Source organism: Akebia trifoliata, chromosome 16, assembly GCF_017979445.1.
Source record: "Akebia trifoliata isolate Shusen 1 chromosome 16, ASM1797944v1, whole genome shotgun sequence".
Classification (NCBI taxonomy): domain Eukaryota; kingdom Viridiplantae; phylum Streptophyta; class Magnoliopsida; order Ranunculales; family Lardizabalaceae; genus Akebia; species Akebia trifoliata.
The window spans coordinates 9,998,844-10,070,932 of record NC_141390.1 but is presented as its reverse complement, the minus strand read 5'-3'; the positions used below and the strand labels follow the sequence as shown (position 1 = coordinate 10,070,932).

General features: G+C 36.9%; 1 long non-coding RNA gene and 1 pseudogene across 3 annotated transcripts; both read left to right on the top strand.

Moving 5' to 3' along the window:
- The first annotated feature begins 20,679 nt into the window (after nucleotides 1–20,679).
- Nucleotides 20,680–22,250, top strand: LOC147382540 (phloretin 4'-O-glucosyltransferase pseudogene; annotated as a pseudogene).
- Nucleotides 22,251–34,739: 12,489 nt separating this feature from the next.
- Nucleotides 34,740–51,813, top strand: LOC147382539 (uncharacterized). 3 transcript variants are annotated; one of them, XR_015174095.1, is made up of 8 exons: nucleotides 34,740–35,405; nucleotides 36,559–36,733; nucleotides 37,352–37,470; nucleotides 48,630–49,446; nucleotides 49,540–49,625; nucleotides 49,725–49,766; nucleotides 49,881–50,369; nucleotides 51,425–51,813. It is a non-coding gene; the product is annotated as an uncharacterized LOC147382539 (long non-coding RNA). The 3 variants fall into 3 exon arrangements; XR_015174094.1 differs by having other exon boundaries at nucleotides 51,260–51,813; XR_015174093.1 differs by having other exon boundaries at nucleotides 49,881–51,168; nucleotides 51,260–51,813.
- Nucleotides 51,814–72,089: the final 20,276 nt, after the last annotated feature.

The following is a 72,089-nucleotide window of genomic DNA, read 5'->3' as shown; positions in this document are numbered from 1 at the left end:
GAGAAGTTCCCAACTTTCCTCAATCATGTTCCATACATCCCTACATAGGGAGTTGATGTATATCATCATTTTATTTTTCTAGAAAGCATACTTGATACCATCAAACATGGGTAGATAAGTCGAAGAACATTTGTCGACTCTAGACATGATTCAAAGCTAAGCATCAACTCAAGGCTATTAGACCTTTCTAGAGTAACATGCTCTGATACCAATTGAAATTACCGACTTTGACCATGTCTAGTCTTAGAAGGGGGTGAATGGGACAATTTAAATTTCTTCTAAATGTGAGCACTTAGATGATGCTGGATTGCTTATGAGTTCGTTCTAAGTATCAATTCACCTATTCTCATTGTTAGTGCTAAGTCTCCAATGTGCAGGATAGAAGATTATGCAAAGTCTATTTAGAGCATTCACAACATGTCATTTATGGAATAAGGGATTAAGCATACAAGGCTTATTCATGACATACATTCAAATTTGCATAAGTTTGCAAAAGTTAAGTAGATGCACAAGATAAACAATTTATAGTGGTTCAGTAATTGTGCCTATGTCCACTCCCAAGGAAACCAAATCGTTGGTTATTTGGTGTTCAATAAAACAAAGGTTTATGGTTCACCTTAAACCATACATAGAATTTTCTCTAGTCTAATTCTAAAACCTTAAGATCGAGTGAAATCCATCCACTCAAACTTTTTGAGTTTTATGCTTCGAAAACTCAGCAACCTTTTACACTTGACTTGAGTCTACAATTCAAACAAGCTCTTGATTTTTGAAAATAAAAATCAAAGAAACTGTTACAGTACTCTTGAACTTAAAACAAAATAAGGACAAACTCAAAACAATGGATTTGGCTATCAGATATGCTGAGTTTGTCAATCCTTGGTTCTTCACTTCTTTCTTTGTCTTTCGTTCCATGCTTAGCTAAATATGCATATATGGTTGTAAGGAATATGAAGGTAGTGAAGCTTGATCAACTTAGATGAATCAACGTGATGTACGTGGTCTTGACTTCACCCATGAGTCTCCTTCCTTTGTTAAGGCTCTTGAAGTTTACTTATGAGATTGAACTTAGTTAAGGAGTTGTTGATCAAGAGCAATGAAGCCAAGTGCTCCTAATTTATAGAATTTGGCATTGCAATGGCTTCTTGTCGATGGCACCGACCAAACACAACGGTCAAAAATATGATAGTTGAGTACTGGCTATAGAACCTTATATGTCATCGGTGGAACCGATGACCATTATGTCGATGCAATCGACAGAAACATGCTTCTACCACTGACAGACGAAATTTCAGTCTGTGCTGTCGGTGGCTGGCGATGACACCTCCACTCCTGCCAACAATGCCAATTTCATTGAAAATTAGACTATTTTGGGATGAGCTTTGAACAACTAAGTAATGTGCCAATTCCAGCATGTTCCAACACTCCACAAGTATGTATAAGTGATTTTGATGATGGTCCATGTCTTTGATTGGGTTTGGCACACGAATGATTGATCGTTGGTGTGCTTGCGTAACGATGTTTTTGAGTTGTGTCAGGCATATGTCTTCATGTGTCATGAATAAGATTACATACTCGATAACATACAACTAACTCGGGATTGACAAAATAAGGTACTGACATATAATTGTATTCGATCCAATGATTTCGAATGTAAAACTTGAAATAAGTAAACGCTTCACTGGTTTGAACCATATGAAAAATAAACTGAGAAACTCAGCTTGACAACCACAATTGATCTGGTTAGAGAAATAAACGAACATTAGATCACCTATGATTTTAATTAGATATGTTGTTCTAGAGAAGATTAATAGGGTTAAATTATCATCATTATCTACATCTTTTAAACTGAAATTAAACCATAAACTTACCTAAAATTTGATTGTCCAAAACGTGGTTGAAATTAGGATTGTATACTAATCTCAACCAATGTCGTATACCAACCTATACAATCAGTAATTTAGGTTTTTTGAATTTCACAAATATGAAAAAGAACACTAAAATTGGGTGCTAAGAAGACTTCAAATTGTAAAGAAGCTCTAAAGATAATGAATTAGGGAAAGAGAAAAATATAAATTGAAGCAAAGCAAAATTAAAGAAATCAAACTTTCTCCTTCCTGATAGAAACCTTAAAAAACCTATTTGTCAATGCAAGAAGCTCAACTGAGATGATCTCCTCTCGATATTAAAAATCTGAAAAATGAAATCTAGTATTTAGGGTTCTATTGCCACACCATAATCAAAACTACCACATTCTTTTATTAAAATCCTAGCTATAAAAGTGAGAGATTAGGGTTTTGGTTTGAAACTGAACCAAAAATAGAATCAAAACCATAAAAATTAGGATTTTGGTTTGAAATCAAATCAACACTATAGAAATTAGGGTTTTCATTTGAAATCTAACTAGAAATAGATTATCAAACCTGATTAAAGTTTCGATAACAAAAAAAAAATAGAAAAACTTGATGAACCTTAGTACCAAAATAACTACGATTATATAGCGAGATGAATAGAGACCAAGAGCTAAAACACACAGATCTGGAGAAACAATAGACAAAAACCCAATATCATTGATGTAGATAGATAGGTCTAACACTAGAACAGATCAAGAATTCAAAAAAAAAGAAAAAAAAAAACATTATGAACTTTCAACTTGAACAGATTGAGAGAGGACGACATTTTGAGAGAAATGGAACAGATCACACGAGAAAAGAGAGAGCAGATTGAAAAGAATCACGCCAAAACATAGAAAGGCCTTTCCTCAACAAATGGCCTGTTGATCTAGATTTAGTGGTGTTTTTACAAAAAAGACCCTCATTGATCTAGTTTGTGCAGCATTTTTTTAAAAACATCCATGTTCATATGAAGTTTGAGGCAGTTCCTAGAATCGTCGGTGTGAAAATGCCTCCAATTGATCTACCTCTTCGTTCTTTCATGATGTTTCCAATGATAACGCCTTTAAAAGCCCTTCTCATTTTCTTATCCCGACCCTTCAACAAAACCACTCCAGATAAAAGCCTCTAAAAGCACTAGTTTTTGTAGTGTATGGATTATTCTACGTCAAAATCTTAACCAAAATAGGTCAAGTATCTTTCTAGGGGATCAGAATACCCTAAATTTTGACATGCTCGACTGATTAGTACATCTATCATGTTCATTTCCTCCACATCATTATTTACATCAATTCCTTGAAAATTATGGAAGATGTTCAATTTGATTTTTATATCCACGAATGTCAAAGTCATAATCCCGTTTCTATAAAGAATAACTATGTGAAAAGTTACTAAAAATGGACATCCTAAGATTATAGGAATATGACTATACGGATTCATGACTTATTCTGTGTTTAAGACAAAAACGTCAATCGAGAAATAAAAATCTTTGACTTTTACTATCACATCCTCAACTACACCCTTGAAACCTTAATAGAGCTATCGACTATGATATCAGCGGATTTCAAAATCCCAAACCTAATTATTTATAAACCAAGTAAGGTAAAGGTTCACACTTGCCCCTAAGTCTAAGAGATATTTTTCAACCACTTAATTTCCAATATGAATGGAGATTGTCATACATCCAAGATCTTTAAATTTTGGTGTAGCCGTTTACTGGATGAGAAATGAAGCTTGGGTTGCCATGATGGCTTATCGAAAAAATGGTGTTTTCTTCTTAGCAGTGATCAAATCTTTAAGGAATTTAGCATAAGAACGTATTTACTTAATATCATCTAAGAATGGAATGTTGATATGCACATTTTGAAAAACTTTGAGGACACTTTCGAATTGCTTACTCTTCTTATTATCTCTAATGTGATGGAAAAATAAAGTTTTTAGAATTGGCCAAACAATGGGAAGTTTTTCCAAATATTTTTCCTTCTCCTTAAAAAATTCTACGATTTCTTCTACTTGAACTTTGTCCTTATCTAGGACATTATCTTCCTTGTCAATAGGTTGGACTTTATTATATACATTCTAAAATATTAATTAAGGAGTCCACATAAGTGTTTTAAAAATCGAACCAATGATCCAATCGAAATTTTGCTTAATTAGTTGGATCGGATTTGATCGAGATTCAATTTGGTCGAATTGATTTTCATTTATTAAATTATATATACATAGGGAATGCTAACGTCCAAGACCTCATGGGGACCTCAGCATTCTTCAATACTTTATTTTTCCAATAATACCCTTATTTTTTGAAAACAAATAAGGGTATGTTGGTATTTTATACAATAAATGCTTGTTTGCATTAATTGTCAAATCATTTATTGCAACAAGACAGTTAATTCTAAAAATTAAATGCCCTTAGCATTTACTATGAAAGAAACAAGTATTAGTTACATAAATAAATATTTATTATATAAAAAAATTAATACATCCTTATCTTTTTTACCAAATGATAAATTAAATAGAGTGTTATTGAAATAAAAAAATGTTGGAGAGTGCTAACGTCCCCACAAGGTCTCAGAGATGTTAGTATGTCCATAACAATAGGTTTAAGATGTTGATTCCTCAATTGATGGCTTAAAAGGAGAGAGAAAATTTCTCTATTTTCTTATGTCATCTGTGTCATATGTCCTCCACTCTGGGTGCATAGGATCTAGACTCTTAAATAAAGCACATGACATGTTTTGAGATGTGAACTCCTCAATTAATGTTTTATAATATATATATAGGACCACGATCTGTATACACATAAAGCTACAATGTGTTTTGTCTTAGGCTGAGTTTTTGTGAGGATGAATTCTATGGTGAGGAGATCATCCTCACCAAAAATTAGCCCATTCCAAAACTTCTAGGCCCGTGTTTACAAGTTGAAGAATTTTGGACCGTCCATTTTTTGCAAATCACTTTTGATGGGGTTAAAAGTTATGGAATCGGTTGAGTATTTGCAAGGATGATCCCTTCACCATAGAGATCATCCTCACAAAAAGTCAGCCCATTCTGAAACTTTTTGCCCATATAAGACAATACACATTGTAACTTTATGAGTAGTTTTAGGTGTCTACGGATCTTGACCCATATATACACACACACACACACACACACACATATATATATATAGGGTCAGGTTCAAGGATCATATGAGAAAACATATGTAAAAACTTTCGTTTTTAATAAAATTTTAAAATATGGGTTAGAAATTTTGGATTGAGCTGATTTTTTGTGAGGATGATCTCTATGATGGGAAGATCATCCAAAACAAAATCAGCCCAATCTGAAACTTCTAACCCCATTAAAAGTGATTTAGAATGTGGACCGTCGATTTTTTACCAATTTTTATCACTAATTTGTAAATCACTTTTGATGGATTTAGAAGTTTCTGATTGAGCTGATTTTTTGTGAGGATGATCTTTTCATCATAGTGACCATCCTTACAAAAAAATCAGCTCAATCCAAAACCTCTAACTCTTATTATGAAAAACGAAAGTTTTTTCATATGTTTTCTCATATGGCCCTTGAACCGCCCCCATATATATATATATATATGGAAAGCGTTCGACATTAGTCAAAAAACCTCATGTTTCATCCTAAGAAACTCGACCGTTGGATCTTAACCAATCGGACGATTAGAATATAATTTTCACAGTTGTAGACCACTCACACGGGATGCACAGCCTTTTTCTGATTTTTTTTACTTATTTTCAAATAAACCCCTTCTTATATTATTTTACAATTAACTTTTCACAATTTACAACTACCTCCCTCCCCACTCTAAAAACCAAATAATTTAGATATTATATTTTTATTTGATTACCTTCTTCACCATCTGTTTTTTTTTTCATCGCTCCTCATTCATTGAAGGTTGAAGAAATTGCTCGATTGCAAACTCGATAGAATCAAATGATCAACCCATGTAAACAAGAATGGTTTGATTCATCTGCAATGAGATGAGTTCATATGAGAAGAAATCGTATTTTAAAACCAAGATAAAGTGTGATTAAGGTTTACATTGGATTACATATTGCATCTTTATAGACCTTCTGATCCTTCTTTTGCCATACTTATGGAAGAACTAGCAAGAAATTGAATCATTAGCAAATAAGAAATTGAACCATTAACGAACACCTAACAATATTACAAGAATGGAAAGGGTTCTTCAGCATTGTTTCAATCTATCTCTCTTCATTTTTTTAATGGAGTTTTTGAAATAAAGAAAGAGATAACTGAAGGAGAGGTTTATGCGGTTTTAAATGAATTAGAGTTTAATTGATGTACGCTTGTGGGAAAGAACAAAAAAGATTAAATTGGGAAGAATTTATATTTCTATTTGTTTTGACTATTAGGATAGAATTTAGGATAGAATTTTTTGTTTTATAGAAAAAGAATATTTTCACTTGTTCAATCCTTCATTTTGTTCCTAATTAATATTGAGAGGTGGTTCTTTTGTTTAAATGAGACTGAAGCTTTGTCATGTCTACCTATTACATATGCTTATACAAAATGAGATTCAAAACTCTCTATTAATGGTAGCCGTAGGTTTCCCTCCTCCCCACAATTTACAAACATAGTATCTTATTTCTCTACATTAATGGTGGACTTGTAGAGAAATCAGATGTCAAGAGAGAAAAAGAGGGGAGGAGATGGAGAAGGGGTTTCGATTGAGACTGAATGGATGAGTTGCTGGTAAAAGGGTTCAGTTGAAGTTGAATGAAAGAGATATTATATAAAGAGAGAGAAAAAAAACGAGTATGAAAGGGGTTAAATAATGTGTGGTGAGGGAGGTGGTTGTAAATAAACCATAAAATTAGAAGGGATTTATTTACAAACACCTCACGTTTTACCCTAAGAAATTCAACCGTTGGATCTTAACCAATCAGACAGTCAGGATATAATTTTCACAGCTGTAGACCACTCACACGGGATGCACAACCTTTTGTCGACTACTCACTTGATGGCTTAAAAGAGAGATAAAGAGAGTTTTAAGTAAGGGAATAGGATTTCACGTCAAGGGCATACCAAGATGGTGTGCATTCATCATGACTCTTATTCTTTTCCAATCACATACGACAATGTTTGAGAGTTCCAATCAAACGCATAGTTGAAATATTTATTAAAAAATACCAAATATTATAATTAGCGATACTTAATTAATGAATGAATGAATCCATAGGAGTATTGTTCTTTTTTCACACCTAAAGCCACACCCCTTTCCAAGCTCTGCAACAATCATGGTCCATAGCAACAACTTCCTCATCATCACCTTCCATACCCAAGGTCAATTCAACCCTGCCCTCCAATTTGCTAAGTCTCTCATACGCACAGATGTGAAAGTTAATTTTTCCACCATTTTCTCTGCACATCGACGCATGTTAAACACTACCACTCCCAATGGCTTAACTTTTACACCCTTCTCTGTTGATAGAGAAGACCTCTCCTCCAACAATCCAAACTCATGACCGCTAATACTTTTTGTTCACAATCAAGCGCCACGGCACAAAACACCTAACTGATCTCATCATTGCCTTTGATTCCACTTGACCATTCAATTTCTTAAACAATTCCTCACCAACCGACCAATTGCCAATCAGATTGTTTATTGAAAATGAGTTTTTTGTAACCAGAGGTTCAGTTTTATCTATTGGCACCATAATAGCAGTCTTAAACCTAAGATGATATCGAATCTGTGTTGTAGCCCCTCTTCTTAGTCTTTTGTTCTTTGAAGAACCAATGTTTGCCCCCTAAATACAGAAGATCACTTTGAAACATAGGTACCTTGGTTAAAAAAAAGACAAAAGATTTATTTTAGTTTCAGAAGAAAGATGACTTTATTATTGTTTATTATTTATTTTTATTTTTATTGATTTTAGGTCAATAGAAAGCCCTTCTTATGATATGATTAGAAGAGATCCTAGAAACTTAGGAGAAAAGATGATCCTAGTTGCAACCCTTTATTGCTTCTTTTTTTTTTTTATAGCCCAAGAAGAATGTAGATGAACTATCCTAGAAAAATCTAAGAGGTTCTGCTAAGGACCCTTAAGTGATAAAAAAGAAAGAAATGAATGCTAAGAGGTCCAAAGGTCTTTAAATGACTCGATTTACGAAAATAAGAACATAGTAAGTTGACCTTTAAGAGGCACAAAAGTCTTTGAGAGGCCCGATCTATGAAAGGTAATAATGCACTATGTTGACCTTTAAGAGGTCCGAAGGTCTTTGAGAAACCCAATCTATGGAAAGTAAAATGTAAGGTTGTGATTTAGAGAGAATTTGAGCTATAAAAATGAAGACAGGTCCCTGTCTAGATCTTCTAAAAATAAAACTCGATTTAAGGTGACTTTTAAGAGGACTAGAAATCTTTAAGAGAATTGGTTTATGATCTAGAGTAACCTTTAAGAGGTCCTAAGATTTTTTAGAGACCTGGTCTACAAATTAAGTTGATCTTTAAGAGGTCCAAAGTTCTTTAAGAGGCTTGTTCTACGGACTAAGTTGACCTGTAAGAGGTCCAATGGTCTTTGAGAGACCAGATCTACGAAATAAAAGGAAGATATTTGATGGCATCTCTAATGTAGGAGACACAAAGGAAAAAAGGTCCCTTATATGGGTGTTATTCTCGAACGTATGAGTTGGGTGCCTTGAGTGTATGAGGCAAAACTTAGAAGACCTTAAAAAAGGTTCGTTGTATAAGGTTGCCTTGTCCTTGAAGCATTGAAGTAGGTATCTCGAATGTGGGAGATTTGAATCTAAAAGGAGTTGAAATAGGTTCGTTGTATAGGACCACTTTGCCCTTGAACCTTGGAAATGGGTATCTCAACTGTATGAGATTTGAACCCATGAATATTGACCTTGGAAAAGATCTTGAATTTGAATGAATTTTATGACCCTTGCCGGCAAAGGATGATGGGGGCTAACCCATAGGTGGGGTCTAGCTTGAAGGTTTTAGAAAACCTAAAATATATAATGATTGATCACATGGCACGACCTTTGCCGGTGAAAGGTTTTAACAAACCTAAAATAGGTGAGGTTCAATAGCATTGCACGATCCATGCCATTGAGGAATAATGAAATGAGTGACCCATGAGTGAGGTTGGTCTTCAAAGATTCTAACAAACCTAAAATAGATGAGGATCAATAACACTATATTTTTTAAGAATCTCCAAGTTCTAAGGAAAAGAGAGTAGAGGTTTATCCTAAGGATTATAGTGGAAAGCTTCTCACCTCTTTTGGGATTGAAGTACAATCTAGGATGACTCACAACTTAGACTTACAAATTTGAGTTGGATTCAAAAGGACGGGTACTTCTAGATCTATATATACACCTAGGTCTAAAGAATCAAAATCATAAGTCTAATTTGAAGGAAACCACAACTCAAAAGTTAGTTTGATCAAAGATGTGAAATTAGAAACCTAACTCCCTTTATGGTCTCCTAGGATCGAATCACTAGATTGGACTCACACAAAAAAAGATTGACCTCTTGAATACATAAGGAAACCTATTATGATAGGAGTTACGAAATTGAGCTGTAATCCTATATTTGAGATAATTCGAAAGACTTTGATGGACCTTAAGTTTGGACCTAAGAGTAAGGTTGCCCTCGATACTAACGAACCCTCGACTCAAAACTAAGTGGGAATGTGAAGACATACTTGATTTGGATTTAGACTCACCAAGAAACCAAGAGAGTGGGAAAACTTCAAGGTTCTATTCTAATCCATGGGTGAAGTTCAAACTAGGCCAAATACTTGTTCGGGTTGGAGGTTAGCTGCAGAGCCACAAAATGTTTTGACCTACAGACCGGAACTTTATTTAATACAAAAATTTTCATTCCCAATATCAGTTCAACTTGTTTTACTCGGGTTTAGCCCTTTTTAAGTTGGAAACTAACTTTGAAGAGTCTAGGTCATTTGGAAATGTCTTGTAAGACTTTAAAAGAAGTAAGAAAAGAGAAAATCCCCCTTTACCAAAGGTGGGACATCCTATTCTATTATATAGATTAAAGAAAAAATACCTTACAACTTGACCTTCATGAGTTGACTTGGACTTACAATGTTTTAAGGAATTGACACACAATTCATTGGGATTTTTTTCAAAACACGTATCCTAAACCTCTAACCAAAGGCTATGCATAATTGGTGATAGGTAGGTTGAAGATTCTCAAATCTTCAAACCTCTACTTAAGTCAAAGCAAGTTTTTCATAGGTTGGTAATTGAGTTGGATATTTTCGTCTCCATTTCTTAAGGTAAGCGACCTCAAGGCGTAAGATTACTTGGATACAGGGCTAGATAATTTCTATAAGGTGGGTGGTTTGTGCATTAGTTATGATCGAGAGGTACACAAATGCATTTTAAAACAAAGGTGTGCCAATTTTACAATGAAATCAGTCCTATAAAGTAAAATCAAATCAGTTACAAATTATTAACAACATTTACCACACAACAAAAAGGACACAAAAGAAACAAAACAATGTTAGTTATAGGAAAAAAAATAATTAGTTAAAGTTTTAAAATCAACACCAATGGTCATTAAAAGTCTGGTTTGAACCCTCTAATTCCCTAGTAGCGTCACCAAGCTATAGATATGTAAGCTTCACAACCTTTGGGGGTTTGTGCTCATCTACATGGGTTTAAGATTCGCCACCATATAATTAAGGTGTGAATGTGCACCAAAAAAAGAATGTTTTAAAATCTTTTTTTTTTTTTTGGCTTGTAGTAACTCACATATCCAAAGATAAAGGGAAAATGTATGCTTAGAAATTCAATGGTGAGAGAGTTCTGTTGAGGGACAAGGAAGGTGTTAGGCACCTTGTCCCTCCCATCCTAAGATGGTCACCAATAATTGATCAAAGGTGAAATTAGAAACTCATTTTTTTTGGATTTTAAAAATAAAGGAAATTATAGAAAAAATTAGGGAAAATTGACTATTGTTTTATTTTGAAAAATGAGTAAATTAAGACAATGAGCAAACCACTACTAGAAGTAGGTGCTTATTGGATTTTTTTGTGAGCTTGTGACTTTGATGGAAATCCACATTTATTTCATCATTTGGGGTCCTAAAGCTTCAAAACTAGCTTATGTGCTCCCTTGAGAGACTTTATTTGTTAGTTTGGTCCTTAAGTGATGTTCATAGATTAAACCAAATCTTATTAGAACCAAACATTATAAATAAAAATTTTGTCTATTTTTTTACTATTTTTGTTAGCTCTAAAGGTTGAATATAGTTTCATAGTGACCTATACTCTTGCTTGTAGCCATTTTAGAAATGAGTATGCACAAAGTGTATTCATGTGATAGACTCATCAAGTGAAGATTGCCTCCTAAGAGAGTTTACTCTCTAGTTATATTATAATAAAAAAAAGAAATAATAATAATAAATTATTATTCTAGGAATTTAAATTGCATGGAAAGTAGATGAAATTAAAGACATTTTATCTATGAATTTAAATTACATGAAAAATAAAAGTGAAGTATCCTAATCTAATGTTTCCAATGAGCTTATTGAGGACTTATTGGGGGAGATAACCTATAGGAGGGATTACCCTCTCTTCCCAAGCCTCTAGACTAGAAATTTAAATTACAGTAGAAAACATAAAAGTAAATTTGCAAATAAAGAGAGAGTGTAATAAGAAAGGGAAGATTAAATGGAAAAATTGAGGGTTTAACCTCACCTTGATCTTTTTCTTCATCTTTTTTATATTTCTTGGTTTTTTCTTTCATGAAATTTAAGAGATGTTTGAGAGAATAAGACGTTTAAAGAGGTTTGAGAAAGATTTGGGCGGAATTCTGAACCACCAAAATGAGTTCTTCCATTTGTCTTGAAAGAGTCTCCTATTTATAGGATTTTGGGAGTCCTTTGGAGCTAAACTTGTCTTAAAACCTTGATTACCCAAATATTCTATAAAAAAAACTATACAAAAAACATCAATTCCATCTTCTAATCTTGGCCTTGATGGTTTTTATCCTCTTGTTGGGTCTAACTAATCTTGATCATCAACTGGATAGGATGGTAAAAATCCAAAAGTTCTAGAAAATTCTTGATGGAGGTTAGAATAATCTTAGACCTTAGGCTTTGGGTAAATTTAGAAAGAACTAAGCCAAATGGCATGTAATTAAGTAGAGATTTTTTGTCCTCTTTGGCCACTTCTTATTTCTTTAACAAACTAGGGATACAAACATCATTGGACACAAATTCTAGAGACTTTTCTAGTGGACAAAGGTGTCATAGACTTTGGAAGATAGTCAATTTATATTGCATGCCATGGAATCCATTTGATCTTTGAAAGAGGTTAAAAGGGTAGAAGAGGGATTTACCTTTAATAAATCTCAACAAATCAATGATAGTGGAGGTAATTGACCTTAAGTGGGGACCAAGCAAGACCTTGAATCAAGATTAAGAAAATGAGTGGTTTACCCTTAGATGGTAAGAATTATGAAGATTTTAGCATGGGTAAGGGGGAATTAGTGAGGGTTTTCTTGGAGAATAAGTCACTAAGAAAGGAGTTAAGGAGTCATTTTTCCTAAGAAAATTTGAGTGCACATGGGTTTTAAATTGTCTAACAGAATTGGTCTTGGGTGGGCCAAGGCCTGAATAAAAAATAAGCATGGTTGTAGGTTACCCTTAGATTAGGAAAAAAGTACTCCTGACCATAAGTCACCCTTGGCTATACAAAAAATTAAGTTTTTCCAGGGTTAAAGTATGACCAGGCTTAAAATTAAGCTTAGCCAAGGATGTGGTACAGCTAGGCTTAAATACAGAATTGAAAATTGGCCTTTGGGCCTTGTGGTTACTTGAAAGTTGGGTTTTTGAACCCTCTTGAAATACACCTTGGGTCAAACTCCTTCTAGGAAGGTTTTTAATACTTTCGGGCTTGGCCTATGCAAAAATGGGGTGTCTACACTAGTAATGTAAAATGTGATTCAAGAGATATTTCATCCCATCAAACTCCTCAAACTTCAGATGATGGAAGTTTCTTAATGAGCCAGTTGCTAAAATTACTCAAGAGAAAGGTGTTCCTTGAAGCTCCCTGATGATATCGTGAGCAAGCATTTGTATCCCTCCCCTAATTAGTCTCATCATCCCTTCTTCGAAGTAATTCTTCGACTTTCTCCCTTGTGACGGGATTCCGAGCCTCTGAACACCATTCGCGCGTGTGTTCTTACTGAATTCGCAATTCGCTTGAGTTTCATTCGCTCAGTTCTGTCGTGCCAAGGTTCACTCTGTTGTTCCTCCCTACTCTCTGGCACCTCCCTTGTTTCTGATCTTTCTAAGAGCATATGTCTTAACTGCTCATTTTATCTCCTGATTGCTTGAATCTCATCCCTTGGTTGTTAGAGCCCTTGTTGCATCTCCATTCTCATCTCAATCAACAAACGTTGGACAACCTACATCAGTTCTTGCAAAATTGGAAAATGATTCGTGGTGGAAGATTTGCTGGTGAAGGATTTGTTGGTTGAAGATTCACAAGTTTTCCAGTCCCTTCTCGTTTTGGTCTTTCCATGTCGATCATCTCTCCTTAAATTGGAGAGTATTTCCTTTTGAATCACGTCTGAATTCAATAACTAATTTTAGCAACGAATTCCACATATCTTGGATAATCCTTGATTATTCGAACTTCCAACAATGATACTTTAATTAGATTGCTTATATTTCAGAGCTCGAATATCTGTTTTGTTTCTATAATTTTGAGATCCAACTCCTAGTTAAGTGATGAATTTGTCTCTTGTTTTCTGTCGTCATATGTTTCTTTTGAGCTTGAATGAATCTGACCTTACTTAATGACCTTGGGACTCGGTTTCATATACTGCCACATGTCATCATCTGATGTCATCATGAAAATAATCATCCACAGGTGTAATAAGTAAAAGTTGGGAAAACATCTAGCAAAAAAATGAGTATAGAGCTTCTATTAACACCCCCAACTTGTACTCATTCTCAACTTTACTCATTTTTTTAATTGGGGTGCAATAAGTAAAAGTTGGGGAGCGAATAGCAGCTCTTTTTTTAGTTTCAGTTTTTTCATTAAATCTAAAGATCTATTCTGTTGCATGTCAATCCAAAAATAGAACAATTGTCAATCCAATTAACTCTCTTGATGATATTTCAATCAAATATAGATAATTATTTTTCTAAGGAATATATTTTCTTGATTTTATTTTTAAGAAAATTTGAACAATTGTCAAATCTAATTAACTCTCTTCATACATTTGTTTCTTACGTGTTCAAAAATTAACTAAAAATTGATAATAAAAATAAATAAATAAAATCCAACATGGATGTAGATCTCAAAATTTAAACAACTTTAGAAACAGGTTTAAAATTATTTCTACAGTTGGATTTTAAATTGAAATCTGGGATTTCGATGGCTGTCCATTTTCACAGCCTGGGATCCAACCTAGATAAGAAAAAAAAAAATTCTAGAAATAAATGAAATTCCTTTTATTTATTGATTTTCTTACACACCATGTTACTTGAGACCAAAGATAGCAGTCAAAAACTTACAAAATTAGCAAATATTGGATTTTAACTCAATTCAAAGAAATGCAAAGTTGCAAACCCTTTTCAAACTCACAGCAGTAAAATCTCTACGTCCAAACATTAAAAGAATATACCTAAGAAACAAAGAAATCACCCCACCACACAACTCAATAAAGAGAAGTTTGGAAAGAGGAGAAGAACTTACCTAGAAATGGGGACATGTACTTCTCAAATTTGAAATTTGAGGGAACTATCTGATAAAAATGAAAGAGATGATCCTCTGTTCATGAGATAAAATAGATTAATTGAGTGTTTCATTTAACAACAACAATATCTATGTAGTGGACTCGGTTTAAAATTTTAGAAGATGTGGAGAGGGTTGGTTATAGGACGTGGGGACGGTTTTAGAAAATATGTGTTTCTATTGTTGAAAGAATCGTGATGATCCGACGCATACCCAATCGACTACCCTGACATGACAAGTTCGGAACCATAGATATGTACTCCTCGGGATACACAATTGCACTTTCACCATAAAAGAATTGTATCTCGAGGGAACTGTGTTTCTCAAGGAGCATAGATCTACAGTTCCCAAACTTGTCATGTTAGGTAGTCGATTGAGTATGCTACATGGGGTAGTCAGATTACCACAACTCTTTTTGAATCGTGATAATTTGACTACCCCACAGGGCATACTCAATCAACTATCCTGATGTGACAAGTTCGGGAATCATAGATCTGCGATCCTTGGGATACATAGTTGCACTTCCCCATAAATTGAAAGTATCCAAGTAGGTTACAACATTAAGGTAATTTTTTAATTTTTAGTTTTTAATTTGGATTTGGAAGCCAAAGAGTTAGTCTAGACTGACTATCCTCATAAGATTCAAAATCTTATTAAGGGTCATGAGATATGTTAGCATAAAAAACGTGATCCGATTCAAAAGTCTTGTAGAGGACGGAACTCAAATTAACTTGAGAAACAAAATTTAGAGAAAAAAAATTCATTTTTCACCATTCAATTTAATTTTTAAGTTTTTGATGATATCCATTTTCAACAACTTGGATCATGTTCAAAAGAATGTATTTTCTAGTGATTTTTTTAACCTCATATATTTTATGAAATCTAAAAGATTGTTGTGCAAGATTTCCAATGTGATAATCCATATTGACCCAAACAACCCTTATTAAGATTTTGAATATACTAAATTAGTGAGGAAAGTCTTTTTATTCAACCTTTAAAATGGGTGCAGTTCTTTTTGTTTTTTTTTTTTTGTTTTTTAGGTAATTGATATCCATTGTTGGATTTCTAGCATATTATCTATCACCCTACAATAGCTATAGAATTTGACAAAAATTTAACCATGTAGTTTTAGATTTTTTTTTTTGGAGTGGAAAGTGACCCCAACTTTTGGATCTTTGCAATCCCCGTCTCACATCAATAAATATGTTTATGGGGGGTATAAAGATGTATTATATATATGGGTGGTGTTCGTTGGCCCTAAAGAAAGCCAAACTATGTGCCAAACATTGTTTCAAAGTATGGGTTAAGAGATCATCCTCACAAAAACTCAGCCCATTCCCAAACTTCTAACCCCATCAAAAGTGATTTACAAAAATCGGACGGTCCACAATTCTTCAACTTGTAAACTAAGGTTAGAAGTTTCGGAGTGAGCTGATTTTTTGTGAGGATGATCTCTTCAACATAGAGATCATCCTCACAAAAATCAGCCCATTCCAAAACTTCTAACCCCAATTTTGGAAAAATGTTTGCCTTTTTCTAAGACCTCCGAATACTTTCCTATATATATATGGGTCGGGTTCCATATACACATAAAGCCACTCAGATCCACACAAACTAGCTCGTTCGTCAGATTAAACATAGATCCAACAGTTTATATATAAATTTTTTTAAAATAGAGCACTTGCTCTATTGCATTACCTAAAATTTTTAGTAGTTGCTTATACCTCCCCATGTGAGCCATACATGAAACAATTTCTTCACTCCTCTAATACCCTAAATGAAACCAACTTCGTATTTTCCATCAATCTCCTAAACCACACAGCAATAGCCCTTCCTCTTCTTCCTCTGTTTTTCCTCTTCTCCTCCATTTTCGTGTTGAATCATGATTTTTTTATTTATTGTGTGAGTGTTTGGGATGTTTTCTAATGCTTGAAATAAGGGTTGCAATTCCAATCAATGAGGATGAATTATATATTTTTTTTATTACATTAATGACGGTAAAGAATTAGATTAATACTTGGTGTTTCAATTCCATGGATTGGTTTTATTTGTCACTGTTTTTGTTTTTAATAGTGGATACTATATTCTTCTCAAGGCTTTGATGTGTTTTCTACAAAATGTTTAACTACTCCATAACTATATCTTCATTGTTGATAGCTAACACGATTGAAGTGCAAAAATCAATGTACTATTAGGGTTTCAGTAAGCTTATCCATAAGAAAAAATAGGAATTGATTAAGTGCTGAATTAATAGTCCAAATAGTAGATTTCCATGGGCTTTACTTAATGAATAAATGAAAAATACAATAATTTTTACTACTAAGTTGATGAGGATGAGTTATAAGTTCAATTACGAAATAATGTAATGCATCATATTCATCAAATCCTTAGCCCAAAGATTTGGGATGGAATTTTGTAAGTGCTGAAAATGGAAAGAAATCAATGGTTGTTGGCTGCTGATTGTTGTAAGTGAGAGAACAAGTTCAACTTGAAGAAAATGGCCAAGGCTTCTGACAAAATATAAGACCTCGTGTTCATGACGTGGGAAGGTAATAACAACTATATAAAATATTAAGTGAAGAAATAACTCATGTGCTCTAATTTAGAAAGTGTTAAGTTGCGACCGTTGGATCTATGTTTTATCCAACGAAGGATGTGATTTGTGCGGATGTGAGTGGATTTATTTGTTTACAGAATCCTCCCCTATATATAATTTAATAAATGAAGATCAATAAGATCAAATTGAATCTCGGTCAAACCCGATTCGACCAATTAAGCAAAATTTTGGTTGGACCATCGATTTGATTTTTAAAATATTTATGTGGATTCTTCAATTAATACTTTATATATATATATATATATATATATATATATATATATATATATATATATAGGGTCGGGTTCCTGCGACACACATTGCGACACACATATAGACAACGTGTTTGTCTTATATGGGCAAAAATGTTTGGAATGGACTGATTTTTTGTGAGGATGATCTCTGTGATGAGGGGATCATCCTGGCAAAAAATCATCCCATTCGAAAACTTGTAACCCCATCAAAATTGATTTACAAAAATTGGACGGTCTATAATTTTTCAACAAAAATTGGACGGTCTAGAAGTTTCATAATGAGCTGATTTTTGGCAAGGATGATCTCCTCATCACAGAGATCATCCTCACAAAAAATCAGTCCATTCCAAACATTTTTGCTCATATAAGACAAAATATGTTGTCTATATGTGTGTTGAAATGGTTGTCGTTTGAATCTGACCCATATATATATATAGGGTCAGGTTCAAAGGACAACCATTTCTACACACATATAGACAACGTGTTTGTCTTATATGGGCAAAAATGTTTGGAATGGACTGATTTTTTGTGAGGATGATCTCTGTGATGAGGAGATCATCCTTGCCAAAAATCAGCTCATTATGAAACTTCTAGACCGTCCAATTTTTGTTGAAAAATTATAGACCGTCCAATTTTTGTAAATCAATTTTGATGGGGTTACAAGTTTTCGAATGGGATGATTTTTTGCCAGGATGATCCCCTCATCACAGAGATCATCCTCACAAAAAATCAGTCCATTCCAAACATTTTTGCCCATATAAGACAAAACACGTTGTCTATATGTGTGTAGAAATGGTTGTCCTTTGAACCTGACCCATATATATATATATATATTATATATATATATATATATATATATATATAGGGTCGGGTTCCTGCGACACACATTGCGACACACATATAGACAACGTGTTTGTCTTATATGGGCAAAAATGTTTGGAATGGACTGATTTTTTGTGAGGATGATCTCTGTGATGAGGGGATCATCCTGGCAAAAAATCATCCCATTCGAAAACTTGTAACCCCATCAAAATTGATTTACAAAAATTGGACGGTCTATAATTTTTCAACAAAAATTGGACGGTCTAGAAGTTTCATAATGAGCTGATTTTTGGCAAGGATGATCTCCTCATCACAGAGATCATCCTCACAAAAAATCAGTCCATTCCAAACATTTTTGCTCATATAAGACAAAATATGTTGTCTATATGTGTGTTGAAATGGTTGTCGTTTGAATCTGACCCATATATATATATAGGGTCAGGTTCAAAGGACAACCATTTCTACACACATATAGACAACGTGTTTGTCTTATATGGGCAAAAATGTTTGGAATGGACTGATTTTTTGTGAGGATGATCTCTGTGATGAGGAGATCATCCTTGCCAAAAATCAGCTCATTATGAAACTTCTAGACCGTCCAATTTTTGTTGAAAAATTATAGACCGTCCAATTTTTGTAAATCAATTTTGATGGGGTTACAAGTTTTCGAATGGGATGATTTTTTGCCAGGATGATCCCCTCATCACAGAGATCATCCTCACAAAAAATCAGTCCATTCCAAACATTTTTGCCCATATAAGACAAAACACGTTGTCTATATGTGTGTAGAAATGGTTGTCCTTTGAACCTGACCCATATATATATAATATATATATATATATATATAGGGAAATGTTCAGCACCCTAAGTTTTACCACACACTTTAACAAACGTTTTTTGTCATACATGGGTTAGAAGTTTTGGAATGAGCTGATTTTTGGTGAGGATGATCTCTATGATTAGAAGATCATCCTCCCCAAAAATCAGCCCATTCCGAAATGTTTAGCCCCATGTTTACACGTTGAAAAATCGTGGACCGTCCATTTTTTGTAAATCAATTTTGATGGGGTTAGAAGTTTTGGAATGAGCTGATTTTTGGTGAGGATGATCTCCTCACCATAGAGATCATCCTCACCAAAAATCAGCTCATTCCGAAACTTCTAACCCATGTAAGACAAAACGCGTTTGTTAAAGTGTGTGGTAAAACTAAGGGTGGCGAACGGGACCCATATATATATATATATATATATATATATATGGGTCCCGTTCGCCACCCTTAGTTTTACCACACACTTTAACAAACGCGTTTTGTCTTACATGGGTTAGAAGTTTCGGAATGAGCTGATTTTTGGTGAGGATGATCTCTATGGTGAGGAGATCATCCTCACCAAAAATCAGCTCATTCCAAAACTTCTAACCCCATCAAAATTGATTTACAAAAAATGGACGGTCCACGATTTTTCAACGTGTAAACATGGGGCTAAACATTTCGGAATGGGCTGATTTTTGGGGAGGATGATCTTCTAATCATAGAGATCATCCTCACTAAAAATCAACTCATTCCAAAACTTCTAACCCATGTAGGACAAAAAACGTTTGTTAAAGTGTGTGGTAAAACTTAGGGTGCTGAACATTTCCCATATATATATATATATATATATATATATGTGTGTGCTAGCATCTAAGACCTTATGTGGACGTTAGCATTTTCTAACGCTTTATTTTTTCAATAATATTTTTATTCTTTTTTGTTTTTTTAGTAAAAACAAATAAGATATGTTGATTTTTTATATAATAAATGTTTGTTTGTATTGATTGCCAAATCCTTTATTGTAACAAGATATTTAGTTTTAAAAATTAAATGTCTTTACCATTTATTATGAAGGAAATGCTGAAATGACACAGGGTATTTACTGCAATTCTTACAAGTCTGATGTGGGATGTGCACATAACTAAATATGTGTTTTCTCATTATACGAGTAAAAACCACCTACGATTATGTATGTATATCCACGTCAGAATTGTGAGAATCACAGTAAATCCTGTGTCACCCCAGCACAATTACGAAAGAATCAAGTATTTATTATATAAAGATATTAATATACCCTTAGAGATATTATTAAAAAAAAGTGTTGAAAAGTACTTACGTCCCCTGGGGTCTACGTTGCATATCAATAGGTTTAAGAGGATGACTCCTCATTTGATGGCTTAGAAAGATAGAATTTTTGTCTTTTTGTCTTATGCCATCTGTATCATATGTCCTTTACTCTGGGATGTAACATGTTTTGAGATGTGGACTCCTCCATTAATGCTTTATAATATATATCTACAATGTGGTAGTTCAACTATATAACTAAACATTGTTTGCCCCCATTCCAAGAACAAGAAAATCCTGGCACCGCCCCTGTCTGCAACAATCATGGCCCATAGCAACCACTTCCTCATCGTCGCCATCCCTGCCCAAGGCCACATCAACCCAGCCCTCCAGTTTGCCAAGTCTCTCATACGAACAGGTGCGCAAGTTACCTTTTCCACCACTGTCTCTGCACACCAACGCATGTTAAACACTACCACTCCCAATGGCTTAACTTTCGCACCCTTCTCTGATGGTAGAGATGACCACTCCAACAACCCCAATCACGACCGCCAACACTTAAGGTCCGAAATCAAGCGCCATGGCACAAAACACCTAACTGATCTCATCCTTGCCTATGCTAACAAGGGCCACCCAGTCACCTGCTTAATCTACACCCTCTTACTACCTTGGACTACTGATGTGGCACGTAATCTTAACATCCAGTCGGCTCTTCTCTGGATTCAACCTGCCTTTGTCTTCAAAATCTACTACTATTACTTCAACGGTTATAAGAACCTTATAGCTAATGAGAGCAATGAGAATGACTCCTCAATATCATTAAAACTACCAGGTTTGCCATTGCTCCTTTCACCAGACATTCCTTCCTTTTTACTACCTTCCAACAATGACTCTTCCATAATCAAATTGCTTCAAGAACAGTTTCAAGTGTTGAATCAAGAAACCAAGCCTCTTGTTCTAGTAAACACGTTTGATGCTTTAGAATCTGAAGCAATCAAAGCTGTTGATGGAATTAACTTGATTGGAATCGGACCGTTGGTTCCTTCGGCTTTCTTGGACGGTAAGGATCCATCGGATACTTCCTTTGGAGCGGATATGTTCCACTCATCGACCAACTGTATGGAATGGTTAAATTCTAAGGAGAAATCATCAGTTGTGTATGTGTCGTTTGGAACTATCACCACACTAGACACTCGGCAAATGGAGGAGATCTTAAATGGGTTGATCGAAAGTGGGCGGCCATTCCTGTGGGTCTCCCGTCAGCAGCACAGTGGATCAAAAGAAGAAGGAGAAGATACATTAATGGTTAAACAAGGAATAATAGTGCCTTGGTGTTCGCAGGTGGAGGTATTGGGACATGCTTCAGTGGGATGTTTTGTAACCCATTGTGGATGGAATTCAACACTGGAAGGCCTCGTGGGAGGAGTACCATTTGTGGCGTTTCCCCAATTTTCAGATCAAGGGACAAATGCTAAGCTAATAGAAGATGTTTGGAAGATAGGAGTGAGAGTGAAGGTGAAGGTGAAGGAAGGAGAAAAAATAGTAGAAAGTGAGGAAATTAGAAGGTGCTTGGAAGAGGTGATGGGAGAAAGAGGGGAAGAGATAAGAAGCAATTCTAAGAAATGGAAGGATTTGGCTAGGGAGGCTGTGGAAGAAGGTGGTTCTTCAGAGAAGAACCTTCAGGAGATCACTTGCTTTCTGCAAAAATCAATTTCTGAAATAAATCTTGTATGGTTTTAAAAATTGAGGACCGATTTTCGTTTAAATCATTGGACGGTTGTTGGATCACTCAGATAAATAATGCAGGAATTTGTTAATTAAATCCCATTTTAATTAGGTGTATTAAAATAACTTTCTCAAAGTATTCATATTCCTCATTTAAAACCTTTTGGGTATACCAGAGGACATGTAGATTATGTATACAAAGAACCCTTAATCATAGAGGGGAAGATCAAGATGCGCGTGCTTCATCAATTTCCTTATTCGATTTTTGAAATTAAAGGTTAAAAAAAAAAAACAAGGGAAATTGAAGAAGCTTGCTCATCTTGATCTTGGCACGTTGTCTTGTTTGTGAACAATACCAATATCATTACAAATTAGAAGGTGCTTGGAAGCGATCAAAACTGTTAATAATACAATTTCCTTTGTTCTTATTCTTCTTTCTGATTCACATATCTAAAATGCCATAAATAAAAAAAATATCATTTGAAATATTAAGATGAGATACAAAACCGAGATTTAAAACCCTGTGCCGGGAGAGTTAAATAGTCATTAAATGTCAAGGGTAATTACATTCTATAGAATTTAAGGAAGGTAATTTTAAGATAACCCTGGTTTTGGTAATAGAAAAATGGAGATAATCCTGTCGCATGAACTCATAACTCTTGCTGTATAAGGACTTGCACAGGCCAACACTTGATTAATAGAAAGACAACAACTGTGCCTCCAATAATTTATTATTAGATTCGTGATGAATGCATGTGATCGGTTACGTGGCTGATATGGCAAGGACACGTAATCATAGATTGTTTTCATCTGGAGACACAGTAAAAATATTTATCGTTTTGTGCCCTTGTCACATCAGCCACGTGCCCAACCTCGTAACAAGACCACTTTGATTCATCGTTATTCAATAGATTAATATAAGGACTGCAACTGGGCCTCCAACGATAGATTAATATTTAAATTACTCTAGCCTCACTTCCCATGAGGGAATAAATTAACATCAGATTAATATATTCTAAACCCCTAAAGGAGAGATTAATATAAGAATCATTATAGAATCGTGATAATCTAACTACCCTAAATGGCAAATTCAATCGCTTACTCCGATGTGACAAGTACGAGAATCGTAGATCTGCACTCCTCGGGATACACGGCTATACTTCCCCATAAAAGCGTATCTTGAGGGAATCATATATCCCAAGGAGCACTGATCTACAGTTCCCGAACTTGTCATGTTAGATAGTCAATTGAGTTTGCCATGTGGGGTAGTCAGATTATCACGACTAATAATTATAATATCGAACAACATTTGATACTCTTTTTAAAACACACATACGTATGGATTTCTTCATGATTAAAAATTTTACAATTACTTAAAATATTATTCTAAAAATTTTAAATAGATAATTTTAATTTTTTGTATATTTTATCATTTAATATACTACATTGCCCATATTGTGAACAAGGAAAGATGAAACATCAGCTCAGAATATTTAAATGTTGACAAGAATTAGTAAAGAGCTCAGATTAAAGAATATATGAACATTTTAAGAGAAATTTGATATAAAGATAAAATCCAAGCACAATGTAAGCTCGGTAAATAAATCATTTGAAGGCAACCTCTTTTGTTTATTGTTTTTTTGAATTTTATTGGAGGGAGTCCATATAGGTCTACTGATTATCTTGCTCGTTTGGGGGTTTTTGGGAGGGATTTCTATGTAATAGAGGATTCTAATGTTATTCCTCAAGAGCTAGTGGGAATAGTACTTCACGATGTAACTTGTAACTAATCAGTGTTTATTTAAGTAAATTGTACACACCTTACTTAGTAAATATATAAAAATAATTAATTTTATTTTGTTGACAAGAAAGATTCCAACAAGCTCGAAAATAACATCAAAACTCCATGATGAAAAAATTAGCTTGGTGGAATTTTATATAAAAAATCAGTATAAGCTTGGAAATTTTGATTAATTAGTGAAACAAGATTTTGATGTCACCATGTGCTCTGACACTTTGAATAAAATAACAATAACATATCTATTAATGAAGGATGATATTTTAAAGTGTGTTAAAAAAGTTAAATTATGTTCTCCTTTAAGTAGAGTTGTTTCACGTACTTGATAGTGATTTATCTTGCCAAACACATGTCTCCCACATGGGTTTTCCTATTTAAACCTTGACAACTGTTAATACATTCGTCACCATATATAGATACCTCATTTTTTCTCGACCGAGTTCGAAAGCTCTCAAAAGTCCAACAGATCAGGGTCCATCCCAGAAATCTTAAATTCGACCAAGTGAGGCCCACCCCAAGGAGGTTGAACTCTTTAAGCCCATTTTTGAGGCCCAAAACTAGGCCAAGCCATTGGTAACTCAAGGTCTAGTTCTATTTTCCTCCGAGCCATTGATAACCTAAGGACTTGACATTTTCCTTTTGGCCTTTCGTAATCCAAGGCCCTATGCATTTGAAGCTTGACCCTTGCCTCAAGCAAGGACCAATTAGTTATGCTGTTAAGATTTGATTTTATGCTCTTGAGTGCTCTAGATTTGCTTAAAATGATTTTAATTCTAAACATCACTTAATCATTTATTTGCAAATAAAGCACAAGGTAAGTTTACCTCTCTATCCTTGCATTAATTCATGTTTAATATTTTATACTTGATTTTTATGTAATTGTGTAAGTTTCTTAACCTTGACTCTTGGCTCTCCCGAAAATAATCACCACCCTATCTTAAGTTTGTTGAGACCAAATCTATTGTAATTGACCATTGAGGCCATCCTGTTGTGCATAATTCAATGACCCCCTTCAAGGATACATTATAATTTGACCAAGTTAAAGGGAGCTAGACCCTTTCATCCCTCAAAGAGAACGATCTAGAACTTAGGAATAATTACCCACCAAACCCCAAGTTTGTTGAGGCTCCACTCAAAGCAATTGACCCTTAAGATCCCCTTTGTGATGGTTATTTACATACCATTGTGCCTAACTTTTACCCAACTTATTTCCCTTCAAGGGCAAAGACATACTTATCTATCAAAAGAATTTTCTAGAAGCCTTAGATCATTAAGAATCCTACATTTGATCATCATGATTGTCGAAACTCAAAAGGGTGTAGGAGACGAACAATGACATTTTGATCAAAAGTAAACAAGGTCATTATGTGTGATTTTATCAAAATTAAATTGAATTTGTCCCGTGTAGTCCTCTATATACCCAAGGGTTTTCCAAAGGCCTATAAATAAAAGACCTCTTCAAGGAAAAATGGGAGAAGTTTTCCACCTTTCAAAAATTCTATCTAGTTCTCTTCTTTGAGACTTTATAAAGTCCTAAAACTATGTTCAAATGTATTCTCATATATTCTTGAAGTCTACTTTGGAAGATCTAAGAAAGAGAACAAGAAGAGGCTACCAAGGAAGAAGGAGACCAAAGTGAGGCTGTTGTGTTGGTTTTTTCTCTTTTTTTTTCTTTTTTTCAGTTTACTCTCATGGTCCAATCCTCCCCTCCCCCCCCCCCCCCCCTCATTCTATGTTATTTTTGTTTAACTTTTACTTTACTTCAATCATATTTTATCATACATTCTATTATCAAGCATGGGTTGAGAGTACACTCCCTTCATGGGATGATCCATACTGTCTAGAAATCCATATAAGCTTCTTGGAAGCCTCTGCATATTCATCATCTCATCATCATGTAGAATAATCTTTTGCCAAGTATGGGTTGAGAGTACACTCCTTTCATGAAAGTCCATATAAGCTTCTTGAAAGACTTTCCATACATCATGTAGTGTAAGCATTCTTAAATGGCAAGGTTGGTTAGAGTGTAATGCCTCAATGTGAAGTAATCTCTACCTTTAAGTCTATAATAAGTTCCTTTATAAAAATATTTTGTAAGCATTAACAGTTACACACACTCACTCCATGCATTTATATAAGGTGAAGGTTTCAAATGCTCTCTCCAATTAATGGAAAGTTTCTTACAACATCACCAATAAATAAAACAAGCTCATTTTGAGTATATTCCATTAAACATCATCTTCATTCAAAATGCAAGAACCAAAATAGTGTTATCCTTGTAAATTAGAACTTCCAATTCAAAGCAAACAAAAATAGTCCAACTAGAGGGAAATATCTCATGACACTTACAAAATTCTATCTAGTTCTCTTCATGCATAAGTATTCATGCAAAAATTCATCATTATCTAACTAACTCTGTAAGGTTTTCAAAAAATATAGTCTTAGTCTTCACTTTTGTCCAATAGCATTGTAACCACCAACTTGGTGGGTAAGATGGGGTGGTGTCTTAACACTTTCACCGTCTTTCAATCAAAAACTCCTTACCCAATATCTTGGATGGACCGATATTGAATCACTAAATTCATCTCAAAATGAATTTTAAAATTTCTTTTTATGGTATCCAAAATACTCCTTAAACTCTTTGAATGGTGGTGACTCCCAAACCTATGTAAAATTGAGGTTTAAACTATTAAACTTCACATATCTATAGTTTGCCAACTCCATTTATTAATTCAAGGGTTCAAACCATGCTTTTTGGTCATTTGTGAAGACCTTTAGATTCTAACCCTTTTTTTCTTTTAACTACTGACTTTCTTCTTTCATTTAATGGGAATGTTTGTAACCTCTTGGGACTATTTTACTTATGTTTTGTGGGACAATTTATAACATTGGCACATTTGCTTTTCAAAATTTCACAAGCGCACAAATGGGCATTGCCCATTGCACAAACCACGTTATCCTATGAAAAAGTGAAATCCCAGATGAAAACAACCTTATACTCTAAGACCACTCTGTGATGACCCGAAAAAATGTCATCGCGTATCTCAATGAAATTTTTTTATAAGATACGTGAGATCAAATTACTTAAAAATATTAAATTAGTAAGTCTAGATGAGCGTAAGATTTGCTTGAAAGTTAAATCAACCAAATACAGTCAAAAGTTGACAAAAAATCGAGAAGAGTGCGAATATGTCTAAATAATAGATTATATAAGGATTTAAAATTTTTGGAAATGAATAATACCATTGGATAGAAGTTGAAAAATTATTGACAATGGACTATTCTTAAGTCAAAATCCATGAGAAACAAATCCGGTCGAGGGTTCGAAAGTTGGGATTCCGAATCAATAAACTGGATAAATCAAGGTTGACCAAAGTCAAAATTAACAAGTCTAGACCCTAGTAAACCTAGGGTGGACCCCACAACCTAACCTAATAAACTAATTAACCTATAAAAAGGACACTTCAACTAAACTTGGTTAGTTGACTTAGTCAATGAACTTCGACTGTGATGAATGTAACTAACCACCTCTATTGACACCTGAATCCCATGTGTGTCAAGGTAGGGTGTTCCTAGGATACTTGGCAACTCTCTTTACAACCCTCAAGTCATTTGCCAACTCAATGATGTATATAAAAAGAATGTAAAATTTGTAATCAAACCTGGGAGGCAAGTGGTAGTTCAACACAAGGAAATGAGGTAAAATCAAGCCAAGAATATGAAATTGAAGCAAATCAAAACTATAAATCTATTTTAAGATTTTGAAAATAAAACAATAAAAAGGAATTTAAACTATGAAATGGAGATAAACACTATTAGAGAGGTTTCCACCTAGAGTAACTTAATCCTAACCTAATTCCAAAATATAGAATTCTTTCGTTGTTTCAAATTCACGCTAGAACCTATATATTTGATGTGTTTAATTGTACTTTATAATAAATTATACGTGGGTAGGATATTTCGTTAGGTTACTTCTGTTAGTTGGGTCCTATGCACGGTTCGGACCCCGTTTTGATCTAAGTTTTGTAATTTTTCGATGTTATTAATAAAAATGAATTTCGTAGTAAAAAAATTGATTTAATATTCAATGAACTCATATTGAGTTGATAAATATTAGAAAGCGAATATTTTATTCAAAAGATTGAAAATTATGAAAATTAAAAAAAATTGGGAAAGGGGGATGAAACGGTAAAATGTAAATATCACACCCGAGGGGTGATGTCTGCATTTTACATTGTAATGTTGTATGTAGGTTTGTAAAGGGATATCCAGGAATAATGATTGATTGCATGTTTATTTAAATTTTATTCACATAGAGACTCCAAGTTCTGTTTTTATTTTAGGCCGGGTGACCATAATTGCATAGTAGGAAACTGGATATCAATTCTCAACCTTGTATTGTTAATTTCTCTTTTATTTTCAAATGAAAATAATATATGTATATGGGTCCCGTTCAGTACCAAACATTTGGGCCAACATTTTAGCCAACCATTTTTGTCCTATATAGGTTAGAAGTTTTGGAATGGGCTGATTTTTGGTAAAGATGATCTCTACGGTGAGGAAATCATCCTCACCAAAAATCAGCCCATTCCAAAACTTTTAGCCCCATGTTTACAAGTTGAAAAATCGTGGACTGTCCATTTTTTGTAAACCATTTTTGATAAGGTTGGAAGTTTTGGAATGGACTGATTTTTGGTGATGATAATGATCTCCTCACCGTATAGATCATCCTTACCAAAAATTAGCCCATTCCAAAACTTCTAACCCATGTTTTGAAAAATGTTTTGCCAAAATGTTTGGTGTTGAACATTTCCCTATATATATAGCTATTTTGTGAATTATTAAAGAGTCTATGAATGCTTGAAGGAATAGTGCATCATATTATTCGGAGTGGTGTATTATCCTAGGATGTACGATAGGAATCACCAAGCTTATAAGTGGTATGAGACGCGTATGAGAGTGGAGTTACAACTGGAATCTAGGTTTATTCCTCTATCTTTACCAGTGAACTTGTAATGTAAAGGTGGTCGTATATAAATTATTTGTATATTTGGGAATCACATGCACGCCTGATAGGCATATACGAAGATGATTAGTCAGTGATCACTAACAATCTATAGTAGTCGAACGTTCTGACACATCGAAAAGAGACACATTACTTACGGTCACGTTAAACGGTCAGCTTGAGCCAGATAAATGGTCCCACAAGTGTGGTAAACAACGACCAGCTACAAAATCAAGAACTAATACTTTATTATGAAACATCATGTCCTGACTAAGAGAAATTCAGTCGTGAATCCCAATTCTCTAATTCTACTACTCCACTATTGTGTATTATGTATTTGTTGCCTTATTTTGATATATAAAATGAAATACATGTTTAATATTTTCATTTTGTCAATTAGATTTGTATAAAAAGAAAATGTTATAGTGGGTATTATTGATTGATGTAATGTGAGTTTTAAAATATTTAGTTGCTCATCCCTGACTATATGTACTAGTTAATCGTAATTTCTTCTGTAAAATCTTACATATTTTTAAAATGATTCAATATGTTTATTCGTTCATGTTAGAAGAGGTAAAAATGTTCATTCTCTTTGCCACTCGAAATAAGGTTCATTCATGATAAAGGGTAGGATTTCACTTGGGGGAATAGATAAATATGTCCCCTCTTTCCTCTACTCTCTGCCCTGCTCGAGTGGTCTCTTCCTACTCTTTTGTTGTGGCTGTTACTGTTTGCTAAGCTTCACCACAATGTGTATGATCTTGCTCTTCCCAGCTAAATTTTGAAAATCATCTTCTAGTCGGATGTGTTTCTCCGCTGTTTCGAATAGTTCACTTAATGTTTCTGGCCACCTTTTCACAAGAGACTTGTATAACCCCGAGCTCGATGGCAAAGAGTTCTTGAACGCCACTACTGTTGTTCTCTTATCACAACTTTCCAAGCCCATCGCTTCTTTCCTGAATTTCTTCGTAACTTTTTTGAGGCTTTCCCCAGATTGTTTTCTCATATTGAACAGAGTGTCTACATCTCTACCACTCTTCCTGTTGCCAATGTAACGAGTTACAAAGACAGTACAAAGCTCTTCAAAAGAAGCTACTGGCCCATATGGAACTCGTTTTCCTACAAGCTAGAAGGGAAAAGTAGTACATCAAATTCTCGTTCCCTTTCCATAGCGTGAGTATTTGTCAGAAATGGAATAAATGCTCTACTGGGTACTTCGTCCTAGAATAATGGGTGAAACGCGATGGTACAAATATCTTCAAAATTTCTCTAGCCAAGTTCTTCATAAAAAAGGGGGATCTCTGAATACCCCTGATGGCTTGCGCCGCCGCTGTGCCTACGCTTGCACTCTTCATAGTTTCCTTCTCCTTTCGAGTTAGCTTTTTGATATCTTCTCAGGTTAGACCTATTACGGGTTCAACTCGAGTAATATCAATGGCAACTTTCGTTTTTCCCTACCCAATTGGGTCCTATGGTTGAGAGTCACCTTCTACATTCGAGGCACAATTATCTCCAATAGGAAGCGAAAGATCTCACGATGGGAGATCTTGTCTTGCTTTCTATTGGTTCTCTAAACGCTGGCTCAGATTTCGATTATGTTTAGCCAAGTCATTCATTTTCTTCTGCATATTCTCTTGTTGCTTCCTCATGACTTTTAGCATTGCTAGAAGATTAATATCCATGGTTGGTGCCACGGGTGGGGGAACATTGACTTCGGTTGTTCTAGTGGATCTTATCATTGTTTTAACTGAAATCAATATACTGTAGTGTTTCCCATGGACGACGACAGATTTGTGAGGTCAGATTCGGTAGGGGTGCTGATGGACTTTACCCTACTGATCTGAAGTCGCTCATTCCACCTCCCTGTTAGCACCGCTGTGGTACCTACCAAAAACCATCTGACGCTCAAGTTAGAGTTGCAGAAAATAATGGTTATTACTGGTTGGATTCTAATCGGCCAAAAAGATCCATAAGCCTGTGTCAATTTCACTATTTACAGATCCTTCATCTAAATCAGGGTTTCCCCTTCTCGCGGGATGCGATCTTATAAAATCCTTGATTACTAGGATCCTGAATGGAATTGGGATATCTAGGATTGGATTTACTATTCTGGGGAGATCTCCTTCGAGATTTTTGGGCTTGACATGCATAAATCATGGTTATAGATATTCTTTGACTAGGCCTACCCTACTTGGTAGGCCATATCTTATCTAGTGTTGTGTTGTCTTTCTAGCCAAGCCAAACGATTTCTACCTTGGCCTACCTTATTGCTAGGTAGTGCTACGAATGTTGACTTGCGCATGGTATCATTTAACCGGCTTGGACACTTGTACGGTCTGGATAATCGTGCGATTATTTTCCTTTACAATTTCAATCAAATCTAGATAATTATTTTTCTAAGAAATATATTTTCTTGATTAAATTTTTAAGAAAATTTGAACAAAATTAAAATTTGGTAAAAAAAAATAAAATCCAATTAAGTTGAACAATTGACAATTTGAACAATAGCTTTGTTGATTTTCATGGAAAAAATCAGATTTTGAAGAAAAAAGTAAGGACTTAAAAAAAAAAGACTTTTTTTCTTGAACGATGGTTTTGAAAATGTACGGATTGAAAACTCTTAAAATAAAAATTATAATTCAATGGTGGAAAATCAGCCATGTGGCATTCATTTCATAAAAAATCTATTAAAATCCATATAAGTTTATAAAAAAATAAAAAAAATGTGTCAACAGTTTTATTTAAAGAATTTACCAAAATAATATATTACCATTTTCATAGAAATTTCAAAACCGTGGCTAGGAAAATAATTTCGATAAAATACTGGTTTTAAGCTCTTATGTTATCTCTTTTATGGCACATAACTATGGTTCCACAATTTAATATAAAATCCATTAATTTTTTTTATCTAATTTTTAGGCACCCTTGTACATTTAGGAGAATATTTGACATGCTCCGACCTGTGCTTCAAATTGATAGAACCTTGTCCCTCATCTTCTAACTTGTATTTCAACCATATCCTCAATCATCGTTCTAAACTGATGGCATGCCCCTTTGGTCTGATTCTTCTCAAATAAACTAATGTAAATAAAATAAATGCCCTTAAAAAACTAACTAATGTGCTTATTGGAGCTATAATTTTAAGTTGGCTATGTTATTGATGTACTTCATTAGTAAGCGATTGATGTACACGTATCTCATGTATACCACAGTCCTAACATTAAGAACTGAGTAATAGATATCATGATAGATGATGCCACATGCATGGGGGTAGATCTCAAAATTTAAACAACTTTAGAAACAGTTTTAAAATTATTTCTACAGTTGGATTTTATATTGAATAAAAAAAAATTTATTTTATTTGTTGATTTTCTTAGACACCATGTTACTGAGACCAACGATAATAATAAAAAACTTACAAAATTAGCAAATATTGGATTTTAACTCAATTCAAAGAATGCAAAGTTGCAAACCCTTTTCAACCTCACAACAGTAAAATATCTACGTTCAAACATTAAAAGAATATATACCTAAGAAACAAAGAAATCACCCCACCACACAACTCAATAAAGAAAAGTTTGGAAAGAGGAGAAAAACTTACCTGGAAAATGGGGACATGTAGTTCTCTAATTTGAAATGTGAGGGAACAATCTGATAAAAATGAAAGAGACGGTCCTCTGTTCATGAGATAAAATAGTCTAATTGAGTTTTTTTATTTAACAACGGTAATATCTATATAGTGGACTCGGCTTAAAATTTTAGAAAATGTTGAGAGGGTTAGTCATATAGGACGTGGAGATGGTTTGGTGGTTCTATTTTTTAAAGAAAGGTGATAATCTGACTACCCACGTGGTATACTCAATCAACTACCCTGAGATGACAAGTTCAGGAATTATAGATCTGTGTTCCTCGAGATACATATTTGCACTTCCTAAAAAATGAAAGTATCCAAATTGGTTACAGCATAAAGGCAATTTTTTAATTTTTAATTTTTAATTTGGATTTGAAAGCCAAAGAGTTAGTCTAACCTGAGTGCCTGACCATCTTATTAAGGGTCGTGAGATAACATATTATTATAAAAAAACATGATACGATGCAAAAGTCGTATAGACGACGGAACTCAAACTAGCTTGAGAAACAAAATTTAAAAAAAAAACAAAAAAAATCATTTTTCACCATTCAATTTCATTTTTAAGTTTTTGATGATGGGCAGTCATCCATTTTCAACAGCTTGGATCATGTTAAAAAGCATATAGTTTCTAGAGATTTTTTTTAACCTCATATATTTATGAACTCTAAAAGACAGTTGTGCTAGATTTCCAATGTTGTAATCCCAATTGGCCCAAACGGCTCTTAATAAGATTTTCAATCTACTAAGTTAGTGAGGAAAGTCTTTTTATTCAAGATTTAAAATCCGTAGCAGTTCTTTTTGTTTTTGTTTTTTCGGTAATTGATATCCATTGTTGGATTTCTAGCATATTATCTATCACTCTACAATGAATTTGAAAAAATTTAACCAGGTAGATTTAGGTATATTTTTTATTATTTTCAAGTGGAAAGTGATCCCAACCCTTGGATTTTTGCCAAACCATCTCACACCGGTTAATATGTTTAAGGAGGGTATAAAGATGTATTATATATATATAGGGTCAGGTTCAAGGGCCATATGAGAAAACATATGTAAAAACAATGTAATATTAATAAAATTTTAAAATATCGATTAGAAATTTTGGATTGAGCTGATTTTTTGTGAGAATGATCTCTATGATGGGTAGATCATCAAAAAACAAAATCAGTCCAATCTGAAACTTCTAACCCCATTAAAAGTGATTTAGAATGTGGACCGTCGATTTTTTGCCAATTTTTATCACTAATTTGTAAATCACTTTTGATGGATTTAAAAGTTTCTAATTGAGCTGATTTTTTGTGAGGATGATCTTTTCATCATAGTGACCATCCTTGCAAAAAATCAGCTCAATCCAAAACCTCTAACCCTTATTTTGAAAAACCATTGTTTTTTCATATGTTTTTACATATGGCCCTTGAACCGCCCCCACATATATATATATATATATATGTGGGTGGCATTCGTTAGCCCTAAAGAGAGCCAAACAATGTGCCAAACATTTTTTCAAAGTATGAGTTAGAAGTTTCGGGCGATTCCAAAACTTCTAACCCCAATTTTTGAAAAATGTTTGCCTTTCTTTAGGCCTCCAAACACTTTCCTATATATATGGGTCGGGTTGCATATACACATAAAGCCACTCAGATCTGCACAAACTAGTTTGTTCGTCAGATTAAACACAAATCCAACCGTTTAGATCTAAAAATTTCTAAAACAGAGCACGTGCTCTATTACATTACTTAAAATTTTCAGTATTTGCTTATAACTCCCCATGTGAGCCATAAACGAAACAAAATCTAACCCTTTGCCCTCCTTTTCTTCTTCCGTTTTTTCTCTTCTCCTCTATTTTCGTGTCGAATCATGATTTTTTTTATTTATTATGTGAGTGTTTAGAATGTTTTCTAATGCTTGAAATAAGGGTTGCAATTCCAGTCAATGTGGATGAATTAGTTTTATTTATTTATATTACATTAATGATGATAAAGAATTAGATAAATACTTGGTGTTTCAATTCCATGGACATGTTTTATTTGTCACCATTTTCATTGTTGTTAGCTTACACGATTGAAGTGCAAAAACCAATGCGCCATTAAGGTTTTAATAAGCTTATCCATAAGAAAAAATAGGAATTGATTAAGTGCAGAATTAGTCATAATTACGTTAAAAACAACTGCTAAAGGCTGTCGTTAATGGCGACAGTTTGCAGCAGTCGTTTAGCCGTCGTTTCTCCTCACATACAAGTTATTCCTTATATCAGCAACACTATATTATCTCTTTTTCACTCATCTCTGCCTCTCTCAAATCTATCGATCACACACACACACACACACTCTCTCTCTCTCTTTTTCTCTCGCACCACTTAATAGGTTGCAGAGATTATCAAATTGGCGAGGGGATCGATCGAAGGAGATTTGATACATTTTTTCGTTGTTTTTCTCCGATTTTTGACTAGTTCTTCACCTGTAAATCGATTGACACACTTTTTCTTTCTGACTTGGTCAATCGAGAATGCTTGGAGAAAGAAGCCAAGATCATGAATCTCGTAAGGGGAAACCCAAACGTTCTTCAGATCATTAACGTTTCCGAAGACGAGGATTATCTCCATATCGAGCTCTATTAGTCGTCCGATCTCTACGATCGCATCTCCAAAAGGATCTGTGGGAGAGATATTTGAGGCGAATCTGTGGGAGAGATATTCGAGGTGGTTCTCTGTGTGAATCTTCAGTTTCCAACTCGGATCTTTCATTCTGTGTCTTCGTCGGCGAAAGATCTTTTGCGGAGGATGCTCTGTAAGGATGTTTCGAGGAGATTCTCAGCAGAACAAGTTCTTAGTAAGTGATTCTTGATGAAACCTTATTTACTCTATTTAAATCTCCTTAAATGCCTTGCATAAGAGTCTTTGAAAGAGATTTCTCAATTTCTTGCCAGTTTTTAGGGTTTTGATCACTATTTTACTCTTATAATTCAAGGTTTTTAAAATGTTTTTTGTTTGATTCTTTAAATTTTCCTTATTTTAGATTTGCAATTGTTTTTACGTCCCTTTTCTCTGCATTTATATTTGTCAATTTTTAGGATTTTGATCTCTATTTCTCTGTATTTTGTATGAGTTGTATGTGTTCTTCTATTAATTTTTCCATTTTCTCTGCATTAATTTCTCTTCTTTATTAACTGTGAGTGTACTCCAGGTTCTCAGAAAGGTTAGTTTGAGCTGTTGAAGTCTTGAAGATGTTGTTTTGTATTTATACATAGAAGTGTATGTAGATTTGTCTCAGTGATAGACTAAGCAGTTCTAGTGTTTATCTCTCTTGTTGTTTTAAGTATTATAGATCAAAACATGTGTTTTCTTCAACCATATTCTAAGTTGGTTAAAAGGCCACTTTTTTAGGAGTATTGTGGGATCAAAACCAGTTCATTATTGTTCATAGTTCTGGTCATAAGATAACATCCTTGGTTTTTGATTTTTTTTATTCAAGAGGTTCTGTTCTTTCTGTTTCCAGTATAGAAAAAAATTTAGAGAATATGGGATAGTTGATGATTTAAATTGTCCTTTTGAACCCAAAAAAAGAAAGACATGGAGTCCAACATCAGGTATTTTATAAGCGCCTTTGAGAACTCTACAATGAATGATTTAAATTGTCCTTTTGATGATGAAGACAGGAAAATTTCAATGAATGTAGTTAGTGTAGTGTGACTAGGGTCAAGATAATCTTCTGTTCTATTCAAGGCTTCTTGCATTTCCTAGTAATAATTATTGCTGACTTCACATTGATACTTTTTTCTTTCCATATGATGCTTAAGTGGTTCTTTCATAGGCCTGTATTAGATTCTGTCTATCCTGTCTCATTTTCAGACAGCCTCTTGTTTGTTTAACTCTTCTAGGGAACTCTATGCCTTCTACTTCTTACATTAATTCAGGTAGCTACTTTAGGGTTTTTGTGTGTGTGTGTTGCATCTTCTTGATTGTTTTCATGTTGTTATAACTAGCAAAGTGAATGTGATGGCAAAGTTCCTCCTTATTTGAAGAAAGAATTGGCTAGAATATTTGATAAAGAGAGAACTTGAAGAGAGAACTTGGAGAGAGCGACTCTGGAAAAATGGCATTGTCAAATCATCACCAATATCTCCTCAGAAGCATCCTGAGTATGTTGGTATTGAAGAGGTAAGAGTCATGCATACCTGTCTCTTATGGCCCTTTCTCTATTATTGAGATAATGATGTTGAGATGATACCTCGTTAACCCCTTGTTACTTTTGTAGGATCCAACATGCATTATATACTAGTAGTATTTATATCTTTGATTAGTTTAGTGAGGGTTAACTTTGTAGCTACGATTTTCTGTTTCTTTCACCTTCTAATCTTGTTTTTTTTTTTTGTTGAAATTTTACTATTTCTTCTGTTTGAAGTCGATCTGTCAGATCTTGTTAACTGCAAATACAGTTGTATTGAGGGATAGAATTAGAATATTAGAGAAAAAATATATATTTGATCTCATTTAAACTAGATGTACTTTTCTTTTCTCTTTTTTATTGACTTCCCTGTAACATAGGCTAGGAATGTTAGATGGCTCATGTGGAACAAAACCAGTACATGTTAAACTTTGTGATTCATAGCTGAGTTATAGAGTTTGAAATGAAATTATATGATCTTCACATATGGGTATGCTAATGCATAAACTTAGTTCATCATGGTATTTACAAAATTAACACTACGTCATAATGTGGTTTTTGACGCCACAATTGCGTAAAATAGAAATATTAAATATGAGAATGTTTTATAGGTCCCTTGTGAAGCATGGATCAAGAAAGGTGATCTCAAAGAAGTTATATACCATGAGGTGAAGCATGTTCAGCTAGATCTTCTGGTTGTGGGAAGTCGTGGTTTTGGCCCTTTCCAAAGGTATGCCAAGTCTTGGTTATATGGACATTCATTTTTTGTTGTGCTCATTCTCGTCTTCATTGATGATGGTTTACTCTGAAAGCGCCCTCGATCCGCGGGGTGCGCGGATCCGCTTTTGACCCTTGAGGTTTGGGAGTCGCCACCTAGTTGTTATGGTCTAGGAACCAAATTGACTCTAAAAAAAATAAACTAATCTACGAAAGAAAAAAAGAGTCCGGGGATCACGTTACGGGGTTGGAAGGTGTTAGGCACCAACCCCGCCCGGCCAAAGCCGGTCTCTACTAACTTTCCAAATATATCACATTGCTAAAAACCTAGATAAAAATAAAAATAAAAAATTTCATACTTTTCCGATAGCAAGGATTTTGCTCCCTCAGATCTGACAAAAAGAGCTCCTTGTACTGTACTCACTTGCTTCGTTCTGTCTCCGGATTTGACTTCGGATCTCCTAGATCAAGGTATCTCCTTGTTTCTGAATCTGAACTCTTCAAGTTTGTTGCGGATTTAGGGGTGTTTTTGGAGGGATTTTAGGTGTTTTCTAGACTAAAATTGAAGGGGAGATGTTAGGTAAGGAGTTAGGACTCCAAAACTAGGGTTTATGGGGGGCTAGGGGAGCTTCTAGACCTACTTTTCTTAGGATTTATGATTTGATACGAAAATAGGGTGTGAGCACCTCTATTTATAGATTTTTTTTAGGGTTGATTTGGATAGAATTAGTATTCAATTAGAGTTCTTTTAATTAGAGTTGTGTTTTAGTTAAAATTGTTTTAGGTAGAATTGTATTTTAATTAGAATTGTTTTAGGTAGAATTATTTTTAAGTTAGAACTCTATTAGATAGAGTTATTATTTAATTAGAGTTCTATTATGACTTTTGGTCTTATTTGATTGACTTTTAATGTTTTGACTTCAGTCTTAATTGATTGATTTTTAATATCTTGACTCCAGTCTTGCTTAATTGACTTAATTTTGACTTCAGTCTCACTTGATTGACTTTAATACCTTGACTTTAGTTTTGCTTGATTTACTTTTAATTTTTGGAGAACCCCCCTCCATTATTTCTTTAATTCTTTGGACCCCCAAATGGAGGGGTCCTTAAAGAAATATCCCACGAACCCTCAACAATTTTGCCTGAGAGTCCGATTAATCGATTTTTTAGATTCAAAATTTTAAATTAATTTCATTAATATTTCACTTTAATTATTTAATGTTTTATTTATTAATTTCGAATTTTTTAATTATGAAAATTGTGAAATTACCGTTTTGCCCCCGGAGAGGACTTTTCACGTTTCAAGTCGGTTTTTAATGTTCTAGGATGTTTTAGAATCGATTTTTCGTAAGGAATTCAATGAGAATCTTGGTTTGTGTCATTTATGAAAATTTTTATGTGAAATGATTGTGAACTTTATGAGGGGCATTTTCGTAATTTTGTCAAATACTGTTAAAATTGGTGAAATGATTTATTTGATTCTGATTTGTTATTTTATGTGTTCGAGAGAGTTTTCCTAAGCGTAATGTAGGCTCTAGGGTTGTTTTGATGATAGGGGTATTTTGGTAATTTGATAATTTTTTAGTGATTTTTATCGTAAAGCTTCTTTTTGGTCTACAAGATGATGATTTCTATGTTTCTGGGGTCGTATTTTCCTAACGTAGCATGGTTTCTAAGGTTTTGTCAGTTCGAGATACCTTATCCGGATTTCTGAAACACATCTGGTAACAAAATAAAGCAATGGAATACACATCCATCATTGGGAATCATTGCGATCGGGTTGACGAGTTGATTAATTAGGCGAGTGCAAAAATGGGGTGTCTACAGATGCCCCTCTTTGGCAGAGGGTTGAAGCAAATTAGATAGCAAATCTATTTTGGTAGATAGTGCGATATCTGAATGCCAAAGCTAGTGACAGTTCATTTTGCAGCCTGATTTAGCAATTCGTCAAGGTGTTCGGATCCTTGAGGGTAAAGCTCTCCCCGAATCAAAAGGTTGTCAGGTCCTTGAGAGCAAACTCTCACTGACGGTGTCAGATCCTTGAATTTTAGAAAATTCTCATTGACTAATGAACAAATGTGCAAATGTGTGCATTGTGTGAAATTGAGTAAAATCTGAGTAAAACAAAACTCGAGAAAATTTGAATGATATTTGAGACAAATCTGAGCAAAAGTTGGGAGAAAGTTAAATGTCCTACTCTACCTACTTTAGGTGAAAGAGTAATGAATTTATATTTTTTTTTAGAGTCTTATTTTACCTACTCAGAATGAAAGAGTAATGCACTAAATTTTTTTTGGGAAGTTTTACTCTACCTACCCGGAGTGAAAGAGTAATGAACTATTTTTGTTTTTTTTTTTTTTTGGAAGTTCTACTCTACCTACTCGGAGTGAAAGAGTAATGAATTAAGCTTTTTAGAAGTCCTACTCTACCTGCCCAGGGTGAAAAAGTAATGAACTAATTTTTTTGGGAAGTTCTACTCTACCTACTCGGAGTGAAAGAGTAATGAACTAATTTTTTAGGAGTCCTACTCTACCTACCCAAGGTGAAAGAGTAATGAACTAATTTTTTTTTTGGAAAGTTCTACTCTACCTACTCGGAGTGAAAAAGTAATGAACTAATTTTTTTTGGGAAGTTCTACTCTACCTACCCGGAGTGAAAGAGTAATGAACTATTTTTTTTTTTTTTGAAGTTCTACTCTACCTACTCGGAGTGAAAGAGTAATGAACTAAGCTTTTTAGAAGTCCTACTCTACCTGCCCAGGGTGAAAGAGTAATGAACTAATTTTTTTGGAAAGTTCTACTCTACCTACTCGGAGTGAAAGAGTAATGAACTAATTTTTTTTGGAAGTTCTACTCTACCTACCCAGAGTGAAAGAGTAATGAACTATTTTTTTTTTTTTGGAAGTTCTACTCTACCTACTCGGAGTGAAAGAGTAATGAACTAAGTTTTTTAGAAGTCCTACTCTACCTGCCCAGGGTGAAAGAGTAAAGAACTAATTTTTTTTTTTTGGAAAGTTCTACTCTACCTATTCGGAGTGAAAGAGTAATGAACTAAATTTTTTTTGGGAAGTTCTACTCTACTTACCCAGAGTGAAAGAGTAATGAACTATTTTTTTTTTTTTGGAAGTTCTACTCTACCTACTCGGAGTGAAAGAGTAATGAACTAAATTTTTTTTGGGAAGTTCTACTCTACCTACCCGGAGTGAAAGAGTAATGAACTATTTTTTTTTTTTTTTGGAAGTTCTACTCTACCTACTCGGAGTGAAAGAGTAATGAACTAAGCTTTTTAGAAGTCCTACTCTACCTGCCCAGGGTGAAAGAGTAATGAACTAATTTTTTTTTGGAAAGTTCTACTCTACCTACTCGGAGTGAAAGAGTAATGAACTAATTTTTTTTTTTGGAAGTTCTACTCTACCTACTCGTAGTGAAAGAGTAATGAACTAATTTTTTAGGAGTCCTACTCTACCTGCCCAAGGTGTGAAAAAGTAATGAACTAATTTTTGAGGAAACAAACAGGGGATTAACCTCGCATTTGAATTTTTTTTTTTTTTAATAAAAAGTTGAATTTTATGAAGGTCTGGTAAACATTTTAACTCTCTTTGAATTTAAGGAGTTTTCAAAATTATTATCAAGAGGGTAACCTTTAATTCAAAGTTAACCTTATCCTTTGGGGTTGAAATTTACCAGGCATCAGAACAAAAATGCCCCTAGTTTGACAAGGAACATTGCACTGGGGATAATTGAATATAATTTGAAAATAAATGCCCCTAGTGGAAGGGGGAAACTGTACTCTTTAGAAAAAGGAAGTGCCCTTGTTATGAAAGTTTGAAATCCTTGATTACCGTAAGCACAATAAAGGTTTAACTTTTAATTTTGACTTTTTATATTGAAGATTTTGAGTCAGGCTCAAAGAAATTGGAACAAAATATTTTTTTCTGAAATTCATCATAGAATTTGTTCTTTCTCCCTGTCGGTTCACTTAGGGATATGAAACTCTTCAGATCAATCATAGACAAGATACTTGAATCCACTGAGTCTATATTTGGTTCAACCTGGGTATTGAAACTTGATCATTCGGACTTCTGATATTTCGGCACGGGCTACCTTTTCAGCTTCTCAACTCAACAAAGATTTTCTTTTATTTTTTGATAGCTCTAAGTTTTGCCTAGATTGCCTATTCAGGTTTTCAATCTAGCGAGCATGCTCTAGCTTTTGCCTAGATCGCCTTTTTAGGTTTTCGATCTAGCGAGCTTACAATTTTTTCTTTTTTTCTTTGCTCTAATTGTTGCCAAGGTCGTCCTTTCAGATTTTCAATCTTGCGAGCTTACCTTAATTTTTGCCTGAGCCGCCCTTTTCGAGTTTTCAACTTAGTAGGCTTTTTTTCTTCTTCTTCCCTTCTGAACTTCTGGAGTTGCTGTCTGATCATGCTTTGCTATCTTCCTTGACTTCTCGCAAGGTACTTAGGAGGACTTTCATGGGTAGGCTTAGGACTGGGTATAAAAAGAAAGGGATTTTGAGGCTCAAAAACCCAAATGCCCCTTGTGTGGCATTTGCTTTTAAATTATTTTCTTTTTTCTTGAATTTTCTTCCCCACTTTGACAATTTTTTTCTTTTGAATTTTTTTTTTAGATTTTTTCTTTGTCGGGGAATCTATTTTTTTTATTTTATTTTGATGTGGTCGGGCCTGAAGTAATTTCTCAGGTTGCCTACATACCCCAAAATTTTGGGATCAGACCAAAATGTAGTTCGAATTTTCCCTCCCCTAGGTTAGGTGATCGGGCTAAGAAAGAAAAAGGCATAATTTTTCTTTTTGAAAAAGGTTGCAAAGGGGTTGAGAAAGGATATATTGAACTGGGTAACAGGAGAATTGATTCGGTCAAAGATGGCCTCCTTAAATGTAGTACCGTTTGATTTGGTCAAGGTTGGTTGGTTCTAGTAATTATATTCCATCATGATCTTGAAGTCTAACAGTTCTTCTAGATAATATTTCCTTAATGATTGAATCTCTCCAATTGGGTTCAAACTTTCTAGAATCGAGGAAGAGTACTCAATTTTTTTTTCTTGGGTAGTCTGATGCTTTAGATCCTTGACTCATAAGTGATGAACTTTGACTTTCTTATCAAACATGCAAGTGACTCCTCTCCATTGACAGATCCAATCTGTTTCTAAAAATTAACTTCCATCAAGACCTTGAGATACAGGATTTTTCCTTTTAACCGGTAAGATTGCTTCCATATCATACTAGAGTGACTCTAGTAGAAGACTGTATTGAAGTGTAATATGTCCATAATGCGAATGGTAACTTCTCTGACCAATCCCGGTGTGATGTGTGATTGACACATTTTCACGATGATTGTCTTGAGATTTTTACTAGCTGCTTCAACTATTCCATCGATTTTAAAATTCCAGCACTGATGCATTTTATAATCCCTCCTCTGACTATGTCAGTCTATTCTGGTTGGTGTTCTCACAGGATGGGTATATATTTCATGTTGAACAACACTCCAAATTTAACCGACATATTCTCATAGGACCATGTAAGCAAGTCTTTTGAATTTTCTGAATAAATTCATCATCTCTTTATGCTCCTCTGGGGATAAGTTAGTTCCAATATAAATTTCTTGGTAATTATTTTTGTTCCGAGGTCAATGACCTTTGCTTTCTTGAGTCCGACTCTTATCTTTTTGCTCATGAGAAAAACATATCCTTGAAGCTAGATTATTAGTTAATTCGTTAATGCGCTCGGGGTATTCAAAAATTTTCTTATCCAATCAAATTCAGAAGGGGCGACAGACACCTCTATAGACTCAACAAACTAACTTGACTCAATAAGAAAAGGTAGACTCAATCTAAGGAAGACATGACCTTGCTAGAAAAAAGGACTCGAACTAACCCAAATGACTTATGAAAATTCAAGGCAAGTACCCACATGAGTTTGATTAGGACTGAGGACTGAGATATTACTTACAACCGGTAGGATTGAAGCACTATGATCTTTAGGGAACAACTGGACGATGTTGAGAAATTCTGAGGTCATTTCTGACTATTGACTTGATATTGACGTTTACTTTAACTGACCGGATTTACAATCCTAACTAGACGATAGACGATTGAGCTTAGATACAATGATAACCCTTAAAACCTCTTTGAAGGTGAATTTAACCAATTTCAATGTCACCCCCTTGATAACATTTTAAATGAACCCTGAGATTTTATAGAATTTTGTGCACCAATCCGTTAAACAATTCATCCATTCAATGATTATTCAGAAGAAAAATAATTTTATTGCACTCTTGAAAATAACAATTTTCACAATTCTGATTATTTTTTGCAATCATTTTCTTTTTAGAAAAATATATTTTGATAATTTTATAAGGTCCATGCAAAAAATAGATTTTTGGTAAAAAACATATTTTAAAAATTTTCATGCAACAATAGATCTTTTGTAAATCATTCCTTTTCTTTTGGAAAATATTTTATTTTGAAAAATATTTTTTCTCTGAAAAATAGTTTTTTATTTGAAAATCATTTTCTCTTGGAAAATCTTGTTCTTATGAAAAATATTTTTTGGAAAACGTTTTTTTTAGAAAATATTTTTTCTAGAGAATAACACTTTTTCTGGAAAACATTTTTTCTGGGAAATACTTTGCCTTTGTAAACTATTTTTCTTCTTTGAAAATTTGATTTCTATTTTGATTTAAATGGCCCGGTCCATCAGGACTGTTGGATCGGGATGGACTGGGTCATTATTGTAAAAGAATGGATTCTTTATTGGGTCGGTGCACCCATTTTGATTTTCAAAAATAATATTTTTCATCCTTGAGGACAATCATACACTCTGATCTCACTATTCACATCACTCACATATATTCATCAATCAACGGACTCCATTCAATAAATAACCCGGGAACACCCACGATAAGTTCGGGTCGTGACCTATTGGGAAGGTTTCTAGACTCTAAGCTTACTACGTGCAATGCATTTTTATCTGGCCACCCTTACCCAAGCACACCTATATACCTTTCGATACGTGGTGACTTGGTTTGATATACCGTATAGGTGATAATCTAAAACCTCAATTCACTTCTCTGAAGCCAAAAACAGCCAATTCGATCTCCAGTTGAGAGGTGGCGCACAATGCTGAGCAAGGGCCCACTTAAATACCTCTCGTCTAGAATAGACGTAGTCTATCCCCCCTCGTACAGTAGGGTACAGCGGGGCAAGATCTTGCTTAGGCACCGGTTTTGACCAAGAAGTGCAATTGATATACTTAGACTATCTTTTATACCTACGGGTACGAGTCAAGAGTTGTAGCTTTCATAAATGGTTTGGCATCCCACGAGGGGACCGACCACGTACTAGTACTACGTTGGCAATCGGGACATGTGACTGTGTGGCTTACAATAGGTCAAAGGCTCAGGTCGCTCCAGCTTGGGTGCATCAATTTATCTTTCAGAATCACCTGATCAGACGGTATTAATGCCCCTAGTTTAATATACCCTAAGATACGTGACTAGAGTTGTGGTTTTCATGAATGACTTCACATCTCCGAAGAGACCGGGCCACGCACTAGTGCCACGTTGGCTAAATGGGACGTGTAAGTGCTCAAAACAGTAAACGTGCATGTGGTGTGTGCAAAGCAGGGCGGGGTGTGCCCGGGACTTTTTTCAAACAAATGGGCCTATGGCCCAGATTATGTCATCACATATGGATATCAAATGAATATTGATCAAGAAAATAATCCAAAACCCATCACATCGAAATTAAGATGAAATCAAACACATCACAAATATATCTGTCAAGATCATGTCAAATCAATTAATGAGCATGGCATATAATAATTGATCAAACAAACATTGCAATAGGCATAATTTTTATAATTTTTAAGGTCCAATCAATGATCACTTTTGAGTGATCCAAAATAAAACGAGATTCCAATAGGTGTTACATTGATGATAGAATGACAATGGTTGAGATGAGCTCACTCTCAAGAACATTAATTGTGCCAACATTAGATAAATTCAGATTTTCTGTGAATTAGGAAAATACAATCTGAACTTGCATTGATGATATCTAAGGCTCCCGATAATGAAATAAAGTGAACTCAAGTTCTAAATTAATCTACTCGATGAGATCTACAATTTATTAATAGGTGTCCAGACTTAGTTCTCACCAGAATGTTCTGTAAAAACGTTTTAACGTTGCTGTCCCAACTTTCATTTGGAAATAATTCTAGATTTACAGATTGAACTTGCATCGATGATATCTAAGGCTTCCGATAACGAAATTGAGTGAAATCAAGTTCTAAATTAATCTATTCGATGAGATATACGTTTTATTAAGGTTCTCAGACTTAATTCTTACTAGAATATTCTGTAAAAATGTTTTAACGTTGCTGTCCCAACTTTCATCATTCCATCATTTTCATAGGTCAATTTGAATCTTTCATTATTTAGGGGTCATCAAAAAGTGATCCTTAATTGGAAAAAAAAAATACCCAAATTCATCTACAATCAAGACAAAAAATAAATAAACAGAAAAAATAAATAAAATAAATTCAACTAAATAATAAAAGAAAAACGAGGTCATCTTGGCAATGCTCCCATACTTGGGATTTTTCAAGTTTGATCCTCAAAAGTCCCCAGTGGAGTCGCCACTGAAAGCGCCCTCGATCCGCGGGGTGCGCGGATCCGCTTTTGACCCTTGAGGTTTGGGAGTCGCCACCTAGTTGTTATGGTCTAGGAACCAAATTGACTCTAAAAAAAGTAAACTAATCTACGAAAGAAAAAAAGAATCCGGGGATCACGTTACGGGGTTGGAAGGTGTTAGGCACCAACCCCGCCCGGCCAAAGCCGGTCTCTACTAACTTTCCAAATATATCACATTGCTAAAAACCTAGATAAAAATAAAAATAAAAAATTTCATACCTTTCCGATAGCAAGGATTTTGCTCCCTCAGATCTGACAAAAAGAGCTCCTTGTACTGTACTCACTTGCTTCGTTCTGTCTCCAGATTTGACTTCGGATCTCCTAGATCAAGGTATCTCCTTGTTTCTGAATCTGAACTCTTCAAGTTTGTTGCGGATTTAGGGGTGTTTTTGGAGGGATTTTAGGTGTTTTCTAGACTAAAATTGAAGGGGGGATGTTAGGTAAGGAGTTGGGACTCCAAAACTAGGATTTATGGGAGGCTAGGGGAGCTTCTAGACCTACTTCTCTTAGGATTTATGATTTGATACGAAAATAGGGTGTGAGCACCTCTATTTATAGATTTTTTTTAGGGTTGATTTGGATAGAATTAGTATTCAATTAGAGTTCTTTTAATTAGAGTTGTGTTTTAGTTAAAATTGTTTTAGGTAGAATTGTATTTTAATTAGAATTGTTTTAGGTAGAATTGTTTTTAAGTTAGAACTCTATTAGATAGAGTTATTATTTAATTAGAGTTCTATTATGACTTTTGGTCTTATTTGATTGACTTTTAATGTTTTGACTTCAGTCTTAATTGATTGATTTTTAATATCTTGACTCTAGTCTTGCTTAATTGACTTTAATTTTGACTTCAGTCTCACTTGATTGACTTTAATACCTTAACTTTAGTTTTACTTGATTTACTTTTAATTTTTGGAGAACCCCCTTCCATTATTTATTAATTCTTTGGACCCCCAAATGGAGGGGTCCTTAAAGAAATATCCCACGAACCCTCAACAATTTTGCCTGAGAGTCCGATTAATCGATTTTTTTAGATTCAAAATTTTAAATAATTTTATTAATATTTTACTTTAATTATTTAATGTTTTATTTATTAATTTCAAATTTTTTAATTATGAAAATTGTGAAATTACCGTTTTGCCCCCGGAGAGGACCTTTCACGTTTCAAGTCGGTTTTTAATGTTCTAGGATGTTTTAGAATCAGTTTTTCGTAAGGAATTCAATGAGAATGTTGGTTTGTGTCATTTATGAAAATTTTTATGTGAAATGATTGTGAACTTTATGAGGGGCATTTTCGTAATTTTGTCAAATTCTGTTAAAATTGGTGAAATGATTTATTTGGTTTCGATTTGTTATTTTATGTGTTCGAGAGAGTTTTCCTAAGCGTAATGTAGGCTCTAGGGTTGTTTTGATGTTAGGGGTATTTTGGTAATTTGGTAATTTTTTAGTGATTTTTATCGTAAAGCTTCTTTTTGGTCTGCAAGATGATGATTTCTATGTTTCTGGGGTCGTATTTTCCTAGCGTAGCTTGGTTTCTAAGGTTTTGTCAGTTCGAGATACCTCATCCGGATTTCTGAAACACATTTGGTAACAAAATAAAACAATGGAATACACATCCATCATTGGGAATCATTGCGATCGGGTTGACGAGTTGATTAATCAGGCGAGTGCAAAAATGGGGTGTCTACATACTCTCAAAATGTTGGTGTCTGGTGATGGAGGAATGACTATGGGTCTAATTTGCTTTGCATGCAAGTTTACCCACGTTGATTCCTTGGTTAAGGCATTGCAATTGTACAAGGGATAAACCCTTGGAAGTCCCAAGACATCTAAGAATCTGAAAACTTCAGAAAATTGTAGGAATTTACCCCAAATTGGGGAATTCTTGTTGAGTTTGTCTACTATTTGTGGTCCAGTTTTCAGATTATGAATCAACCAAAGAATTGGGTATTATCCCCAACCTTGTTTCACTGATCTGATACTTAGTTGGGTTCCTTAATGGTGTATTTCTTGAGATGCAATCATACTTCATTCCACAATTTAATATGTAATGGCCACTTTTGTATTGAATAATCTTAAATGCATTATTAACTAAAAATTTGTGTGGCAGACTGGCAGCTTTATACGTTGTATTTGATACATAGTTATTGACATGTTCCCAGATGTGGTACATCGATCTGAATGATCATTGACCATGGCATGCAATGTCTACTAGAGAAACGTTGGGTTCATAATTATATGAACCTGAGACTATGAAATTGTTTCCTTTGCTACTTAACCCCCCTCTGTTCTTAAGTTCCGAATTAATAAATATGGCCAAGTATTGTGCTACCATGCCTGGTTTTGGTCTGTAAAAGGGTATTTGCCTGACCAGGTGTTTGCTTTTGGAAATTTCTCATGTTGAATTATATTAATCATTATGTATAATACTTGAGTTCATTTCTGCCATTTTTTTTTTTGTTCAATAGAAACAGGCAAGGATGGGAAAGATGATGCGGAGGCCATTCCCATATTTGGTGAAGAGGCAAATGTTACTTCCAATAGGCTTCTAGGGGTTACTATGGCTTCTGCTGGTATTACAGGGAAATCCGTAGGAACTGTACCTTCTCATCTGGGTATCAAACTCACAACCGATGAGCATTAACTGCTTATTTGTCCGAAATTGCTATTGAAGCCTAACACCTCGGGGTTAGCTTCTAATATGTAGAAGATGTAAGAGTGAGCACCTGGAGAGAGAAAGAGAAAGGTGAAATAAGAAAATTAATTTTTTTTTTAATTATAAATTCAGAAGACATCTTGATGGCGAGATAAGCCAATGGGCATTATATGCATCAGAAGTTTTGTTTGTTATATTAAGAATTTATATTTGTTGTATGAGCTCTTTTCTGTATCTCGTTATGAGCTTCATCTAGTAGCTTACATGCCTAGATGAATGAAAGGGAGGTTACTTTATTGGAATGCTCTCTTACCATTTGAGTTGCAGCTTGGGAATCATGGTTCAAATCTGACGGAGAAAGAACTTGAGACCCACACAATATCTACCTGGAAAGAGGGAAAATTGCATCTTGACAAACAAACTAATGGGCATGGAAGAGCATTTTCGAGGCGTCTAGTCCATGTAACTGGCTCTTGTGGTGTAGTTCTAACCTTTTCTAGCATGCAACCTTCACAGGAATGACCCCAACGAACAACATCATTGAAGGATAAACGTGGGCTCTCTGAATTCAAGATGGCTGCACTAAAGTGCTTCCAAATCTTCACTATGAATGGGCAAGAGAAAAACAGGTGATACACTGATTCTTCCTTCTCTCCACACAATATCAGTATATATTGGTTTGGTTTCAAAAACAAAATATTTGATATGGATTTTGTGGGCAGTTTGATTGGAAAAGTGGCTGCAGATCATAATCATAAATGGATATGTAAGGAATTTCTTGTCTGCATGGCATAACACAGGAGACATAGTAAGCAAGTCTTAGCTATATGAACATAAGTTTGTGATTTTTTATGTTTCAAATTTAATTATTGAGAATCCATACTTATTTTGTCCTGTTAATTTTCAGCATCCAAGGACATGGGAAGCTTAGTTTCAGTCTGGTATAAAGGTTCATATACAAACATAAATTCTCTCTTTGCAATGATCATGCAAACTTATGAGATTTAAGAATTCATCCCCTCATTTGTTTGTCTAATCCTACAGACTATAGGTTTGATTGCAGTTAGAGAAGGTGTTGTTCAATTAGGGGCAGTTCACAAAGTTCTCTCTCACACACACACACGCACACACAGGAATACTCAATGCAAAGCTACATAGGCAGAAAAGAAGAAAAGGAAGAAAACCAACAAATCATCCTCAATAGAAGCTATGGATGCCAATGTCTGGTGTTGAATTGGATGAGTAATTTTCTTTACCTGTCTCTTGTTATTGTTGTGTTTTACTCTTTGTTTATGAGCAATTGAATTTTCATTTTGTGGTGGGTTCAATGTGTAGAACATTTTAAATTGTAATTCATTTTTGATAGGATTATAAATTTCATGTTTTTATCCTTTTTTTTAGTATCCTAGTTAGTAATGTATGATTATAGGTGATGTGTGTTTTGTTTAGTCTTTAATGGTGTGTGTGTGGGCAAGGGACTCTCTGAATTATTGGGACTCCACAACTCCTCTGCTTTTCTTCCCGCCTCCAGAAAAGTCTCCAGACGTCAGCGGTGAGTTTACTAATTTTCAGAGTTTTCTAATTGGGTTCAGTTAATTATGTGAACTTGTATTCTTTGCATTACACGTGGTTATTGCATATGTTTTGCTTAGTAATGAGTAATGGTAGGTTACATTTGACAATTAACCGTGTACTGTTGAAATAATGGATAGAATGTATCTTGATTCGCTGCCCTTGCTCGGTGAGCAATTCAAATGAATGCCAATAAATTTGACAAAACTGTTCATGACAGGTTGTCACTCATTTAGTCTCTTATGAAGTTTTTTTACTTTTGTTTATGTTTATTTATTCACTTAATGATACAAAACTCTGTTGATGACAATTAAAATTTTGATGGATAGGACCTTTATTTACATTGGCCACAGAAGTTATTGAGTTAAGAAGAAGCTCAAGTATAAGGAGTTTTTGATTAAGTCAAGTAGCACAAAATCTATGGGCCAATCCATTTTCTTTCTCTTAAAGGGATGGATCCATCTTAACATATGGGCTTCTGCCGAGCTATATGATTGAGTGATAACGTCCATGAACGAGACATTTCTCAAAAGTTAGTCATTCCATTTTATCTCATTGTTGAATCAAACGATTCAAATAATATAAATCAGACAACTCAATCTCATTCATGGACGAGACGTAAAAGCACAAGTTTTAAGACCATGAGAGGCCTTTATTATTGGCTGCATTTTCAATTTATTGGAACTTGTAGGAGTTGAACCACATGTTACTATCTTCCACTTGGACCTTCCTCAAATACTTGAAGATGAATATGGAGGATGGCTGAGCCCCAAAATAATGTAATTTTACATCCTTTCCTTTGTAGCATCTCTTTTATTATTTGCACATAAGATTTCATGTGACATGGGTAGGATTTGTTTTCTGGTTCAGTGGGGATTTTACAGAATATGCAGATGTGTGTTTTAGAGAGTTTGGTGACAGAGTCTCCCACTGGACCACCATCAATGAGCCCAATGCTGTGTTTTTATCAACCATTGGCGACCCAACATTTCCACCTTCGATTTGCTCACATCGGGCTCGCTATCTCGGCTGCAGGCTTGGCAATGACTCTGTGGACCCCTACATAGGAATGCATCATAGTTTGCTAGCACACTCATCAGCTGCCAATGTGTACAGAGAAAAATATCAAGTGAGTTCTTTGGCTTGTATTTAAGGCAAAGTTGATAGGCCCCCCACCTTCGAGATCTTGTCCAAAGTAATATCCCACTTCTTGATCTTGACCATATATACTATATCAAGTGAGTTCTTTGGCTTGTATTGTTTCATTTTATCTTCTAAAATTAGATAATTTACAGTAGGTGGTTCTGAAAATAGTTAGATTTATGAAAGTTGAAGACGAGGGGTATTTGGGTCTTTTCATGTTGTTAGTTGGGGTCTAGGTCATCAATATCAAAATATAGGGGTATCTCCAATATTCAGCAACATGTGAGGTACAGGTGTAAAATAAATTTTTTTTTTTAAAAATACCCTATAGCGACGGTTGCCAACCGTCGCTATATCCCTATTTTACAGTCGTTTTTTCCGATTGTCTTGGACAGTCGTTTTTAAAAAACCACTCATTTTAAAACGACTTTTTTTCCGACTGCAGAGGCAGTCGTTTTTTATGCTTTATGACGTAGGGGTAGTCCAAATGGTAGATTTACATGGGATTTACTTAATGAATAAATGAAAAATATAATAGTTTTTACTACTAAAGTTGATGAGAATGAGTTATGAGTTTAATTATGAAATAATGGAATGCATCATATTCATCAAATCCTTACCCCAAAGATTTGGTATGGAATTTTACAAGTGCTGAAAATGGAAAGAAATCAATGGTTTTTGGTTGTTGGCTGTTGTAAGTGAGAGAACGAATTCAACTTAAAGAAAATGGTTAGGGATTCTGATAAAAAATACCTCGTGTTTATGATGTGGGGAGGTAATAGTAACTATCAAAAATATTAAGTGAAGAAAAAACTCACGTGCTCTGTCTTAGAAAGTTTTAAATTGCGACCGTTGGATCTATGTTTAATCCAATGAAGGATGTGATTTGTGTGGATGTAAGTAAATTTATTTGTTTACGGAATCCTCCCCTATATATAATTTAATAAATGAAAATCAATCCTACCAAATTGAATCTTGGTTAGACTCGATCCAACCAATTAAGCAAAATTTTGGTTGGATCATCGATTCGAATTTTAAACATTTATGTGGATTCCTCAACTAATGCTTTATATATATATATGGGGAATGCTAGCATCCAAGATTTTATGTGGACATTGTCGACACCCCAATTTGCACGAACCCGTTAGAAAGATTCAAATTTTCTCGAGTTGATTCCGATTTAGAACTCAAGCTCTTTGACGGACCCGCATTGCCACTTATCTTCATCATTCATGCATATATGCTTACATACATCATGTCATATAGTTTGCATACTCAACCTTGTCCCTAATCCACTTTAAACCTATGTCCATCACCCATATCCTAAGCCCACACCCATACCATAACCAAGGTCCATTTCCTCCTCCAACCTAACCCAAGTCCAAAACCCAAGTCCATATCCTAAATCCAAAGCCAAGTCCATTCTAAGCCCAAACCCAAGTCCATATCCTAACCCAAACCTAAGCCCAACACCAAACCTACTCCAAGTCCATTCTCTCACCCCTTCATAAGATGACACATGTTGATACCTCATAAGCCCCCAATGCCGAATGCATCATCTAATTGGAGGGTCAACTTTTCTTTTGTGAAAACTCAAGAATGCCCTTCTCAAAAAGTTTAGTCAAACCAAAAAGGTTATTTGGTCTTTTGTAATAATCCATAAAGGTGAGAGAACTTCCCATTATGCCCTCAAAAGGTGGGAATCTTCAAATACATACATGGAATTCTCCCATTTGTCCATTTCAAAAATATACGTCCATCCTTGCTTTATTTGTTATTTACAAATGAACCAAGATCTACTTTTCACCTACCACTTCACCTTTACACATGTCATTCTCCTATTCACCCTCCCAAATGTGCTTTTGTTTTCCCATTGGTCCATTTCAAAACTACACTTTCACCCTTGCTTTATGAGTTATTTACAAATAAACCAAGATCTACTTTTTACCTACCACTCCACCTTTACACATGTCACTCCCCCATTCATCCTCCCAAAAGTGATTTTGTTCTCTCACCTCTATTTACCAAAAAACCAAGGATCAAAGCATGCTTTTAGGGTTTCTTCACAAATGTCATCTTTACCCTCATACAAATGGAAAATCCAAAAAGAAACAACCTAAATCTCATGTCCATTTTCTTTATTTTTAGGGTTGGATCACTTTATCCCCAAAAGTTCTTCAAAAACTCTATAAATACCCTCATTTTCTAAGAACAACTCATGCTCTCAAGCCCCTATCTTTCAACCTAAAACTCTACCAAATTCTCTACTCATCTCTCATCTCTCAACCTTAAACTCTCTCAACCCACCCTCAACTACATCCTTCAACTCTCAAGTTCTCAAGCTCAAGTTCTCTCAAGACTTCCAAAAGGGACAAGGTGGGATAGTAGTTAGTTATTTATTTCTTTTACTTTTGTATCTTCTTCTTCTATCCCTCTCCTTTTTTTTTTTATTTTTAGAAGCCTCTAGGATGTAATGGAGAACCCTCCTTCATCCCGAGTAGATTGAACCTCAACCTTGGGCATGGAATGCTTGAGGCAGTTTGGTCGAAAGGATGGAGGTTGAAGCCCTTTTTAACCCATTCTCATATCATGCATCATAATGTACACTATGCACACACGTCACACATGTTGGCTATGATGAAGAAATGTGTAACTCTCTTGATGGGGTTAAGACACTAAGTTTCTAGTTAAACATGCATGCACTAAGGTTATAGATCTAAGAGAACTCCTTTCATGGAACTTTTCTAAAATCATAAACCAACATTTTAACTCATGCAAAAGTGTGTTGGCTCCATAGAATGTCTTCTTCCATAAGATATTTCTTATGTCAACACCAACATCAAATCTTCTTCTAGAGAGATACATACACACTATGTGCACCCACCTACTTCATGCATCCCATGCACTTTACTTGTTATATTATTCTTTTAAAAAATGGCAAAATCTAAAGGTAACCACCATAGGTGAAGAGAATGGGGTGCTTAACACCTTCCCCATTCTCTAACCGAATCCCCTTACCTAGATCTTAGGTAAACCATACCTTTTCCATGATTGAGAGTCACTACAATGCCATGAAAAAATTATTTTCAAAATAATCGATTCGGGTGCCCATTCACACCCATTTACAAAAAAGAATGGTGGCGACTCCAAACAACGTAGCATTGAGGTTCAAAATTGAACATTCTCATGTCTACAACTTGGCGACTCCACTGGGGAGTTTGCGGGTTCGAACCATGACCATTTGGCCATTTTTACAACAAAAAAAAAAGAACAAATTTTAATATGTGTTTCTAACATTGTTGTTGTTTGTGTTTTGTTTGATATTTTGTCTTCTTATTCTTGGGGAATGGTTGTAATATTTTCTTTAATATTTTGTGAGTTGAATGCTTGTAAAAGGGGGTTGATACTTGTTTTTTAAAATGCACTTGTGCACTTACGCTTGCATAGCCTATTACACAAGCCTCCTCTACCTATAAAAGTTTAAACCCGGATGCTTAGTAGTTTCACGACTCGAGATCGCTTATTTCGGGTACGGGGACGAACACATCCAACCCAATCACCAACCTAAGACATGTGTACTTCGGTATGCATTGAGGTTTGAAGAATGGGTAACCGTGAAGCCACCTATAGCCGCATGCATTCAATACGATTAGAGGCTTAGGACACAATTTTGAAAAAATGAATTATCAACCCTCTCATTATTGTAATTTTTCCAATCCAAGGAGATGACTTTGTATTTTTTTTAGCCCACGAAGGCAAATTGTATAGGTTTTAGGCTTGTTTTTTTTATTTTATTTCTTTACATGTCCCCCTAGGTAAAGGGGGAAATCCTTGCTTATGCTTTGCATCATAAAACAAAGAAAAAAAAATTTGTGAAAATTAAGGTTCTGGTCCGTTTTTAAAGAGCGGACCAGTACAAAAGCTCTTCGGTCCGTTCATTAAAAACGGACCCTAAAAAAACAAAAAACAAAAAAAAAAAATTTTTGCTCATTTGGTCCCTTACATCAGTCCTGACAACTTTTCTCTTGAACTTTATTTTTCTTTTAAATTTTAAGGCTTGAAAATGATTAAATGAACCATTTCTTCGTTAAACTTAGGGTCTACCCCTCGCCACTTTGTGTTTGACCCAAATGGAGCTCGCCTCCACTCTACCTATCAAGGTTGATCCGGACCCAATGGGACACACTATCAACCTTACCCATAACCACTCTGAATCGGGTCCGCGACCCGTATCCACACAAAAATGGGTCCACGACCCATATCCACATCTAAATGGGTCCACGACCCACACCATATCCAAATGGGTCCGCAACCCATATCCACTTTCAATTGGGTCCACGACTCATATCCACTTCTAGATGGGTCCACGACCCATACCATATCCAAATGGGTCCATGACCCATATCCACTTCCAATTGGGTCAATGACCCATATCCATATCCAATTGGGTCCACGACCCATATCCACTTCTAGATGGGTCCACGACCCATACCATATCCAAATGGGTCTAGGACCCATATCCATTTCCAATTGGGTCCACGACCCGTATCCACTTTCAATGGGTCCACGACCCCATATCCACTTCTAATTGGGTCCACGACCCATATCCACTTCTAATGGGTCCACGACCCACATCATATCCAAATGGGTCCGCAACCCATATCCACTTCCAATTGGGTCCATGACCCATATCCACTTCTAGATGGTCCACGACCCATACCATATCCAAATGGGTTCATGACCCATATCCACTTCTAATTGGGTCAACGACCCATATCTATATCCAATTAGGTCCATGACTCACATTCATATCAAATTGGGTTCATGACCCATATCATTCCAATTGGGTCCACGACCCATATCCATATCCAATTGGTTCACGACCCACATCCATATCCAATGGGTCCACGACCCATATCCTTTAATTGGGTCCACGACCCATGTCCATATCCAAATGAGGCAACGACCCATATCTGATCCAATCGGGTCCATGACCCATCCCCACCTCAAAAATGGGTCCACAACCCTTATCTACTTCTAACTGGGTCTATGACCCTTATCCATGATCCATACCCACTTTCAGATGGGCCATGGCCCCACGTATATTTCGAGTCAGGCCACAACTCACCCAACCCAAATCAGAGCTATCAATTAATCACCTTTTACAAAATGCATTTTTAGCTTCGTGCTGACAAACCTCCGGCTCCATGCTGACAAACCTCCAGCTCCGTGCTGATGAACCTTCGGCTCCGTGTCGATAAACCCCCAGCTCCGTGCTGACAACTTTCGACTCCGCGCCGATAAACCTCTGGCCCCGGGCCGATGAACCTTCGGCTCCGTGCTGATGAACCTCCAGCTCCGTGCTGATGAACCTTCGGTTCCGTGCTGATAAACCTCCGACTCCGTGCCGATGAACCTCCAGCTCCATGCTGATGAATCTTCAGCTCCGTGCTGAAAACACCACCAGCTCCGTGCTGCTTAACCTCCGGCTCCGTGTCGATGAACCTCCGATATCGTGTGCTAACAAACTTTCGGCTCCGTGCCGATTAAACACCAGTTCATGCTGACAACCTTCGGCTCCGCGCCGATAAACCCTCCGCTCGTGCCGATGAACCTCCAGCTCCGTGTTGACTAACAACCTCCGGCTCGGTGCTGATGGAACGTTCGACTCGGTGCCGATGAACCTCCACCTCCGTGCTGACAAACCCCAGTTCCGTACTGATCAATATCTGGCTCCGTGCCGACGAACCCCAGCTCCGTGCTGACAAAAACCCAACTTCAACCAAATTCAGGATTTCTTAATGCAACTTTACCATTAATCCAATCTGACCTAATAAATCATATGCTCTTCATTGTGTAAATGATATATTAATGCCTAGCCTCTTGTCCACAGGTGGCCAAACGACCCAGAAAGAAGTACTTACCACCCGACAATCCTCCGTATTTTCTACGCTCACAAGCAACCATGAGCACTTCAGAACAACCTCAACAGACAGCGTCAGAAGTAGTAACGGATCTCGCCTCAAAGCTTGATTTGGTAGTGAAGGCACTAGAACAAACACACTAAGATAAGATTCTTGATTGCTGATGGCCAACCCAAGTATCATCCAGGTGTCCAACATCAAGTTTCTGGCTCAAATCAGGCCATGCCAGAGCAACCACAACAAACACCTCCGCAAGCACAGATACCTCACCACCCACCGCTCCTGCCAACCAAGGACCTCCAATTCAAATTCACTGCAATCCACCACGACATGAGGTCGTTCAAGAAGAAGAAATGTTGAATCAGGGCAGCTGAGGTAAGAAGAGTACCACAGAGGAGAAACTTGCAAGCAAGCTCAAGGCAGTCGAGGAAGAGATCAGAAAGGAGATGAAAGGCAAAGATCCCACCAAATGGAATGAGGTTCAGAGATTTGTGCCTGTACCCTAAATGCATCATTGCCGCCAAGTTCAAGTGTCTCGACTTCGAGAAATAAATGGCATTGGGTGCTCTATGTCCCACTTAAAAAACTCTATTGCGGATCTATGTGCCAGTTTGGGGACAATGACAGGTTGTTGGTTCAGCTATTAAAGAGGAGTCTAACGGGGGCGGCTCTTTCGTGGTTTCTCTCAATTAGATCATTCTCGAATCAAGAGCTGACAAGATCTAGCTACATTGTTCTCGGAAGAATATAGGTTCAATACAGATATGGGATTAGATCGGAATGACATGGCAAAGATGACACGGAAGCCGAAAGAAAGTGTGAAAGAGTATGCGCAAAGGTGGCGGGAATCAGCTTCCAAAGTAAAACCACCTATGACTGAACAAGAGATGAACACTATATTCATTTCTACTCTGGGCCATTCATTCTACACGCATCTAGTGGGTCACACAACTGCAAGCTTCTCGTCATTGGTCCAAGTGGCGGATCGAGTAGAAGACGGCATCCGATCGGGTCTGATTTATGACCTGTCTAGTCTAGGAGCACCAACAGGGGGATCTATTCAACGGAAACCAGCGATCTTGAACAAAAAGAAGGAAGAAGCGCAAGTCAACAATGTACAACCTGTTTGACCTTTCTTCATCTCAACGCCAAACCAGAGGCCGCCAATACCTCAGGTCCCTTTCAAGGTGAACCCACCTCAAGCTGCACCAGCTCCCCCAATATTTCAATTCAGATAAAATCCAGTATTTGGACAAAACCCCCAATTTGCTCAGAATCATCAAACTGAACAGCGCCGACCCAATGGGGTCCCTCGAGTCTTCACCCGTTTGCCTATGACTCTGTCAGAACTGCTCCCAGTATTACTCAGGGGAGAATATCTCACTAAGAGGCAGCCAAACCCAGAGGCGGTAAAGGGACCAGGGTACAATCCCAATCAATTCTGCGAATTCCACATGGGTGCGCCAGGGCATGCCACCGACCAATGTTGGCAACTGAAGCACCAAGTTCAAAATCTGATCGATAGGAAAGCGATCATCCTAGATGGTCCGGCAACCCAAACACCTCAATAGGATATCAATCAGAACCCGTTACCAACACATAATGGGGGAGGCAATGGGCCGACAGTCAACGCCATAGAGAGGGATGAACCGAGTTTCAACCCTTCAGTTTTGATAGCACCTATTGGCTCTAAGGTTAGAGTCAATTTGAGGAAAGAACCAACATTATCGAGCATCAATGCCTTGCCAACAGATACAACAACCAATCATTATCCCAACTCCCAATCAATTTGGCCAATCTCACCATTCACTCAAACTCCCAAACTTCAAAATCTTCACGACCACCTCTCATTATTACCCTACACATCACCAATTTCAAGCTCTACCACTCGTCCACCTCTCATTATACCTTGCACCATACCAACGACAGGCCCTTCTTCCAGACCACCTCTTGTCATACCCTACGTTGCACGACCCCTCAAACTTCAAGCTTCTCCTCCCAACCACCCCTCATCCTATCTTATACCAATCCACAAATCTCAATATCACTACGCCAACCGTCAAACCCAATCCACCACCTCTTATCCTCCATATAAAGTCAGATCCTCAACCCATGACCATCATATCCCCTAAACCCTTCCCATACTACTCTAGCCAAATCGTCCCATGGAGTTATGAGACGATGATCATAACATCTGCAGGATTGAGAAACCAAAAGAGGCCATGATCACGGACATTGGTCATATGACTAGATCGGGGAGGTGTTACAAAGTACCAGAAAAAGAACAAAAACGATAGAACGAGGAAGAGGACAGAGAAAAGAAAAAGGGAAGGAAAGCTGGTAGTAAAGAGGAACAACACTTCAAGGGGAACCAGAGAAGAAGAAAGCAGGTTAACTAACAAGGAAGCAACGGACCTCCTCAAGCTCATTCAAAAAGTGATTACAATATAGTAGAACAGTTGAACAAAATGCCAGCTCAAATCAGTATTTTTGACCTGCTTTTAAACTCAGAGCATCATCGGGAAGCACTACTTAAAGTCCTTAGTAATGCACATGTACCTGAGACCACCTCACCAGAAGAGTTGAAAAAGACAGTAGGTCAGATCATGGCCCCCAATCCGATCACCTTCACCGAGGATGAACTTATTAGCGAAGGATGCGGACACATTGAACCGTTGCACATCATGGTAATGTGCAAAGGTATGATGGTAGCAAGGGTACTAATCGACAACGATTCAGCTCTTAATGTCTATCATCTACAAACTGTGCACAAGTTAAACGCGGATTTATCGTACCTCAGGCCAACTAGAAGGACCGTAAGGGCTTTTGATAGTAGGAAAACTGAGTCGTTAGGGGAACTAGATCTCCCAATCACTATTGGATCATGCACGTTTGAAGTGACATTCGAGATTCTGAACATACCCTCTGCATTCAATCTACTTCTAGGAAGACCCTGGATCCACACCGGAGGGGCAGTCCCCTCTTCCTTGCACCAGCGAGTCAAATTTATCATGGGACAAAGGATGATATCGGTCCTCGTAGAAAATCTTATACCAGTCGATCGATCACCGGATGTGCCTTATATCGACGTAGAGATGACCGGGGATAAGGAGGGGTTTCACGCCTTTCAGTTTACATCTATCAATCACATCCAAAGGGGAAAAGAGAAGACAAGGACAAGGTGGTCAAAAGCAAACCTAATGGTCGGACGAGTGATGAAGAAGGCGGGATATCGTCCGAAACAAGGGTTAGGGCCTAAAGGAAAAGGCAGGGCCACTTTGATCAGCATACGAAAACACATTCCCTACTTTGGTCTTGGATTCAAGCCTACGAGGAAGGACATCTCTGATATGAAAGATAAGAAGAGGGAGCTTCAAGTTGCACGAAGACAGAACCGAGAGCCTAATGTGTGGAACTTAGGCAAAGTACCACACATCAACATCAGCTTCCCACCATCCTTGAAGAAGTCAGATGACTCAGCAGAACTGCCACCGACAAACCACAAAAGAGAACCAAGAGTTGTAAGTATCGAGCCCATTCATTCGCAAGAAGACTCGTTCGTTGAGTCCCCACATTCCTTTATAGATGGCATGGACATCTTGTTTGGAGGGGATTCCGAATGGAATCAAAATGAGGAAGAAGGAGAGCCCGCCAAGGCGGAAGTCGCAATATGCGAAGAAGAGAAATCACTGTTCCCCTTTCAAATCGATTGGGGATCTGTCATAGTTCCACCTACCCTACAAATTCTTGCGCCCGGATTTGGCGACAGCCACCCGAAAGTGATGATTATATCTGAACCATCAAGGAAGTCACCTTCCCAACTTATCTGTCCTGCAGAAGAAGGGCAAGTTTTCAAGAATTGGGAGGAATACCCAATCACTTACGAGGCCACCATCGGGTCCAGAATCCCTACGGCCTCTAAAAAAAACGTCATTAACAAAATCTCATCTGCCCGAGGACCATAATGAGCCCTCGTCCTCGGGACAAGACTGTTTTGGGGGCTCACCTTCGTTGCTAATGAACTTGCATGATTTTTCTTTATCTTGTTTCAGGAATACAAATAGTCCACAAAATCTAAAAAAATCAAAAAGTTTTCAAAATCCAAAAAAATCAAAAAAATTTCAAAATTCAAAAAAATCAAAAACTCTTCAAAATTCAAAAAAATCAAATATTCTCAAAAATTCAAAAAAATCAGAAATCTTTAAAATACCCAAGATTTTCAAAGAATTTCCTCAGTTGAATGAGGCCTTGTGACAGAACAGAGTATGAAAGAGAAGAATACGACTTTGACCTCGAGCTCGACTTCAATCTCATGGGGATCGAAGAAGAAAGTTAGAGGAAGAGGTTGAGTATCCTCCAAAAGAAATCAAAGAATTCATAGAACTTCACGAGAAAGGTGTTCAGTCAAATATAGAGGATACAGACTCAGTGAACCTATGCACTGAAGATGACCCACGGATCGTTAAAATCGGAGCCCTATTAACGATTAAATAGAAAAAGGAGATGACAAAGTTCTTACAACAGTACCAAGATGTCTTCGCATGGTCCTACCAAGACATACCCGGCTTAGACACAGATCTAGTCGTTCACAAGTTACCTATCAAAGCGGAAGCAAGCCAATCAAGCAGAAATTACGAAGGTTGAAACCAGAGTGGACACTTAAGGTCAAGGATGAAGTAATGAAGCAATTCCAAGCAGGATTTCTTGCAGTATCCACCTATCCTGAGTGGCTCGCTAATGTCGTGCCTGTACCAAAGAAAGATGGAAAGGTACGCATGTGCGTAGACTATCGTGATCTGAACAGAACCAGTCCTAAAGATGACTTCCACTACCACGCATCGACACTTTGGTCGATAATACAGCGGGGCACGGCATGTTCTCCTTCATGGATGGCTTCTCGGGTTACAATCAGATAAAAATGACGGAAGAAGATCAAGAGAAGACTGCGTTCATTACACCTTGGGGTACCTTTCACTATAAGGTTATGCCATTCGGTCTCAAGAACGCTGGGGCAACTTACCAACGAGTCATGACGGCCTTATTTCATGACATGATCCACAAAGAGATAGAGGTATACGTGGACGACATGATAGCTAAATCCAATCTCGATGAGAATCATCTGGTAAACTTGAAGAAACAGTTTGATCGACTAAGGAAGTACAGTTTAAGACTTAATCCGACAAAATGTGTATTTGGGGCCACGTCAAGGAAGCTATTAGGGTTCATTGTCAGCAGAAGAGGCATCGAAGTCGATCCAGCTAAAACGAAGTACATCATAAATATGGAGCCACCCAAATCAAAGAAAGAGATCAGGGGATTCCTAGGGAGAATTCAGTACATTAGTCGGTTCATCGCACAACTAACTCCGATATGTGAGCCAGTATTCAAACTACTGAAGAAGAATGAGCCGAAAGAATGGAATGAAGACTGTCAGGAAGCTTTCGACAAGATTAAGAGATATCTGCTTAATCCACCAGTCTTAGTTCCACCTACACCAGGTCGACCTTTGCTGATGTATCTTTCCGTACAAGAAAACTCCATGGGCTATGTATTGGGACAACATGATAAAACAGGTCGAAAAGAGCGAGCCATATATTACCTTAGCAAGAAGTTCACAAGTTACGAGGTGAACTATTCAACCTTCGAAAAGACGTGTGGTGCCCTCGTTTGGGCGTCACAACGGCTACGCCACTACTTGCTTAGCTATTCGACTATGCTCATTGCTCGAATGGATCCTTTGAAGTACCTCTTCGAGAAGCCGACGTTAACAGGATGCACTGCAAAATGGCAGCTACTATTATCCGAGTTTGACATCACTTATGTCACTCAAAAGGCCATTAAAGGACAAACCGTTGCTGACCACTTAGCGGAACACCCTCTGCCCGACTATGAGCCACTAAAGACAAATTTTCCTGATGAAGCCATTTTATTTGCTGAAGTCGAGAGCGATGATGAAGAATCTAGTTGGAAAATGTTCTTCGATGGAGCAGTAAACCAAAAGGGAAACGGAATTAGGGCAGTTCTGGTTAAGCCAGACGGGACTCATATCCCTATTACCATCAGACTAAGATTTCAATGTTCGAATAACGAAGCCGAGTATGAAGCATGCATTGTGGGGTTGAAAGCAGCGATCGACCTCGAAGTGGATGAATTAGACGTATTTGGAGACTCAAGTCTGGTAGTCTATCAGATAATAGGAGAATGGAAGAATCGAGAGCAGAGACTAGTTCCTTATCATGAGTATCTCGATGATCTAAGCTCAAATTTCGTCCGAATCTCATTCACTTATATGCCAAGGGCTAAGAACCAGTTTGCAGATGCATTAGCTACTCTGGCCTCAATGATCAGCATCTCCGAAGACACCATAGTCGACCCTCTTGAGATTAGTATTCAAGATGAGCCAGCATATTGCTTGCCGGTGGAGATCGAAGAACCTGAAGAAAAACCATGGTATGTAGACATCAAGGCATTCTTAGAAGACCGAACTTTCCCACTCGATGCCACAACGACAGACCGAAAGACTATTCAGATATTGGCAGAACAGTTCTTCTTGAGTAGCGGAGTCTTGTACAAAAAGTCGCATCACGAGGTCCTCCTCAGGTCTGTAACACAGACAGAAGCTCAACGCTTAATCGAGACTATGCATGGAGGAGTCTATGGACCTCACATGAATGGACATATGCTCGCAAAGAAGATTATGAGAATGGGTTACTACTGGATGACTATGGAGAGCGACGGATATCAACATATTCGAAAATGTCACTTGTGTCAAATCTATGCCAACAAGATCAACACGCACCTTCAGAATTGCACAATATGACTTCTCCCTGGCCCTTCTCACTCTGGGGCATGGATGTCATCGGACAGATCAATCCTCAAGCTTCCAATGGGCATCGCTTCATCTTAGTCGCCATGACTACTTTACGAAATGGGTAGAAGAAACAGCATCTTACGCCAATGTTACGAGAAGCAATGTCTTGAAGTTTGTAAAAAACAACATCATATGTCGGTATGGCTTCCCAAGCGGGATAGTAACCGATAACGCCAAAAATCTCAAGAACAAAGACATGTCTAAGATGTGCAAGGATTTTTAGATCACCTCATCACAACTCAGTCATTTACAGACCAAAGATGAATGGAGCAGTTGAAGCCGCCAACAAAAATATCAAAAAGATCATTGAGAAAATGGCTGTTACTTACAAAGATTGGCACGAAATGTTACCATTCGCTCTACATGCTTATCGAACATCAATCTGAACTTCGACTGAGGCAACGCCTTATTCACTAGTCTATGGAATGGAAGCAGTCTTGCCTGTTGAGGTCGAGATTCCCTCCCTTCGGATATTAAAGGAAGTCGAATTGGATGAAGCAGAATGGGTCCAAACCCGATTCGATCAGTTGAACTTAATAGAGGAGAAATGACTTTCAGCAATCTGTCATGGGCAAACTTATCAACGGAGAATAGCACGAGCTTATAACAAGAAAGTTCGACCTAGAAAGTTCTCTCCAGGAGATCTTGTTTTAAAGAAGATTTTACTAATACAAGAAGATGCGAGAGGAAAGTTTCGTCCGAATTACGATGGGCCATTCATCGTCCAAAAGGTATTGTCCGGAGGGGCGCTAATCCTTACAGAGATGGATGGGGAAGTCTTTCCACAACCGATCAACGCTGATACCATAAAAAAATATTACGCCTAAAGTCGTTCCTTGAAATGAAGAGAGGCCATCTTTCTACTACCTAAACAATTATCTACCTTTAGTTAACCCTTTTTGAGCCATCACATTCATTTCTTAACCTAGGACCGGGGCAAGTCACCATCAAAAAATATATATATATATCATCAAAAGTCAAAACAAAAATACCAAAGTATACTCCTGGCCCGCATGAGGACAAACTGTGAACGGCTAAAAATACAAAAAAATCAAAAAGTCAAAAACCTCGAATGTCTGATCTTAAGCTCGACCCAAATCTCTTACCTAAACAAGTTCGTGTGACGATGGGAGGAGACATAGATCATATTTTCGAAACAAAAACAGACAAACCCCATGTCCAATCTACCCATCAATAAATCCAGACTCAGCCTTTCTTACATCCTTTCACAACCCTAGCCTAAGCCTATGTTTTGTCCTATTTAAAGTCCTTTCAGATCAAGGAATGGCTCAAGGTAACTCGATCACGGTGGAAGCATGTCATGAAAAACATCGTCAGGGTATAATTGATTTTGCTACTTAAGTCAGATTTCAAGCTACCAAAGTCGTTGGAAGACCCGAGAGGGGAGATCAGATCGAATATTTGAAAAAAAAGAGCGACTCGAAGTGTAGAGTCATTAATCTCGAAGCTCAACTTAAGTCACCGTACCATGAAAATCGTCGGAAGAACTCGAGAGGGGAGTCCAGATTTGTTACTCAAGAAAGAGCGCCACTAGAAGAATAGAGTGTTCGATCTCGTAGCTCAACTTGAGTCACCAAGTCATGAGGGGCACAGAGAAATCAAGGAGGTATTCAAAGTGAAAACCTATAAAGTAAGCATAGACTAAAAGGGCATGGTGAAAACCCGTCAGGGCGCTATGAGTAAAAAAATTAGTCTATCGCAAGATCAAAACCACCGGCACGATGAAAATCCAAAAAGGGCATCGATGCGCAAAAATGTGGAAATCGGGTCTGGTGAAAATCGTAACTGGCGCCAGGGGCAAAAATGATATAAAAAAAAACAAAAAAACAAAAAAATAACTCCTGGCCCGCAAGAGTATAAACTGTGAACGGCAAAAATCTCAAAGTCTTCAATGTTCCAACGGATGCAACTAAGATAACTCAGTCAAATTTTCAATCTCGGGGATGACTCTAAAGAGGTTAAGGATTAGCTGACACTTGTATCCTCGACATTTGGCAAAGGCACCATGATCATTAACTTTCAGAGTTTTCAAACACAGTCTGTCACAGATTATTCGACAAAGGCAAATCTTTTAAAACCTAAAAAAAAAAAAAAAAAAAAATGTGCATCATCAAAATTACTATTTTTGGCCTATGACGAAGAATCTAGGACTTTTCTTAAAATCAAGAGTGTTTGAAAGCAGTAGATATATCTGAGGTCACTACGTAAAAAAACCTATTTCATTCATTTCAAAAAGTGTTACATCATCCTCGTTGAAAGCAGGGTACAAGAAGTAATAACAAGCAAGGAACAACTCTACACTCCCGAAAGAAGCATAATAGGCATCAAGCTTGTCCTCTAAGGCTTGATTTGAGTAGCTTGGCTAATGATGATTCTCTCCGCATCAGAAGCATGACGACTCACTAAGTATTCAACGATCATATCAGCATGCAACCTCGAAGCAAGGCGCTCTCTCAAATCAGTGATTTCAGCTCGGAGCATGGGTACCTCACCTCTAGTATTCAGAACTTCAAGCTCGGAGGATAATTGAGCAATCTCAGCTTGCATATCCCTCTCAGACTTGAGCCAAATAGCTCGGATATGACGATGGTCTGCTTGAATGTCCTCTAGCCGATCACGATAATCAAAGAAACGAGAAGCGCCAGGACGTGTGCGGGGTACAGTTGGTACTGCCACTTGGTTGGAAATAAGTTCTCGAATCCAATGAATGTAAGTTGGAAAAGAGTGGCTTGCATAAATGGGATGATCCAAAACTTCTACTCGAGACCATTCTTTCACCAATCGACTCAAAAGTGCAGTGGAAGAGTATGACAAAGGGCCAACCAACTCACTGAAGTCCTCAGGAATGAGTATGCCTTGGTCATACCCGAATTGACGAAGAACACGAAGGGGAAAATACTGGGTGGCCCCATGTAGGCCTATCAAAACAAGGAAACAAGCCCCATCAAAAGCAATCACGGGGGAACCCTTTCGGTTGGAAAGCCCCAACCCACCTAACAGACTCTTCCCCAAGATTGCACAAAAAAGAATGCCATCCTTCTTTCCCACCAGGAAACATGGGAAGCTCTCGTCTAGCCATCATGCACACCAAATCAGCATTCACACAAAAGGGACGATGAATCACTTCCGTGGAGGACATATAATCCATGAACCAAAGCTGCAAGAAAAGGGAGTATTCTAACTGTACAATCTTGAAGTGCGAAAGATAGATAATTAAGATAATTTAAATAACTCAATTTACCTGTAAAAGGGGGGCACATCCATGAAATATTCGGTCTTTCCCAGTCGAACAAGCAGTAAGAGATCGAAACATCTCGCCTAAAAGCATAGGGGCCACTCGATGCCCCTGACGAATCTGTTGTATCACACTGATGAGGGAGAGGTCCACGAATTCACCTTCTCCCGGAAATAGCAATTGACCAACCACCACGAGGGTCAAAGCGTTAAATCGGAGCAACGGTTTATCATTCTCCAAGAGAAGCTCAAGGAGAAAAGACTTGGATACTCTCAACAAAGTTGACTCACTATCCGTGACTTTCAAAAATTTCTTGTTAATCCCTAAGAAATCTGAGGCTTCCCCTTTATATCCTTCTCTCAGAGGTGGGACCACCACCATGCCCGAAAAAGAAAGACCCAAAATCACCTCAATCTCTTCTATGGTAGGGGTCATTTCATGTTCGCCAAAGCGAAACAAATTAAGGTCGGGGACCCAGCATCTCATCATGGCCTCAATGAGACCCCATTGCAAAAGGACCATAGGCAAGGAAAAAGTGAATCCTAACTTGTTAGAATCCGATTGAGTTTTATCTTCATTAGCCATGGCCTCTAACCAATGTTTCAAAAAAGAGTCAACAATAGCATACCTTTTGAGGTTGGGAGGACCAAGATTACTTTGTATGCTCCCATGAGGGGGAGAAGAGTTTGGAATCACGAGATCTGGGTTGACCTGGGTCTTGGAGCGCTTTGTGGGCTCCATGGCTGACTTAGGTCGGAGATAAGACAAAATCGCGAAACCACGGCATCTTTAAAATAACGAAGTCTATTGGTCCGTTTATGATCAACGGACTGAACAAATTTCACTAAGTCCGGTTTTTAACAGCGGACTAAACATATGTTACACAGTCCATTTTCTATGACCGGACTGAACTGATTTTGGCTAGTCCGATCTTAAAAATCGGACTTCACTGGTTTCATTAAGTCCGGCTTGAGAAGACGGACTTAGAGAATTAAAACCATTTTCGGGGATCCAGAACATTAATATCATCGGTGGACATAAATAAAAAATAAAAAATGAATAAAAAATAAATAGATAAAAAAATAAAAATAATAAAAATAATAATAAAAAAGGGGCTCAAAACACGGGAGAATCTGGATGTCAAAAGAGAAGTATGCACTAAAAGAATTACAACTTCTACAAAAAGAGGTACAAATATTTCCATACATCGACGATAAAAGTCAAATGATCCTAATATATGTATAAACAATACAAGTATCATGGTGCATCCTAATGAGATTTATGGCTATCTGAACCAGGGGCAGGGGCGTCTGGAGGGAAGGAGTCAATGCCCGAAAGATCAGCATCACCCACACCCGAGAAGAACGAACCCGTGCCAGAAGAGGAAGGCAAGCCCCGTAGCCTAACTCGTCCCTCAGAATCAGCAGCAGCAAAATACTCTCGATCCAATGCTGCATCATCATCGGTCGTCCGAGCAAAGGTACCAAGCTCAGAGGCAGGGGTAGAAGGGCCAGCAGAGGCAGAGGCTTGGAAGGCAATAATAATCAGATAGTCCATATACAATCCAAATGAGCAATTAAAAAATAAATCAGATACCTGTGGGGGAGTAGGCGAACGAGCAGAAGTACTCGTTCCATCACGACGGCGATAATAGTCCTGAAACACCACCAAGAGAGAAGCAACAGTTAGACTAAGAAATACACAATCAATGGGACTAAGGAAATGTAACAAGTATTATACCAACTCGGCCTGTAGCCTAGACTCTCTCATGGCCATCTCCGTCTGAAGAGACAGTATACGCGCTGCTTGAGACTCCACCTCTGCCTGGGCAGCTCGCCACCTACTCCAGCTCACCCACCGGCCCTGCCCAATCACTCATACACCTGCTCAGGCACACCTGTGCCTCACTTCCCGCTCGGCGACGAAGATCATCAATCTGTCAAAAGTTGAAGCATAAGGAAACATCTATAGAACGAAACAGGTTAAAAGCAAAGGAAAGGAGTAGTAATAACTACCGTGTCATCATGCTCCCTGATCAGGATGCCCCCGATCTCAGTGACCCCAGCTCGGACCGGCATAGGGGGCATGAGACAACCAATCGAGGCCTCTCGGAACCATCGAATATAGTCGCCCTCAGCAAATAGCTCACGCGCCGATAGGCCGCCAACCTGAGCCAAATAAGCATCCACTGTCATGTCTGCTGCAGGTGGGGCAGGAGGTGCTACTGGGATCCGTAAAGACCGATCATGCTGGAAGAAGAATCGCTCCCCCAAGTAGTACACGTAGGAGAAACCACCAAAAAGCACGGGTAGATCATCCTACGTAAATCCCAGCGAAAGGCAGCCTGAACCTCCCTACGCTCCTGAACGGAATGGGGCAGGTCGCGAGAAGTCACAGAGAAGATCTGCAAGATAAGTTGATTAGAACATGGAGCATAAAAGGATGAATAAAGACAAATGAAGTAATATACCTCCTGTAGGCGGCATCGATCAAAATGAGTTCTGGCACTGCGAGAATTGCTCTTGACCGTCCGGTAATCCCGAGTCGCCCAGAAAGCTCCAAGAGGGAATCCCTCATCCGGGTGACGCATGGTCGGTAGATAATATGGGAAATGCACGTGGACAAAAAGCTGGACCAAATGACGGAATCAGAAAACTACACGGCAGAATAGGCAAAATTGTAAAGGCAATAGAAGAAGGAGAAGTCACCTCGATAAATGGCCAGAAGAATCTGGCAGAGACTCCTCCTCCACGAGGAGATGTGTAACACCTCGACTACTCGATCCAGGCCACCGATAATGGTGCCATAAATAAGACTGCCCCAGTCAAAGTCATCGACTCCCTCAATATCTCGAAGCAAAGGGAGAAACGTAGTAAAAATAGTAGAATCATCCTCCAAGAAGAAGCAGCTCCCCATCATACAGAGGAACGCTATACGAAAAAGGGCAGCAAAATCAGCATCTCCCCTCTGAACCGTACGTCCACGCTGTCCTAACAAATCCACAAATAATTCATGCTGACACGGCCCAGCTTGCCAACTGAGCCCACAGGGATATACGGGGTCCCTAGCAAGCTAGCCACCTCCTCCAGGGGCAAAAGCTGCGGTTGAATCGCCTCTCCCTTCATCGCCAACCCAGTAATCGTCACGAAGTCAGAAGGACGAATACCAATCTCGGTCTCGGGCATGTGGAATGAATGAGTGGCAGGGAACCAACGCTCCATCATAGCTATAAATATCGGCCTATCAGCTCGAAAGTAAGGAATCCTCAAGAAAGCCCCAAAGCCGGAACGAGCGAACTGTCCTCGCAAATCCTCAGAGAAGAGCCGATATACGTCCAAGAATCTCTTCCAACTGCCACGAAAGTGACCTCCCGGGAAGGGGTAGGCTGGTCCATCCTCACGAACATGGATACGTGCCCACTCAGTCCAGTCAACAATGATGTGTCAGCAACTCGCTCCCTGACATGGGCTGGAATCTCCACTCTGGCCGCTGCAGTAGCTCTCTCAGTGCCCGGAGCTCTCTCTCCACTCGTACTACTGCCTCTGGTAGTGTCCTGTCCTCTGTCACCTCGTCCACTTGGCACCCTCCCAGCTACAACGGGTCTACCTCTAGTCGGACGCCTCGGAACAGCCCGACGACGTGAAACCCTAGCCTCCCTCTCGCTCTCAGAAGAAGACCCACTAGAAGAGGAAGCCCTATCAGGAGAACTATCAGAAGCAACACGAACTGATGAAGAAGACCCCTCCGCGTGGGACGCTGAAGTAGCTCCAGTGTCGAACTGGGTGCGGACAGCAGGTCGAGCATCCTCCTCCCCCTCAAAGGCAATAGTAGACCTCCGAGCACGACCCATCTACGCAAACGAAAACACTCAACGCTCGACAAAACAAATGCTAAGATTCGCTATGCCTTAGACGCTTCGACTAGACTACAAATCAACCTAAAATCATCAATCAACTAAAAATCTTAACCAATTTAACCAATCAACGATCAACTAAACCAATCCCACCAGTCAACAATCAACCAAAAATATTAACCAATCAAACCAACCAAAAATCTTAACCAATCTAACCAATCAACGATGAACTAAACCAAGCCCACCAGTCAACAATCAACCAAAAATCTTAACCAATCAAATCAACCAAAAATCTTAACCAATCAACGATCAACCAAACCAATCTCACCAATCAACAACAACTAAAAATCTTAACCAATCACCGATCAACTAAAAATCTTAACCAATCTAAACAAACAACGATCAACTAAACCAATCAACAACGGATAAAAATCTTAACCCACCTTAACTAGTCATAATCAACTAAACACAAACAACTAAAAAAAAGAACTTTAAATCAACAAATGGGATGAAAACTTAACCCACCTTAACCAATCACCGATCAACTAAAATTTTTAACCAACCTAAACTAATCAACAAACAATCAAAATTTTTAACTGGTAATCAACTAAAAATTTTAACCAATCTAAACTAATCAACAAACAATCAAAATT